Source organism: Ambystoma mexicanum, chromosome 10 (genome assembly GCF_040938575.1).
Source record: "Ambystoma mexicanum isolate Mex_15411 chromosome 10, UKY_AmexF1_1, whole genome shotgun sequence".
In the NCBI taxonomy this organism is placed as follows: Eukaryota; Metazoa; Chordata; class Amphibia; order Caudata; family Ambystomatidae; genus Ambystoma; species Ambystoma mexicanum.
The window spans coordinates 439,914,334-439,986,422 of NC_090932.1; positions in this window are offsets into that span (position 1 = coordinate 439,914,334).

Genomic DNA, 72,089 nt, shown 5'->3' on the forward strand with positions numbered 1-72,089 from the left:
GGAATGGTGGCATTCCCAGAAACAGATTCAGCAGAAACCCCAGGGGCAGAGTCCTCATTGATTGCATTCCCCCCCTCATCAAGTGTTTCACCATCAGTCTGGTAGTCCACCAGGGCAGCTATCAGCTCAGCCCTAGACATATCCACAAAGTCCAACTCCCTGGCTTCACAAGCACTCTGGAGAGCCTCCAAGCTCATCCGAGTCAATTTGCCATTTGCAATAGACTCCATTGTTTGTAATGCAGTTATCTTGTACACAACTAAACCTTAATTTAATAAAGTGCAGATATTTTGTAAGTGGCACGGTTATACACTGATTCTTAAAACCATAAGCATCCCACTGCTGCCACCAGTGTCAAGAGAGGACTGGTGGGGGGTGGTCTGTACTTCTGCTCTCTATATGGTAGAGGGGAGGCACAGAGGACCCCAGCCTAGATTCTCTATTCGGTAGCTATGGTCGAGCAATCAAGTCCTAGCTTCTCAGGAGGTGATGCAGGCTGGTTCTTAAGTACAGTGTAGTCCCCAAGCCCCCACAAAGGAATGTCCACACACTGTATTGGTTAGAACACAGTCTTTATATAATCAATATTCAAGGTTATGTACACTTATCATAATAACTCACTTTGTACTTAGGAAAATCAACAATGGCAAATATATACAATTCTAAAGTGGTACCACCCTTTGCATTAGATCTCATTAAAGTGCATCAACAATACTGTAACAATGTCACACAGATCAATAGAGTGAAACCAGCAATAGAGAGAGGAGAGAAAATAAGATGGTTGAGCAATAGGCAGAATACTGGCCCCTACCACTAGACACAGTTCTGTGTGGAGATCCCCCCACCTGGGCAACCTGTAAAATAAAGATATAGCACAAGCCCAGTCCATAAATTGTTCTGCAAGTCTTATTCCCTCCTATAATGTTTTTACCCCCCCAATGTACCTGGTGGAGTCGAGTTCTTCGAAGAGGCGTCGACAGATCCTTCTTGAGCGACCCCCTTTCAAGCGGAAGTCACGGATCGTCGAGAGGCATCGAGAAGCGTTGAGGAACTCGGCATTCGGCGGCGGGGAATCGACGGCCCTTCTTGAATGCCTTCCCTTTCAAGCGGGAGACACGGGGCGTCGAACGTCCGTCGAGGAACTCGGCGTTCGGCGTCGGGGAATCGACGGCCCTTCTTGAGTGCCTTCCCTTTGAAGCGGGAGACACGGGGTGTCGAACGTCCGACAACAAACAGGGTAGAACGGCGTCGATGAGGCGGCAGCTTCGATCCAAGCGGTGCTCGTTGACGACGGAGCGTTGGCGTCCTGCAAGGCAGAGGCGTGCGGGGCACCTCGACGACAATTGTTCTGGACCACAAAGATTGTGGAGACGGGGGCCCAGCAAGGGCGTCGAGTCGTTCGAGTCTTTGTGGTCTTCGGGTGGCGGGAAACCCACCGGCAGGTTTCTCCTCGGCGTCCTCGACTTTCTCCGGCAGGATAAAGCGGTCGACAGTGCGGTCGAGGGAGTCCTTCGATTCAATGTTCTTAGGCAAGGAGCGGACGGCTCCGGTCATCGGCGGCACGGCGTCAAGTGGTTCCCACGGCTGGGCAACACCACTTCGACGGGCCTCCAGCGGTTACACAAACCTGCGAACCCTGGTCGACGGCAATGGACTTCGACAGCGGCGATGTCCGGGTGCTTCACTTCGATCTCCTCGGCGGTCCCGTCTCTGGTCGGCAGCCTTTCGAGGGTCTGTCTTCCAGGGCGCTTCGGCGAAGATGGAGCGGTGCTCGATGGTCCCTCGGAGCACGGGAAGAGGGCGCCTTACCAGGTCCTCTCTCGGGTCAGTCTTCGACGATTTCGGCAGCCTTTGGATCGGTCGAAGCAAATGCAGCAGCAAGTCTTCTTCTTCCAGCTGGACCTCGAGGATCAGCAGTTCCAGTTACTCTTAGAGTGGAGACTCAGCTCCAGAACGCTTCTGAACAATTACCAGTGGTGAGAGGTCCCCAGATATACTATTCTGTCTCTCATCCACACTGCTGGCACACACTCAGCAGCCAATCATACAGAAGGGCATTCATGCAGTCAGTCAGCCAATCAGGCACACAGTGCATTCAGGCCACACTCCTCCCTTTCAGACAAGGAATGTGGATTGGGACAAGTACCCTGCCATTCAACACTACACACTGCATTCAGGCCATTTTCGGGCAGGGCTGTCTCAGTCTTTGTCTCTCATGCCAGAAACGAGACAACCACAACAAGGAGTGTATATTGGTCACACACTCCATTCACCCAGGTCCCACCCACAGGAGGTACCCACAACATACAGTCACTGGGAAGGCTCCAGTCAGTCTAGCTGGGTCTTCACAACAACACCATATATGGAACTTCCACCCAACAGCCAGTCAGGGGGAAGGGACAGAGTCAGGGCTTCCCAGGACTTTGGGAAACAAGGTAACAGGCAATAGAAAGGAAGAGGCCACAGGGGCCATCTTGTTTCCTATCAGGAATCAACTGATCCCAATGGCAGGGCCTGGATATCCCAAAATGGAGGACACCCAGAGCACCTGTCAAATTCAGCATGGAGCTGCCACCAGCCCATACCCTGCTCTGTGGGCCACCCACAGGTGCCCAAAAACATACACTAGGGGCACAGGGTTGTACCCCTACCCATGGGTGCCATAAGGGTATCCCATGGGTCTGTTCACCAAACCAAAAGAGAGAGCTGCACTGCCAGGAGTCCCACATGGACTCCTGGGCAGAAAACACGACAGAACACAATATGAAAAAGGACTACATCACATGCTTGTCTTTTCTTTCTTCTATTATGCAAAAGAAAGTACCTTTTCCCTGTTAAACCTTTTACACAGTGTATCAGTCGTGCATAGTGACCCTTGTACATCTGCGGGTTGCTGACTGTACATTGGGAAAATACCAACATCTACATTCACATTGGTATCTGTGGGATCTTGCCAGTTTGCCATAGGGGAAGAAGAGGGAACAAGTTTCATATTGGAGACTGGGGTGTGGAATACATTGTAGATTTCATCAAGCCATGAGGTAGACACAGCGTGAGATTTAATACTTTTGACATGCTTTCAGTTTCATTATCTAAAAACAATTCAATTTGTGAGGTTAGTTTGGTGACATTGTTATACACAGTCATTAAATTCAGGAATGTATTGCTGACACCCTTCCATATCTCCCCCTCTCCCCTTCTTTTATCTGGAGCCCCCAGATAGAAGATACTGCCCAAATTGTCCCCAAAACCAGTATAGTTATTGTAAAAACAATTGCAGCAAAATTGAGGTCACACTCATAGCTATATGCACGCATGGAGCTTATCCTATTCCTACTGCTATCTGACTGTGTATTATTAGGTGACGTTGACACCATCAGCATGTCACCTAAAGAAATGATAAAAACGGGGTGGGTGTTAATAGAGTTGTAGATGGGACTACAGATAGAGGTCAGAATCTATTTGTCATTTGTATGCTACTTATCACTCTTATTATTTACATTTTTAACCTGTTTTTTTTCTTCAAATATACCTCTAAGGTACTGTTTGATTGTTATCCAAGGTTTCTGGTGCTACCCTGTTGTATGCTTTCCTGACATCTGAGAGGTGGATCCAGTACCATAGCCCTTTCACTTTTACAGCCAGGGGGGTACAGAAGAACACCTTGTAAGGCCCAAGGAATCTCAGGGAGTTCCATTTTCTCACAAAGCTCTGCACATATACCAATTCATCTGGCATTAGTGGCTGTGCTGGGCTATCTGCCGCTGCAGTTATTGTGTCTGTTTCACTTTTTCTTGTAAATGGCGGTGCTATATGTTTGGCAATACATCTTACTGCCCATGTAAGCTGGGTGAGGTATTCTTTAAACTCTTCTCCTCGAACAGTTGCTGTTCTATGTGTATCAGAAATTGTTCTCACTGGTGACAATGGTTTTTGCATGCGTCGACCAGTCTCGTGGGGGGACAGGTGGTGTTCCTTGTTAGGTTGCGTGCGAAACTCAAAAAGGACCAAAGGTAAGCAGTACACCCATTTCTTTTTTAGGGGGTGGCACAGTGTAGACAACCTACTTTTAAGGAGGCCATTGCTTTTCTCAACCGTCTTGTTTGCTTGAGGTGGTAAATTGAGCACATTTTGTGTTGTATTCCTAGCACTGAGGTCACCTCCTTGAACAAATCATTTGCAAAGTGTGTTCCATTGTCCGAACGTATGACATCATATATCCACCAATGGGGGAACACCTCCGTTACAAGGAATTTGGCTGTATATTTCGCGTCCGGGTGGGCACAGGGCCCTGCTTCCACCTATTGTGAAAAGGGACACAGCTCCACAATTATGTGTCCGGCTCCATTGCATCTTTCTCCCATGTCTCCGTAATTTATATGCAGCTCACGGAAGGGCCCTACAGGGTGGGGTAATGTCCCCCTAAGTGTTCTGAGAGTCATTCCTGAATTAAATACTTGGCAAGTTGTACATTTTATTACCATTTTGTTGAGGTACTCCTGGAGGTATGGGATAAACCGATTTTCCTGGAGGTCAGCGGCAATGTGCTGTTTGGAAGTATGTGCTGGAAAGTGCAATTGTTCAAATGCCACACACAATAGTTCGACAGGCATTACTACTTTCCCTTTTATGTTTTGTCTCCACAGCAGGTCAGTCAGTGACTGTAGGCACCCTCGTCTGGTCCATAATTCTTGCTCTGTGGGTGGGTCTCTTTTCTGTAACTTTATTATTTGGGCAATGGGTAATGAGTTGTATCCTTCTTCCTTGGATTCTTCTTGTTTATTTATCAATATACATTTTTTGCTCATAGGTATGGGCAGATACGCAGCTTCTTTGGTAGCTGTATCCACGGCTGCATTTCCTAAAGATATTTTGTCATCATTAGGGTTATGGGCTTGACATTTCACTAGGGCCACTACGGAGGGTTTTGTAAGTGCCTCAATCAATTTGTTCAGCAATTCTGCATGTTGTACTGGGAACCATCAGCTCTCCTGAATCCCCTCCTTCTCCATCTAGATAGTACACCATGTAACATAGTGGTCACGTATGCCGAATCTGAATATATGGTTACTGCATACCCCTTTGCTGCATGGAGTGCTTCGATCAAAATCACAAGCTCGGCGGCTGGGACAGAATAATGCATGGGCAAACGTTGCTTAACCAGCACCTCATATTCCCCACCTTCCAATCTCACTACTGCTGCCCTGACATGTTTTTCAGCTGTCTCTTGGCAAATGGACGCTGATCCATCTACAAAGAACACTTCTCCTTCCTGCAGTGTATTTTCCCTAGATTTAGGAATGTCATTTCCTTCTCCCTCATAGATGGCACAATGATACTCTAGCATACATGGCTCTGTAAGGAATGTGGCTGGGTTCACTGTTTTGCAGAGTACCACATGAATATTGGGGCTCGACAGAATTTCATAGGCTGATGCCCTTTGTGTGGTGAGAGTAGATTTTGACCTTCCAAGTATGGCAAATAGGGAGTGTTCAACGTACAAGGTGACAGATCACCCAATGACAATTGTTGAACTCTTTTCAATAGCAAAGGTGGCAGCTGCAAGAGTCTGTTTGCACACAAAGTGACCTTGCATTACCGAGTCGAGTGCACCACTGTAGTAGGCCAGTGGTTTCTGGCCCATGGAAGTTTTTTGTGTTAACACTGCTGTCATTAGGGTCCCATTGGTGTGCAAGAACAGGTAAAATTCCTGCTCGTAATTAGGTGCGGCTAGCACTGGGGCATGCTGATCAATTATTTTGGGCTTTCAAATGCTGTCTGCATATGTGCTGTCCACTTTATGTGTGTCTTGTCTCTCTGTGCTTCTTTTAGACCTTACAAAAGGGGCCTTGTGTATGTTGCAGAGTCTAGTATCCATGCCCTACAGTAGTTGCAGATTCTGAGGAACTTCTGCATATCCTTAACTTTGTGGGGTCTGTCTGAGGCACGTACTGTTGCCGCCTTATCTGGTATTATTCTCTTACCATCTTTTGAAATTAGTTGGCCAAAGTAGAGGACCTCAGTCAGACAGTACTGCAATTTCTTTCTTGTCCACCTTATACCCCTTTAGGGCGAGTAACTGGAGGAGGACAACATAATCTCTTCAACAACTTTCTTCACTCTCACTGCAGACACAGATGTCATCTACATACTGAATAATGGTGCTTGGGACTTGAATATTGCTGAGATCTTTGTGCAATATCCTGTTGAATATGCTGGGGCTCCTGCAGTACCCTTGGGGCAGCCAGCAGTGTTCATACCTTCTCCCTCCCAGTGTAAATTCTGTGAGGTATTGAGAGTCTGGATCAAGGGCCACTGCAGAAAATGTGTTCTGTAAATCGACCACAGTAAAATGAGTGGCATGCTTTTGCAATTCTACACAAAATGAAAGAGGGGTTTGGGACAAGATAGAACTCCTTTTGGACTATGTCATTAATTGGGTGAAGATCCTGGATCATACACCATGACCCTCCTGTCTCTTTCTTAATAGAGTACACAGCCGTATTGCATTGTGAATTTGAGGGGACAATGATCCCTTGCTGAAGTAGTGCACTTAGTATTTCCTGAATCTCTTCCTTGGCTTCTCTAGACAGTGGGTTTTGCTTGAACCTTGGCAATATTGCTTCTGGCTTCCTGGTAATCTTTACAGGAGTCACCTCTCTCAATAGCCCAATATAATGGGGGTTAGTGGTCCACAGGTGAGGGGGCACTTGGTGCATATCTGTGTCATAATAGGTATGTTGTGCACTGGTGACAGCCATGCAGGGGCTTGACACCTTTCTGTATTGCACCATCACTTCACAGGAGATGCTAATCTCCAAAATAATGTCCCCATCATTGTCATCATCAGTGAACAATTCCTCATTGGGTAACTTGCTCAAGGGTATGTTCAGGTCAATGCACAATACTGCACGCCATTCAAAGCCATGCATGTCCATTCCTATTGCCACTGTTCTTTTTGCAGAGACCTCTACTCCTTCTAAATCTAGTGACAATATTGTGCCCGCAACCATTTTGGGGGCAGCTACAGGGCGGAACACAAAATCAGAGAGCAATCACCACTCTTTTCTGGTGAGTTCAGGCACTGCCCTACCCAAGACCCTGATCCCATACACAAACATGTCGGGATTTTCAGGTACCCCCTTACCTTCAGTTCATTGGCCATGGTGTGAATCAATAACATTGCTCTGATGGGACACATACCTGGGGTGGAGCAAACAATTCCTCTGTTGGTGAATGATATGGTCATGTTTATCTTGCTGAGCAAATCTTGTCCCAATACATTAACAGGGGAGATTTCATAGTAGATTAGGGGTGCTCGCACTGTTTTTCCCCCTATATTGACATCCAAATCTTCTGTATAGGAACTGTGGCTACAGCCCCAGAGCACCCTTGCGTTTCGAGACTTTGGCCAGATAACGGAAAACCCCCTTCACATACGCATGATTTCTCAGCCCCTGAGTCCACCATAAAGATTAACTGTTTGTTTCCTATTGCTGCTCCCACCAGTGGTTCCTCTTCTGGATTTAAGGTAGTGGATAGGACTGGACATGCAAGTGCTCTCTGTGGGCTGTCCTAGTCGGGGTGGGTGTCTGTCCAAGGCAAGACAAAATATTTTGACTGAGCACACACGCCCCTTGGTAGGGTGTCGGTGCACCATTTGGGATGGTGGCGAAAGGATTATTGTGACGGTGGGCCATCTGATTGGGCGAGTTTTGCTGCGACTGCATTGTATGGTGGGGGTGATGGAGTGCATTGTAACGAGGTGGTGGAGGGGGCTGCTGTGCATACTGCTGGGGTTGCTCATAAGGCCCTTGTGGGAAGCAATGTGGGGTATCCACATTGGGGTGGGCTGTAATAGGGTTGGTTATATGGATAGTTTCAACCTTGCCTGCTATGGCATCACGCGAGTAGTGGCCCCACCTCCTGCATGACCAGCATTGCCCTGGATTTCCTCCTCTGGGCCCTTGCCCCGTAACTCCTTCCTCTCTGTCCCCGGAACCCACCTCGTCCTCTTGCAGGCCTACCTTGGCACTGGAGTCCCATGTACTGCTGTTCTCCTCCCAACTGCCCTTGCCCATTGTCTGTCCACACTGTAGCCATCCTTGCCTGTGTTGGTACAGAAATACCTCCCTCGTCTCCACTGCTCTGAGGCAAGAGCTGCTGTGACTGCCAGGACCTTGACCAATTTCATTTGTACCAGTTTCCCTTCTTCTGCTAATCTCCTCTGAATTGTTTCCTTCTCCCTCTCTTTCATCCTCCTATAGTGGTGTACTATAATGCACTGAATCTCAGGCCAGCCTTTGGCTTCTATCCCTGCTATTTTATCAAGGGGCTTCTGTACTTCCTTTGGGAGGCCGCACCTAACTATGAAGTGAAATAGGGAGGAAGACTGGTCCCACGTGGTGCCTGTCTCAGCGCTCCACATCTCCTGCACTCGAAGAATGAACTGCGCAGCATCTTCCTCATCCCCATAGTGCACTGCATTAAGGAATGTAAATCGGGGGTGTCAGCAAAGGTTCTCCGCAGGGCATCCCATACCTGTGCCCGAACATTATTGAATGATGCCCCATCATGAGTGTCATTACTTATTGTCACCCCCGGAATCCTGCTTTCACCCACACTGTGTCAGCTTGATCTCCTATTGCTGATACCAGGAGGCTCTTAATATCTCTTATAGCTAGTAGGACGCCTGCAGTGTTTTTCTCAAAGGCATAGATCCATTTCCCTGCACCTGCCGTGAGTGGTGGGTGGGACTTAAGAAGATTATTTTTGTCCATCTGTGCCCAGGGTACATAATGGGGCCGGCCCGCTACCTTATGGATAAGAGGCATCTATAGTTTTGACTTTACTTTCCTGTTGTTCACCTTTGTTCCTTTCCTTTTTTGCTGAAGCCAGCCTTCCCATCCTGTTTCAGAGACTTCCCTCCCATGTCTCACTCACTCTGAGGGACGCCCATTGTTCCTGCTGTATCCCTCCCACAGCACCTTCTTCTGATTCATCAAAAATCACTCCAATGCTCTTTGTCCCTCACTGGGGCCACTCTGCATACCCCAAACTATCAGTCTCCCCTTCTTGTTCTACGTGCACAGCCCGTATAGGCACACTGTCTATCCTAAAGAGGAACTCTCCTGATTTCCATTCATCTTTGGGGATGGGATGGGTTCCTTGCGGGTGTTTGGGCCCTCCCTCAGAAACTCGTGCTGCTTTGCATACAGCTCATAATTGGATCGATTTGGTACGGGTTGTGGTTAATGCTACCTCAAGATCTTGGGTACTTTACCGAGTGTGAGTGGGGATGATGATCGATGGGTCGTACAGGGGTGGTGGTGCTGTACCTTGGGTAATGGGCATAGTGCCCTCCGATATATATGTTGGGTCTGTAAACCCTTCTGCTGCCCATGTGAGCAATGGGTATATTTTCTTAAGTGTTTCCCCCCTTCTCTTTTTCTGCCCCCGTTCCCCTAATTACTGCTTGCCCCTCCAACACTTTTTCCCTCTTATTTGTAGTAGGAGTTTCTTCGAACATCCTCCACAAATCTAACACCTCCATTCTGTTTTCGAACTGCTTTCCCTTGTACTTCACTGTCAAATACGTGGATAGGTGCTCTAATGTCCCCTTATCAAAAGACCCTTTTTTGGCCAGGCATGAGATAGCCCCTCCCCTTTGTTTCATTTACCCATAGGCTGTTATACTTTTTAATTTGCTCACTATACAGGGGGAGATGCTTACAAATGTGTGATAGTGGAGTATCCATCCCCATGACCAAAGACCCTTTTCGCTCTCTGGGTATGGGGGCCCCTCTGCTCGTAGGGCCTTATCTTTCCTTCACACCCTCTGTTTTACCTGAGTCTTGCTTTCTGGGACAGTCAATACTATCTTAGAACTTTTGCCTTAAACATCACAATACATTGTACAGTTTACGAAAAACGTTGAACATCTTAAAAACAAACAAAAACAAACAAAGAACAATGAACAAAAAATATGTACCCTGCCCCCTTTCTTAGAGCATATTTACTTCCTCACTCGATCAACACTCACATCACCTTGGCCCCTCCTGGGCCTTCCTCCACATATTATACAAGCACTGAAAAATAAGGAGATAAAATAACAAGCTAAAACAACAACCACTACCTATTCCTGATCGCTCTAATTATATGGGGCACCTACTGTTATCTCCTTATTTATTCTCCACACTGGTCGGAACAGTGCACCGCAGCGCTGCTTTCTACCCCCTTTCAGAGCTAGGCTCCCATATATCCTCTGTATTTTCACCTTATTTCCCTATTTAAAACAAATGGCCATAAAAAAGATAAAAAAGTGCTTTACTCCAGTCACACAATACATCCACATTCAACCCTTGTGTGTTCCCTTCAATCATAATGCTCTATATTTCCTTCATTCGCTCATTTGTTGTACATCACAATTTATACTCATGTGCCTGTGTTCTTCAAAGAGCCTCCATTCATGGTCTATCCACAACGTCTGCGACTCTCCCTGGGGCTGCACCCGGCTCAGGCGAGCAGCAGGGTATTCGCAAAGTCGGAACCCACAAGAACCTTTTTCTTCTGCGTACAAGTTTTTGGGGACTGGTCAGCCGTAGGTGAGGGCGGCATTGCCGGAGAAGCCCTGTATCTTGCGGCATGTACAGGGGTCTCAAGGATATCAGGCTAAGAGGTCACCAAATGAAGGTGGGCACCCAACACACTTCCTCACAATATGCAAAAAGAAGGATAAACACCCTGTTAGGGAATGAGACAAGGAAATAAGTTGCAACAATAAAAAAAACACTATTTAAAATAAAGTATGCAAGCAAAGAACTCTGCTGTGTGAGAGAGTTCTGCCGGACAGCACATTATAAGAGGTCAAATTGTATGCAATTATACCATCACATACAGTACAAAATCAGGGTGCAGATTGGAGGGGCAGACTGCTCCATAGGGGATGCCAGGCTGCAATTGTCTGCTGCTTCCCAGTCGATCTGGTGGCATGTGGATCATCTGGGTTCATCTCTCCAGTGAAGATCAGGACAAACATGACACATCCCTAACTGTCTAAGCTAAACAACAGGAACTAATAATGAAAGAATAATGGCGAACATAAAATCCTTTCATGAAAGGGGGTACTTAGAAAAAATGGGTTAATATATTGGCAGTCCAACCTCTACATTCAGGGCTTCATTGATACTGGGGTCCCACTCCCAGGTGTCTCCCCTTGCGGGTTTGATCTACTATTTATGTTCCCCTAGGCCTCAAGACTGATTTGAAGAGAATATACTGCTACATAGGATTAAGTCTATGTTGGGTGTTCTGGAATGGTCAGTACGAGTGGGTCAGATGGGCATCAACATTAAAGAGAGTGGAGGGTCCGGACATGGTGGGCCCTGGCCAGGCAGGGGTGTGGGTTGATAGGGCATGCCAGTTTTGGGGAGATGGATGGGCACTTGTGCTGGGGCTTGCTTCGATCTCACGCTTTGTGGAGAGCACATTCTGGGGACATGATGCTAAGCAATTGCAACAATAAATGATTGCACTTCTGTGAGAACAAGGCTCGTGTCTAGCTGGCAAAGATGTGGGTGGTGGTGTCTTAGGCTCTCTGTGCGAGGCACTGGGGATGGGAGAGCTGAGTTTGTAGAGGAATGATTTTCGGGCCTAGTATAAAGATGGCGTCTGTGTTGTTGCGAAATGGCGTCTATCTTCGTGCCTGTGAGCAGCGTTATTTATATAAATCTCTATGTTGTATCATAAGGGGATGCGCCATGTGGGTGGGTGTGTCTCCCCCTTGGCTTACACATCATCTATTTCCCGCTGGGAGGGCTAGGAGGGTGGGATTGAACCATTTCCTTCCCAACAGTTGCTCTTCAGAGTTTATCCTCCCCTTCCCCCACCCAACCCATTCTCGCCCTTATACCCCCTTCTGTTTCCCTCCTCTGTCCCCTCCTCACCCCTCCCTCTTCCCTCTCAGTTTAACTGATCTACTCTCTCTCTTCCCTCTCAGTTTAATTTCTCTGCTTACTGTTTTGTTGGTTTGATTCATAATTGTAAATTGCTTCTACTGGTATAATGTTATATGTATCCAGTTGTTAAAATGTACAGCGTTTTGGAGTAAAGCGCTATATAAAGATAATAAACACAAATACAAATACAAATATTCTTTTCTCCCTAAGAAGTGTTCAACTTCTCCGGGTTGAGGACAGCTTGTATTACAGAGGTAGTGTAACATGGCAATGAAACATTGTGAAAGCATCTTGAGAGATCGAGAGAACAGATTTTACCTGTACTTCCTATGTCTATTCCTTCATTATTTTGGTTTGCAGTATGTAGAAAGTCATGCAAGTCACACCATGCATATTCTGCACAATTTACAATAGCAAACTTATGGGGGGGCTAGGTTCCTTAACATGCAACCTACATGAGCATGACGTTTGAACCAGTATTTGTTTGTACTATGCATATTTGCCAAGAGATTTGTAATACTAGACTGTATCACTTCATCTTTTCCTTTTATCTTTTGATGGAGTTGAGTAATTACATGTTTAGGACATGGGAGCATGGTAAGCGTGTGCACCTCTGTGTCATAGATTTGCTAGTTTGCTTTCAAACAAAAGATGGAAACTATAGCCAACATTCTGTCGGTATCTTGGATCTTCAGAATACATTTGTAGGGAACAATATCCGGATACACTGATTTTTATGGGCCTTTCATCGTAACATCCTCGTTTCCCAGTAGGGGGAGTAGTGGAAAAAATGTGCTTCTCAGCTTTTTTCAAATATACGCCTTGGTGACCCTCTAACCTGATACATTTGATAGGTTTCTAATGCATTGTCCATGGTGTCTCTGGCATGTAGTGGGTGAACTGTATACTGGTCAAGAATTTTTCTCCATAGTGATAGGATTCGCACATTCAAATTGACCGCTTTGCAGTGCATCTTCATATATGTGGGTTGTTTTTTTTAAGTTGTATTCTATACTTATATCTTTTCAGTATTCATTGTTTTGTTTAAGACATTCAAGGGATTCTTTAACTTTGTTTAAGTCAATTAGTTGTTTCCAACTTTTTGGGTATTTTTGTTGTCACCCCATTAACTGGGACAATCAAAAATTGTTGTACTGATTGTTCTCCTACTCTTAGTGTTTCTACATTTTTCGGTAAGGTCTAATGGTAAGTATACTACTATGCCACAAATGCCTTTGAGTAATTCTGATGGAGGTAATTTTGTAATTTTGGTTTGTAGACGTATTACTGCCTGGAATGTGTATACTGTTTGAACTCACATATAGATTAAGATCTTGGAGAGTATTTGGAAGTGGAAATATGTATTTGTTAATATTGATTGCTCGAGATGGAATTTGGGTATGATCAACCTTACTATTGCTATATGTGAAAATTCTTAAGGGATCAGTTATGTTTTATTTATGTTCTGCTGTTAGATATAAGGCTAATTGGAACCATTGTGATTCTTCATTATCTCATATCTTGTAGGACATATCTACTATTTGTGTACTTTTGTAATAGAACGTTCTGCGACAACAGACACATACTTTGTCTGGAAGTTCAGCATTCGTGTTTTTAAACTTTGCTATTTCTTTTTCTATGTGTTTGTAAGGAGGCTTGTGTTAGAAAGTTGTTGGTTAATGTTGTGTAAATTAACTGTGCTTTCTAATTCTAGTTTACTTCCAATATTGTTACTTTGTATGTGTTCTATTTGTCTGAGGACTTCTTGGGCTGTTCCATTTAGGAGATCGTCATTGGGTTTTTGGAGTTTTAGAGCAGCACTTTTAGCATTGTACAATCTATGCTCAATATGAAATGTAGGCTTAAGAATGTCCTAATAGTCCAGTGTGGATGGCACTGGGCAGGAGTCCATGTTATGTACAATGCGTATTGTACTGTTGTCCTTTATTTTAAAATAGTGATTGAGGAATTGTCATAAGCTTTTGAATGGCCGTTGGTGCACATTTCATATTGAGCTCCACGTCGATTTGTACACTAGGCGACTTGTGTGGACATGAGGAACATTTGGTTGCAAGTTTGTTAGGGAAGATTTTCTTTTAAGGTTTCCTTTGCCATACTGGTATCTGCTACTATATTAGTGTCTATGGCAGTTGGGTTTGTTTGTTGTTGGTTACAAGCTTTTACGTTGAAATATGTTTCTGTGTTACTGGTGTGAAACCATTCACCTGCACAGAAGTTAGAAAAGTTATCTATGTACACATTGTGCATGTTTAGACATTTGTTTGTAGTTTTGTAATTAATTTAGTTTGGGGTTTAATTCCGTTGAAAACTAATTTAAATCATTTTAATTTTAGTTTGAATGTGCTGTCAATTGGAGCTTCAAGTATCAATTTTCTTAAATGAGCAACGTGACTTTTCAGATCTTTTTATGAGATTGCTCAGAGTTCTGTGCCGTAATTGTTTATTTGTATTTGTAATTTTTCCACTACATATTTGGTGACTTTTTACGCAGGAGCAATAACCTTTTTAAATTGTTCTCAGACTGTTGCCAGAATTTTGTTGTACTTTGCAAGAGCACAGTTATTTGATCTCTCGCCTGTATGTTTTCTATCAATTGTTTTAGTGGAGGTTGAGCATATGACTTTCCCTTCTTTTTATCTGCTAAATATTTTCTTTGTTTCCTATGGAGCTGAGTTTTAGTAGGCATTGGTATAGCAAGAGGTTGTAGACATCTGGTGTAGTGCTATGAGATGGATGTCGGGATAATGCAAAAATAATATAATATCAGTAATGGTGTAAAGAAGGGAGGAAATGGAGCAAAGAATGCATTATTGTTAGTGAAGTCCGATGACAGAGAGTGTTTTAAGCATAAACATATAGGGGGTAATTCATAGAATTTCGCGCACAAGTGGCGCATGCGGCTGGCGCACAGTGTGCGCGTGCGAATGTCTACACCAGCCGCGTGCGCTAAAATCGATTTCCGTGCACAGCGTATTCATGGATTTTAGCCTCCAAAACCAGCCGTGGCGCAGAGTAGCGCAGCGGCCCTGCAGCAGCGCCAGTTACGCCCCCAAGAACGCCTTTGTGCAAGGAAAAGCAATCAAAATCCCCAATCCAGCGCAAAGGGCTGCGCTAACCCTGGACCAGTTTACAGGGCTGCCAAACAGCAAACGCCAAGCGGGGAACGTGCATTACTGGGGTTCTCATGAAGTTACACACGCGATAGGCCCTGTGCGAGCGAGGTACGTGTATTACTGGGGTTCGCGGGAAGTTTCACATGTGAAAGGGCCTGTGCGAGTGGTTACGTGTATAACTGGGGTTCGTGGGAAGTCTCACACGCGATTTCAGCAGCGTACGTGTATTTCAGGGGTGCACGGGAAGTTTCACACGCGAAAGGGCCTGTGCGAGTGGGGTACGTGTATTACTGGGGTTTGCGGGAAGTCTCACATGCGATTTCAGCAGGGTACGTGTATTTTGGGGGTGCGCGGGAGTCCTACATGTGAATTGGCAGTGTGGGTCCTCCCAGGTGTTCCCTCTACACCCTCCACGGCCCCTGCAGGCAGCCCACACCACAGGGGACTACCCTGCACCCCTGGTCATGTCCCGCAGGCAGCCCATCTACCATGGGCATGCCCACCAGCCAAGCCACATGTCACCTTGCACTACTGATCACCAACGCATGTCCCTTTGCACCCCCACCACCCAGCAGTCAGGGGCACCTGCCAGCAGGCCCCCACTCATGTCGCACTCACGTCGCCCTGCACCACCACCCCCCAGCAGTCAGGGGCACCTGCCAGCAGACCCCCACTCATGTCCCTTTGCACCGACACCCCCCAGCAGTGCAGGGCACCTGCCAGCAGGCCCCCACGCATGTCCCCCTGGAACCCCACCCCCCAGTAGTACAGGGCACCTGTCAGCAGGCCCCCACTCATGTCCCTTTGCACCCCCACCCCCGAGCAGTCAGGGGCACCTGCCAGCAGCCCCCCACTTATGTCCGTTTGCACCCCCACCCCCCAGCAGTCAGGGGCACCTGCCAGCAGGCCCCCACTCATGTCCCCTTGAACCCCCATCCCCCAGCAGTCAGGGGCACCTTCCAGCAGGCCCCCACTCATGTCCCCTTGCACCCCCACCCCTGAGCAGTCAGGGCACCTGCCAGCAGGCCCCCACTCATGTCCCCCCTACACGAAATAAAGATGCACAGTCATGGCCCACTTCTACACCAAAAAATACCACATCACGCCACCACATTCTTGAGATGCAATGATTTCCCAATCCACCCCACACTGACATGCCTATCTCAAGACACAAACCAAAACTCAACTATGTACATCAACACATGTGCATCACACACATACACTGGTTGGCATTGCCTGTGTAAACCCACAATTTCACATGCATCAACCCAATGAGCAAATCCCACACATGGAACTAAAATATGAAAATGTATTATGTACATAAATAAATAAACGAAATGAAAGCATACCAATATATCAAACATGAAATGAAAAGAATGTGAAAAAGATGAAAGAATGAAAATGATAAGCAATGCAAAAGAATTTGAAAGAAAAAAAGTCCAAACTCTCCCTCCACCAACGCAAATCCAAAAAAAGGTAAAAAAAGATATCCATTGTTTCATGTTCATAATGATAAATAAAAATGCAAAATCAATCCATAGTCCAACTATTTACAAATACATTGTCCTGAAAAAAAATAACCGTTTCTCCATGTCCATAATGAAAAAAAAAATCCAAATGAATCCATGATGTAACTATATACAATCCATTGTCTAAAATAAAAATCCATTAATCCATGTGGTTCATAGTCATTTTTTCGAATTCAAAAATGTCGAAAGTCATTTTTTTGAAAAAATAATGTCGAAAAAAAAGAAAGTCGCATTTTTTTTAATACATTTTTTTTCGAAAAGGGGGGGTTCCCCCACGCCCCCCTTTTTAATTTTTGTTTTGTTTTACCCATTTTCTTGTTATTCCCGGACCCCAAAATAAATATATAATGAAAAAAAAGGAATTCGACTTTTTTTTTTCGACATTACTGTTTCGAAAAAATTGTCTTTCGACATTTTTTTTCTCAAAAAAATGACTGACCACCGTGCAAAAATCCCAAAAATAAATCAATCCATTGTCCAACGATGTAAAGGGTCCATGAGCCCAACTAAACAAATTAAACCTACCTAAGAAATTACCTAAAAATATAACTATATACAAATGTGTGTGGCATTGTCCATTGACCACAAATAAAAGGAAAACGAAATGGAAACCTAACTCTAAAAACTATTTACAATGGCAGCGGGCTAGTCCGACGGCTCACTTTTGGATGTCCCGGGCCAGGGCATCATCAAACTCCTGCTCAATGTCCTGGAGGCGGTCCTCTTCCATGGCCCGAGGGTTCGCAGGCACGACGACATGTTATCCTCCAACTCCCTGCGAATTGCCTCGAGGCACTCGGCCTATCTCAGGGCCCTCCGCATGGAGTTCTACGCCCTGACCATCGAGAGCCGTGCCTCTTCTGCCTGCTGCCGCTCTGCATCTATAGCATGGCCTAACCTCTGCTACATGGAACCCACTTCCAGTCCTGGGTCCTCCTGCCCTCTGGCCGATGCCTGCCCCTCCGATGACGAAGGCCCCGAGCCATCATGGCTCCCACCTTGTTGCTGCTGCTGCTGTGCCTCTGCCTGTGCCCTGGCTCTTGCTGCCTGCACATCCTCCTCCGGCTGGGGTGAAGTTGTTGATGTGGCCACCCCTGCTGGACGTCCGACTCCCAACTGTGGCAGGGATGTGTCCTCCACCAGCCTGGCCGAGGGTCAGAGGCAGCTCCACAGGGTACCCAGGTGATACATGGGTGGGAAGATGGCATGGAGTACGACTGGCGCATAGGGGTTTCAGTTGAGAAGGGGGTCGGAACAAGGTCCAGCAAATGGAGGAATCCGGCCCTGGTGAGCTGTCCCAGTAGGTCAACGCGGTCAACAAGCCATTCGAGATGATGTGCAGTCTCCTCATGAAAAGACTGCAGGTCACCTCGCATGGCCTGTTGACGCAACGCCACCCCACCCAGGACAGGCTCAACCCGGTCCCGAATAGCCACGTCCGCAGGGAGAGGAAGGCCAGTTGTTGTAAGCGGATCCCCTCCCTGAAAACGGGTCTGGACGTAGGCATCCCTGCTGGGGCGGGATGGTGCAGTCACAGGATCGGGGACAGGATTACACACAGGCACCTCCGCGGTGTCCTGTGCTGCCTCCTGTCCCTGCCCCTGTACTGCACCACCAGCATCAGTGGAATCCCCACCTCCAGACCCCGTGTCTGTCCCCTGCACGGCCTCTTCCTCCACCAAACCCCCCACCAACCTGGATGACTCTGTGCCATCTTCCTCCGTCGGACGCTGTGGGGTCTCAGCTGCCCCTCCTGCTGCTGAGGAGTCCAACTCCGACCTCCACCTCTTGGACCTTCCCTCAGCAGGTGCGGCCTGGGACGCGGCACCGGACTCCTCACTCCCCGACAAGATGACAACCTGGGAGGGGAGCCGGGCCTTGCGTCTCCGGCTGGCGGGATGATCCCTGCCGCTGTGCTGCACAGCACCCTCTCCGCCTTCTTCTTCAGTTGACGCTGCAGACAGGGAGAGATAAAACACAGGCATCAGGGCACTGTACAATGGACTGATACACACATGGCAGTTGCACATGAGGGGCATTGTTTAACTACAGACACGGCATCACACTCCACGACACACATGTCATTTTAACTCACACACATGAACATTTCAACAGCAATATTGCACCAGGCAGCACCATCCATACACATACAACAGCATGAACAGCCAAAGGTGAGCCGGACATCACATGAAACACAAGGAGTGCACTAGACATGCACACACGCCACCACACTTACATGCATGTTTACATCTCCTTCAACTGTTGCAGTGATGAGATCAACATACATGTCACATCTGCCATTCATCCTTCTACATATCAGTGTCACGTGCATCCATGTTGCATCACAGTTGCACACTTGTCAGATACACATGCATGCACATGTACACAGTGCAGATACATGCTTTATGAACCACCATCCATGCCACAACCATGCCAATGTACATACACATAAATTCAAACATGTGTGCTCCCACATCTGCATTTGCCCAGCATGCTTGCCAACACATACACCATCAATATGTCTCACAACTGAGAGGACTCACATGTGGCAGCCTCACGCCCATGTTCACACACATCCCTACATGGCCCTACATAAACACATGTGCAACCTGCACACTACTCGCACACCACGACACGCACATCGTACTATCAACATGCATGTACACTTACCGCTCGACTCCAGACGGGTCTGCCTCTCAAGGATCTGGACGTAGAGCGCTGGGCATATGCGTTCCAGGACCCTCATTTGATGGTTCGACAGCTTTCCCCGGTGCCCCTTGGCATCCGCTGCCTTAACGAGGTGCCGGGCCTGGTTGAGGGTCCTGGACCTGAAGTCCTCCCAGCGCTTCTTCACCTGATGTAAGAAGCGGACTGCCACCCCCTCCGCGTTGATGGCAGTCACAATGTCCATCCAGATCCTGGTCCGTCCTTCATTGTCGGCGCGCAAACTTCCAAAGAGGGCATCATACTGCCCCAGGACTTGCTCCACCAGGACACCAACTTCGGTGGCACTGAAGCTGGTGGCCCTCTGCCTCTCTGGCTGGGGGTTGCCACTGCTGTCAGATGGTGTTGTGCAGGACATGGCAACCCCAGAGGCAGGAGTGGGTGGGCAACTGGGTCCTGGGGCTGGGCTGTGGAGCGATGGAATCCCAGTCGGGAGTATTGGGTTCCAGCAGGGGTGGTCACAGCAACTACACTCCTGGCTGACGTGCAGGCAGCAAATGGCAGGGCATGTGGGCAGCAGGCAGTCAGGCAGCAGCAGATGGCAGGTGGGAGCATGCTCAGGGCTCTGGGGGGCAGTAATTCGGCCTTCTGGGCAGGAGCGTGGTTTTACGTGTGTTTTCGCATGGCCAGCTTGATACGGAGTGATTTGGCACGTGAAAAAATTGCACGTCATCGTGTAATTCGAGGAAAGGGCCTTAGCGCGTAAACGCATCAGCACACGCACGCGATTTCATGGACCAAAGGCCATTAGCGGGTAGGTGCGTAAGTTACATTACGCACGGGGCGTTTCCCACATAGCACGTGATGACACAGCACACGTGGAAAAACTGCACGTACGAGTGTCATCGCCTTAGCGCGTAAGCGTTTAAGTTACATTACGCGCACGGGCGTTTCCCTCATGGCACGTGATGACAGAGCAGACGTGGAAAAACTGCACGTCTGAGTGTCATCGCGTGTAATTGGAGGAATGGGCCCGCGTACACTCGTATCTGACGTGTACGTGGGCCGGTTCAAAAGCTACGTGTAGGATGCCATTTCCTTGCACGTGCTTTTCGTGGAGAGCGAGTGGGTGAAATCTGTACTTCTTGTCAGTTCACAGGCGATTACTTCACAGCGTTTCTAGTTTGTACTGCCTGTTACCTCTGACAGCTCTTTTCTGATTTTTTCTTGGGCTTGTTTCCTCAAACAGAGTTCACTTCTCCTTTTGTCTTGTCTCCTCGGACAGCGTACAATTCTTCTTTTGGCGGGGGTGTTGTCAACGCGCACACGCGTATATTTTTCACGTTCTTTTTCCTGGCAGACGGTGAGTTCCACACGTACTTAGCAACTGTGCTTGCCCCGTGTGTCGCGTTCCCCTTCAGAGGTCATTGTAGGCTGCGTGTATTACGCGTACGCTTATTTTTGTGTTTCTGGGTGCCACAGTGTAGTGCGGGTTCATTTTTTCACGCACGTGGTCTACGAGGTGTTGCGTGCACGTTTATTTTTGATTTTGGGCTGCCTGTGCGTTGTGTGACCCGTCATCTTCCCCCAGGGGTCACAGACAGCCTTGTTAGAGCACTAGGGTACGAATTCCATCTATTATCCTACCCCTTTGAACCCCAATTGCCCAGGACAATAGTTTACTGCAACTCCCATACGCACAACAACATCAGTGCCATTGTTGGGAGGCGACCAAGCGGTAAGGGAGGCAAAGGTGGCCAACCTTCAAAAGGTGGGCGTGGTGGGGGCGGTAGGGGACGTGGCCAGGATTTGCCGGGTGCCCCTATACTCCCATGTGTGGAGGAACAATCAGGGACACCCATGTATGGTTGAGGGAAACGTGGCTGACACCATCCCAGCTCAGCCCCTGTTGGACCAGCCCATTGTGGCACCTGACCTGGCACAGGATGACTCCCAGGCTGACTTCCAGGTCAGCAAGTCTAGGCCACGTGTGGCGGTGCAAGTTGTTGTCACCAAGCCACGTGGATCTGGGGCAACTATGTCATCTGCTGCCCCAAGTATGTAGGGTGGGGAGGCTGCAGGGGCAGCTGCAGCTCCATCCGCCCCAGCTCTGACTCTCCCAGCCAGGACAGTGTCAGTCCCGGTCCATCAAACTGACATTCCCCCTGCCAACATTACCCTGCAACCAATGCCTGCATCAAGACCTATGGTCATTGTGCATTCCCACACTCCTACTTCCCAGTCCACTGGTGATTCTGCCCCTACTGACCAGAGCGGTGTAAGCCACTCTGGCTCCCCTCCACCTTTAAAGAAGAGGAAGAAGGGTGCTCTGGCACGACAGGCTGAGACCCCAGACACGGCTACACACTCCGGCACGTCAAGGAAGCCTTGCTTTAATGACGCAGAACTTGATGGACTTGTGTCCTATGTGTCGGCACATAGCCGCGAAATGTTGGTGACTGCAGGGTGCAAGACCACACCTGGTCAACGTAGGGCACACTGGAAGACCATCGTGGACCGCATAAGTGCCCTTGGATTTGTGAGGCGCACAGTTGATGATTGCTACAAACGGTGAAATGACCTAAAACACAGAGCAAAGAACAAGCTGGCCTCAAATCATGCCGCTACTCTGGTGACTGGCGGTGGGTCTCCACAAGAGGACAACAAACTCACTGAACATGAGTCTGTTGCTGGGGCCTTCGTCACAGAGGAACAGATCCAAGGTGTGGGAGAACTACCTGATTATGATGCATTGTCCGGTGAGTGCCCATGCATGTGTGTGTAATGCATGTGTATGTTGTTTGGGTGACGGGTTCTGATTGAGTGCCAGGTGAGGGTGTGTGTGCCTGGGTGGTATGGGTCACCCATGTACTTCATCCAAAACATTCAGCGGCCTTGGATTTGGGTGTGACAGTATCCCTTCTGCCCACAGTAGTAATTTAGCGCAACATTACGGCAGTTGCCCTTGAAGTGGCATCTTGCAACAACATTGTTTGTATTTTTCAGTGTCCGTTCAGGCTGATTGTTTCAATTCTCCCACTTTTGCTACGCATTCCTCAGCCCTATTGTCACATTTGTGACATGCTTCTGTCATTGATGAACCCCACATTGGCCCACATGTGTTACCTTGTTAGGTGAGTGATTTGACCATTCAGGCTGATTGAGTATTGGCCTGATCACATACATTTGTGGGACCTGTTTGAATGTGGAACATGATAGTTGTTTCCTGTCATATTGAAGTGCACAACCATTGATGTGTACATCGGCCTGCAATCACTGCATTTTTGTACACTGGATGTGTTTCAGTGCGTGGCACATGCATATTTTGTCACACTATGTAGCATTTTTCATCTCATCATGTCCATCTCACATGGATGGCTGACAGTACTCATTCACTGACATATTGATGTACTTGTGAAATGTACCATGGCTATGGTACATGCCATCTGTGTGATGGCATGTGTCATGTATGTGTATTGGACATGCCACTCACAGGCCAATGTGTGATGGCAGTGCTACCCAGCATGCAGCAAATGTGTTGCTCTTCCATCTTGGTGTCATCAGTGTCTGACTTTTGCCTCCCCTTCCAACTCAGTAACAGTGCATGCATGGGAGGGTTATAGTCATGTGGGACAGATGTAAATCATGTACTGGTTCTGTCGCTTGTCAGGCCTATTTGTATGCTATGGTGCTAATGCCTGTTTCCATTTTTTGTCTTTCATGTTTTTGCAGGGGATGACGCACTTGATGCTGTTGAAGTTGAGGAGATGGTGCAGACCCAGGAGCAATCTCAGGGACGACCGGGCACCAGTGGGGGACGTGGTGTGGTGGTGGGTGAGAACCCAATCTTGCTGCAGACCATTCTGTCCAGGGGTGTCTCTGGGTGCACCTCCCCAGACCTCTATTCAGGTGCTGATTCGGATGACGAGACCTATGTGCAGTCGCAGGTAAGTGTTTCTGGCAGGGATTCTGTTCTGTCCAACCCACCTGCACCAGGGGTAGAACCCTCTATGGGGATGTCAGTGTTGGTAAGTCTGCCTTTGGCGGTTACGGATGCAGGGTCACACTCCACAACATCTGATCCTGTCCTGGGCCAGCAGATCAGAGGGGGAATGCAGTCCTGCAGCCTCAGGCAGTGCCGGCACAGCAAGGCGCAGATCGTCTTGCCCCAAACAGGTGTGGTGCCCGCCGACACGGTGGCCGTACGCCACCAGGCAATACCGTATGGGAACAATCCATGTACGGTATGGCAACCCAAAAGGCAGCATCAGTTGAGATGATGGCTCAAGCAATTGAGAGGGTGGCCACTTCCATTGTCCCCCCTGAAAGGCAGATGGAGCTACAACAGCAGGCAACAGACTCCATTTGCCAATCACACATGGAGGACATGTTGGCGTCCAACAGGGACAGACGGGCTGCACTGGAGACTCTACGCCAATCAATATCAATAGAGTCCCAGGGCCACAGGGAAGCCCTGAGGGTAGAACTCCATCACCTCAGGGAGACTCTTGTTGACCTTGAGGCTTCTACTAACTTGAGGACAGAACAGCAGCTGGAGCGGCTCACACGTTCGCTCTCAGCTGAGATACAGGCACTCGGGAGGAGATCCGGGCATCACGTCCGGTGCTGCATGGGGATCTCCGCACTATAATCCTCCAGAACGAGAACTTCCACACCTGCATGCTTGCTGCCATGGAGGACCATACCAGGGCTTCATGTGGGCTGCCTCCCATAGCACCACCACCTCCTGATGCAGCAGCAGAGGGTGATGAGAGTGACAGCAGCAGTTCTCCCACATTGGCATAGCCGTGCAGGCCGTGAGCCCATGGAGGTGTTTTATTTTTTTTTCCAACATCCACACAGGTGGCTGTTGGTGCGCACCCTGTCCTCGCATCTCCTGGGTGCCCCCCCCCCGACCCCCACATGGCCATTTTTGATTTTAGATTTTTGATTTTTGATTTTTTTTTACAGTGTGTTGCCTTGTGTGGCTCCTGTGGGCATCCACTGTATTCCGGCTGGGCACATGCAGGCTTGTCCTGAGTTTGGGTTAGATGCTTGGGTTCGTGAGACACACACCCCCCTGCTTCCCGTTTCCATGGGCTTGCAAAGGGTGTGCCCAAGTGACAGTGACTTACACAGTGACGTTGGACTCCCATGAGCTGTGTGGGCAGTCTGTAGTCAATACTGTGTATACATTCCTAGTGGATATTGTTGTTGTATTGTACACTGCATGGTGTATTGATATGTGCTTGTGCATCCATGTCTTCCTCCTAATTTGCAGGTTCATTCCTCATGTCTTCACAAGGCCATCTATTTTGGAGATGAAGTTCATGTTGTAAGCAGTGCACTTACACATTTGCGTGGCAGCAACACTGTACAGTTGGAAGGGGTCGATGTGCTGGCATAATCAGGTTGTAAGACTACCACTACTTTAACTTAGTACTGTCATGTTTTTGCTATGTTTGAGGTTGTGTACCTGCATTGTATTGTTGGTAAGTATTTGGTCATGTGTGTTGTTAGTTCTACATTACTGGGAGCATATTGTGTGTGGCCAGTTTCATTAGGGACACTGTACTTTGTGATACTTGTGTCAGGTTTTGCGGATTGCTTGGTTTGCTCTCACATAGCATGACATGCCATGGTGTGTTGGGTGGTGGTGCTGGGGAGGGGTGGGTGACATGGCACTGTTGTCATGTTGTATTTTGCAAGGGGGTAATGAATTTAGCAGCATAGAAGTGTGTCTTTTGATGACACAGCATTGGTGGTGTTTGTGTAGGTAGGAATGCACACAATGTAACACTTCCAGGTGACCAATCTCAGGGTGGTATGGTTGTGACAGTTGACTGTCCCTAATGTCATCATCATTGATTGTCAGATGGTATGTGCCAGGGCTGTGTGCACTCCACAGGGGTGTGATTTTAGGTGAAGTAATTAGCCATCAGCTGTGTACGGGCTGCCTCACCCCGTGCCCTTTCCCCTTCCATGCGCAGTGGCCGTGCATGTGGTTGGGGATGTGGGGGCACCACCATGTCCACAGGCAGGCCCCGGCATGTTGCAACGTTGTGCAGGACACATGCTGCCACTATGATCCTGCACACTACTGGGGGAGCGTATAACAGCTGCCCGCCAGAACGGTCAAGGGAGCGAAAGCGTGACTTGAGCACTCCGAATTTGCGCTCCCCTATACCCCGGGTTGCAATGTGGACTGTGTTGTATCTTACCTCGGGTGGCATGGTGGGGTTCAGAATTGGCGTCATCATGTGGGTGCTCAGAGGGTAGGCACTGTCCCCTGGGGAGGTGGTGATGGGTATCATTAGTGGGGTTGTGACATTACTCAGTATCTGACATGCATGCATGTGCTGTGGCATTTATACTCACCGAGCAGCCATGTATCGCCATGCTGCCCAGCTTCTAGGTCCCGGTTTAGGGTTGACATTCTGTAAATGAAACTGCCGTGGGTGGACCCTGGATAGTTGGCATATACTGAGGTGATGATTCCCTTGGCATCACATACTACCTGGACGTTGATGGAATGCCAGTGCTTGCCGTTTCTATAGATGTGCTCTGATGCCCTGGGGGGACGTAGAGCCACATGGGTGCAATCAATGGCACCTAGGACTTTGGGGAATTGTGCCACCCCGTAGAAATCCTGGACGGCAACTTGCCTTTCTGCAGGTGTTCTGGGCAGGTATATGTGCCTGCGGACTGATGGGCGTGCAGTCATGATGGCCAAGACCTGGTGTAGGCAGCGTGACTGCGTGGCCTGTGACACCCCCCCCACTATAGCACTTGTCCGCTGAAATGATCCAGTGGCTAAGAAGTGCAGTACATTGAGGACCTTCTCCAGGGGGCTGAGTGCTTGGGAGCACAGGGTGGGTGATGTGAGGTCATCCTCCCACTCACTCACCAGGTCGAGTATTATGTGAGGTGGAAACCTGTACCTCCCATACACCTGGTCATCAGGCATCCCAAAAAGGCTGGTTCTGGGTGTGAACATTCTGGGCCTGACTATCCTCCTCCTCCTCCTGCGGTATCCCACGACCACTGCTGCTAGGAACGGTATATTCATCCTGGCGTCTGAGCTTGTTTGTTGTTTGCGCGCACTTTTATGCTGCGCGGGTCCACGTTTGCCTGCTTTCTGTTGGTGTATGTGTTTCCAGATTAGCGCGTCTTTTTTGGCGCTCACGTTAGCCCCGTTCGAATCCATGAATACGTGTTTTGAACGTGCGTGTGGGCGTTCCGCGCATTTGCCTCCTGTACTTCCCCCGTGATGCCCACATTTTCACGCGTTGTTCCCCATTTCGCGTGTCATGCCCTATGTTCCTCCTACTTTTGTTGTGTGCACCGCGCTATGTGCGATTTCGCTGTGTGCATAGCACACGCTGTTTGGAGACGTGTGCGCCAGCGTGTGCCACGCAGAATTTTGGCGCACATCCTGGGATTTACACGCGCACGGACTTCCATGAATCGCTGTGCGCGGGTTTCGCTGCGATTTTCACACTGGCACTGCGATTCGCACGCTTGCGCTGAAAATTTCAGCACACATTCATTCCATGAATCGGCCTGATAGTTTAATGTTGGGTACTTGAATGATGAGGAGGTGTGTTGGATTAATCATATAGATTATAATTGCACAGTAGCATGTGGCAGAGGAATGTATTGGTAATGGGAGGTATGGAGAAAACATTTGTAGAGGAATAGGATATATACCTCTTTTGTAGTGCTATGAGAAAGAGGGATGTGGGAATAGTGAAAATAATGTGATTTGAGTAATGGTATGAGAAAGTGGGAAATACAGAAATTAATGGATTGTTGTTAGTGAACTCACATGAAGGATAGTGGTGCAAGCATAAATACATGGAATAATGTTGGGTAGTGGGATGAGGAAGAAGGTTGTTGTGAAAGTAACAGGAAGCAGATAGTTGTATAGGTGATAGGAGTTGTGATTGACAAAATGTGTAGAATGAGAGGTTGGAGAACTGTGGGGTGTTGGGTAAATTATATAGATTTGCTAAATCAGACAGATTGAAATTGATCAAGGAAATTGAGAACAATGAGGAACAGCTTTTTACCTCGACAGATGGTGATGCCTGCAAAAAAAGAATAATATGCATAGTGGGGAACTTAGAGAGATTTGAAGGGGAGATTACGGTTTGAAAGTAAATCTAATTTAAACGAGACAAATTAGACCATGAGAATGGCAGAATGTACTCTTTTGCCAAAATATTTGACGAACAGATTAAGATATGGTCATCTTTATCCACCCTCACAGAGACGATAAAAGTAATATCCACCGGAGAAGCTGTTAGTTCCGAAGTGGAAACAAGAGACCTGAAGAAAATACTGAATCACCTCAATTTTTTAGAGGAGTTCAAGCTGTTACAATTAGGCAGCAAAATGGAAAGAGAGGGGAGAGGCAGACCACTGTGAAGAACAAGAAGAAGCGGAGGAAGGTCTGATGCATCAAGATAAGGAAGGGCAAATGACCCTGGAGTTACCAAATTCCAGACAACTCGATCTGGAAGAGGACAGAGATTGAGGCGTCAAGGACGAGGGATGATCAATTAACCATGAAGATCTACAATATTTCTTCTAGACAGATTCTATCATCGGAAATATCGGTCCTCAACCTTGGCCTATCTTTTTGCCCCACACATGAATTTGATTTCACAGATGCTGGAATCAACCTTTTCAAATGTGTTCACAAGTTAAAGCTAATTAAATTTTATTCTACCAAAGTCTTGTCTGGGCATTCCATTGCCGAGAGTGATGAGAGGACATTACATCCTTTGGCAGTGAAAGAAATGTCTGGCCTAACCTGTGTTTCTCATCTGGAGGAAGACATGCATAATGAGGATTTGACTGTTATATACAACATTAATACCCGGTGAGGGACAATGAGCTTGTTACAAGCAAGCTCATTGGCCCTTGAACAGGCATTAGCCAACTGGGAATCCCTTTCCCGACAACGTTCCTTCCTAGCGGAGGGGTGTGGCAGCCAGTCAACCAATGAGGAGGCTCAGAAAGGCGTAATCCCCGCTCCAAGTCACAACACAGCTGGAGGCTGCCATCTTCCCCCGCCGGCGAGGGAGGTATTTCCTCCCCACCCCCACCCCATCCAAAGAATCCACCAAGTCGACTTATAGTATCTTCAATGTTGAGCCTCCTTTAATCGACCTCTACATTTCTTGATTTCTACTTTCAACCCTTTTTGCAAAGCCTTAACTCATATATACGACTTACTGAATAAGCTGAATGATATCAGCTGGGAGTCCACATTTATCCTGGTTTCGTTGTATATAGTTTTGCTTTACACATCTATTGATCATGAATATGGACTAAAAGCTTGTCAATATTCTTTGGGTACATGATCAATAAGTTTTAAACAGCAAAATTAGATGCTTTTAACAATGCTAAAGCTGTTTTTGGAGCATATTTTTTTCATTTTTAATAAGGAACACTTTACACAAGTTCTATGCAAAGCCATGGGGTCATGCATGACTCTCACCTATGCTAACCTATACATGGGTTGGTGGAAGTAAACCATGGCTTGGGGTGAACAATACGATGAATTTGTAGAACATGTTGTCATCTGATTCAGAGTCATTGATGATTTATTTTTGATTTGGAATGGACTGGTATGAGCTATGTTGCTTGCTTAAACAATAATGAAATTAATTTAAATTAGCTATGGTTGAGATTATTAGCACACTTACATTCTTTGACATACATTTTGAGGTGTTTAATGACCAATTCACCTCTGATTTGTAGGGGAAACTGACTATTTTGAACTCTGTTCTCAATGCTTCCAGCCATCATGCAGCACCTTTAATTAGATTGATTCACTATTGAACATTTCTGAGGGCTCGACGCAATTGTTATACAGATGGCAACTTCTTAAGAGAATCTGTGACCAAACGAGAAAGATTTCTGAAACAAGGTTATTCCTTTCAGAATATTAAAATAACTTTTGTGAAAGTAAATTCCAAAAATAGAAAAGAGCTAATAAAATGTGACAATAAGAAGAAACATACTGAGCCTGATGATGCAAGATGTATCACTACTTTTCATCATCAATCAGACAAGATTAGATCCATTCTGAATAAACAGTGGCGAGTATTCTTGATGGGTAGAGATCATAAACAGGTTCTCAATAGTCATACATCCATCATCTTTTTGAAAGCACCATCTTTAACCTCTATCTTGGCACATAATGATGTACAAAGCAGCAGCACTCATAACGGCTGGCTGCCTAACACAAATGATCTCAATGGTTTTTTGAAATGCAGGAAATGTAAGAAGTGTGATTTTGTTTTCAATTAGAAAAATATTAAGATGTTATGGGGTAAAACCTGGGTTTTCAAACACAGGATCACTTGTCTGCCTAAATTCATGCTCTACCTTATGGAATGCACATGTGGAGTGAGGTACATAGGGTCAACTATAGACTCTTTAAAATTGAGAATCCTTCAAAATGATCAATCCATTACAAACAGAGACATGAATTATCCTATGGCAGTTCATTTTTTGGAACATCATAATAAAAGATGTCCGCTGTATGTGTTTCACATGACTAGCCCACATTCTGAAACCCCCATGAGGCGGCACTAGAAAAATTAAATTAAGACAATTGGAAGCCAAGCTCATATTTCAATTTGAGACTTTGAAACCCCAAGGCCTAAATGGAGATGAAGAACTTTAAATGTTCACTAACTAATTTCCAAGCAAGCAGATGGAATGTATAACTCAGATGCTCAATTAGTTACTTTGCGCTGTCTTGACTGTGTTGAGTTTGTAACAAAAGCGATGTACCATTGTTTTTTATACTTTTTTTACATTGTGAGGCTATCAATATTGTTTTTGACAGTGTGGTCTCCCAGTAGAACTTCTGAGACATACTGCAGCTCTGCAGTGATCTTCTAGACCCACAAGAAAGATGTTTTTTGCCTCTTCCATCTTGAACAAGAGAGACACAGTTTTGAGTAAAGCTCACCCCGACTCAAGCATGGTTCACATACCGAGCCATATGGTTTTGGATTGTATTTTCACATGAGGGCCTTTGATTCCCCTCTGGACATCTGGCTACTACGAAAAGACACAAAACATATTATTGTACACACAAATATTTAATCTGTCATGATGAAGGTCCCTGGTTCACCTGAGGGCCGAAACACACTGGGGTCGATTCATGGAGCAAACGTGCGCCGAAAATCCCAGCGCAAGCAGGCGCAAGGTGGCGCAAGCGTGAGAAACCCAGCGCACGTGTGCGATTCAAGGAAGACGCTGCGCGTGTTTCCCGCTGTCCGTGCGCCAAATCCTGCCATGGCGCACGCGGGCACACACGGCGTGCGCTACGCGCACAGCAAAAGCGCACATAGCGTGGCGCACACAACCAAAGTGGGCGGAACAGTGGGCATAACACGCGGATGGGGAATAACGCGTGAAAAAGAAGGCGTAACTGGGGAAGTACTGCAGGGAACTACACGGAACTCCCACACGCACGTGAACAACCCGTATTTATGGATTTGAATACGGGAAACCCGCGCACAGCAAAAGACGCACACAGGCGTCAACGCGTCCGCCACACGAAGGCAGGCGGAAGCGTCCCCGCACAGAGTATAAAAGTGCGCGCAAACAACAAACATGTATATACAGCTACGATGAATGCCCCATTTGTCGCAGCACTGATCGTGGGACACCGCAGGAGGAGGAGAATAGCCAGGGCACGCATTTTCGCACCACGGACAAGCCTTTTTGGGATGCCTGACGACCAGGTCTACGGCAGGTATAGGTTTGCACCCCATATCATCCTATACCTGGTCAGGGAGTGGGAAGATGACCTTACATCCCCCACCCTTTGCTCCCAAGCATTGAGCCCCTTGGAGAAGGTGCTCAATGTCCTGCATTTCTTGGCCACTGGGTCATTCCAGCGGACTACTGCCATAGTGGGGGGGGTCTCACAGGCCACGCAGTCACGCTGCCTACACCAGGTACTGGCAATCATGACACGCGCCCCTCAGTCCGCAGGCACATATACATGCCCAGAACACCCGCAGAACGGCAGGCCGTTGTCCTGGATTTTTACAGGGTGGCACACTTCCCCAAAGTGCTTGGTGCCATAGATTGCACCCATGTGGCCCTACGTCCACCTAGGGCCACTGAGCATATCTACTGAAACCGCAAGCACTGGCATTCCTTCAATGTACAGGTGGTATGCGATGCAAAGGTAATCATCACCTCTGTCTATGCAAACTACCCTGGCTCCACCCATGACAGTAGTTTCATATACAGAATGTCCGCCCTGAGCCGGGCCCTGGAACCTGGGCAGCATGGTGACACATGGCTCCTAGGTGAGTACAAAGGCCCTTGCACATGCCTGCATGTCACACACACACACACACAAATACACAAACTGCAATAATCACAACCATTTACACCTCCCCAGGGGACAGTGCCCACCCTCTGAGCAACCACATGATGACGCCAATCCGGAACCCCACCACACCACCCCAGGTAAGATACAACGCCGCCCATATTGCAACCAGGGCCATAGTGGAGCACACATTCGGAGTGCTCAAGTCACATTTCCGCTCCCTTGACCGCTCTGGCGGGCAGCTACTCTATGCACCCCCAGTAGTGTGCAGGATCATTGTGGCAGCATGTGTCCTGCACAATGTTGCAACACGGCAGGGCGTACCGGAGGACATGGTGGTGCCCCCACATCCCCAACCACAGGCACAGGCGCTGCCCATGGGAGGGGACAGGGCACGTGGAGAGGAAGCCCGGACCCAGCTTGTGGCCACATTTTTCACCTAAACTCCCACCCCTGTGGAGTGCACACAGGCCTGGCACATACCAGGTGACAATCGATGATGACAAAGAGACAGTCAACTGTCACAACCCTACCACCCTGAGATAGTTGCCATGGAAGTGTGCATCCCTAGCTACTTAAACACAAGCTATCCTGTGTGACCAAAAGGCACACATATGACATGATATGATATGGCATTTGTAACGTACCTATACACAAGTATTTCAGGGTGCGATGAGGCAGGGAGGGGGAACAAGGGAAGACAGACAACGACACTACTAGGCCAGGTGTCATTTAGATTGTGCAAGTGCAGGGGTAGGGGGGAGGGAAAAGTGCAAGGGGAAGGGGAGGGGGGAGTGCAGTACAGGGTAAGTAGACTAAAAAACAAATAAATAGGCCAGCTGGTGGCAACTGCAAAGGTAAGTGCAGACAAGTGCTGGGAAGGGGGGGCTGTAGGGATAGAGAGACAGTCACGCAGTGCAGGGGTTGCCAGGGAGGCAGTGCAAGTGGAGAGTGGCTGGGCCAGGGGCCGAGGTCGTGAGAGTGGCCCAGTTGCAGATCCAGTGCAGTTCCAGTGAAGAATTTTGCAAGGGAGAGGGAGAGAGAAAGCAGAAGCAAAGAGGAAGGTCTTGAGGTGCTTCCGGAACCGGAGATGGTTCTCCTCAATTTCCAGTGAGGCAGGAAGGCTGTTCCAGAGGGAGGCCCCTGCCGCGGATAGAGATCTACCCCCAGCTAGTTGCTTTGAGAAGCGGATGACCCTGACATGCAAGGTGTGAATCACACACACCTGCAAAACAGGCCATGACCATCACTGTTATGTCACTCAAACCCTACCAAACCACAACATGACATGGCAAGCAATACCCATACACCAACACAGGACCAATAAGGTACACATTGCCATGTCAAAAATGTACAGTGGCATCAGACAATGATGCCTGACATGGAATCAGATGAAATGACTGACCAACAACCTCCCACCCAAAATAAGTCATTCCCAAATGCATTACAAAAGTTGTAGACGTAACATAACAATGAATGACTGTCTACATGCACATTGTGCATTGCAAAATCAACACTGCAGCTTCTGTGTGCCATGTCCAACTCCTGCAACACACTGCTCAGCGCACAGCACAGTGAACAGCCATTGTGTGTGATGCACACCCTGAGCATCACATCTAAGTGACAGACCACATCAAAAAGCAAATTAGGCATGTACAGGATCCTTAATTGGTCACAGAACATGTGCTGCAGGGACACAGTGGGCACCAGAAGGCAAACAGAGTGTACACATGGATATGCAAGGGTGGTTGTACATGTAGTGCATCATAGTGCAAGTGTGTGGGTCAGTAAGGACATGCACTCAACATATGCATGTGCAATCAAGTGACCATCAGTGTCCTCTACACATCACATGTGAACATTCACCATGTGTACACCCCAGCATGTCAAACCACAAATATCCCCTCACACCTGAAAGGTAAACACAACACATGAACAGGCATTGATCAGCAGAACACAACATGTACATAGGATACCACAATTACAATGTCAGGGTTCCCATCACACTGCAGGGCAAGGCAACTATCAACAACAAACCAGCCCCCACCCTCACAAATGACCATGACCCACTGAACGACTGCACCTGGGTCATGGAGCCTTCAACCCTCAATTTCACCTGGCCACAGGATCACCCTTCCCATTCGTCACCATCTCCCATCTTGTGTGTAAAAATGTGCCTGCACCCTCAGAGTCCACCCTCATTTGCAAAATCACAAAATCCAAGCCAGAAAAACGAACCAGAACACCCTCCAGTAGATGACTTGACGTAGCAGTACCTCACAAAGGCCAAGTACTACCACAATGATGTAACAACCAAGGTAGCACAGTAAAACAATGTCACAACAGGATGTGGACCATGTGTGGTACATAACATAGAATGATGCACCATGAACGGATGTGTACTGTCACAGGTCCCGTGTACAGGCACAGGAGTGGCACGAAACAACCACCCCCACCGTGTCCCGGGTGCCTGCAAGGTCAAACTCACACAGGCCTCTGAGACCCTGGTGGGGAAGGAGGGTCAGGTATATGCAGTCGGGACAGGTGTTGGCATACTGGATAACTGGAATGAGTGGCAGGAGAGGGGAGGAGGAATGACACATGAAAGTAGGGAATGCACGAAAATGTACTACCTGCATGAACACATACACAATCCGAACAAACTTGGACATCATTGTCATGGCCTTCTGTAGTCCAGGCTTAGGAGTGGCACGAACCAACCACTCCCTCTAGGGTTTTGGCGCCTGCAAGTTTGGGGCTTACACAGGCATCCGCAACCCCAGCGGGGAAAGAGGGTTAGGGAATGTTGCTTGGATAGGTACGGGAAGTAAGAACACCGGGTAGAGGGTACAGGTTTTAAAATTGGATATGACTCCGGGTGATTAGGGGAAAACAAACATACCAAATAGAATTACACATTCATCCATGCGTTAGTGCACCCCCCAGCAAGCCTATGCAGAGCAGTTTGAAAGAAAAACAACAAGACAATTTGCTCTGGTTTTGAGTGCTGGCCTCCTGCCTGCGCACTCTCAGGTCCGGTTACAGGAGCACTGCAATGCTGCAAAGAGAGCCACAGTTAATAATCTGTCCGTGCCCATAACACAAAAACACACCACCAAGCATGCCCCATAGCAACAAACTACTCTACAAACAGACAATCTGGTGTAGATGCTTCGTACCTATATATAACATTACCCCTGTGATGGGTCATACACGGTCAATGCAGTAAGTCAGCCGCCGGTGGGTGCGTGGCAAATGGAACACCAATGTGTCACAATTCACACAACATTCAATGTTCCCTGGGTAAGCAGACAGACCCATATAGCAAGGCATGACTTCAGAACAAGTCGTGTTCCACCATGACCGAAACAAAGTAGGCAGTGCATGTATCAAAATGTACATGGAAATGAAATGCACTGCACCCGAGTATGTCCCTTGCTGTATGTCCCTGTGAGCTGCCCCTTTCCATGTCACGGAATGCTACATGGTTGATACAAGTGCCTCAATGGACCTTGGTGTACCGGAGGGTATGTGCCACTGCCCCTGCAGGTGTCCCAGACAACCTTACAATCAACAGCCATCAGTCCACCAACACATCTGAGCTGCATTGTGTGCTTCAACACCAATATTCGTCCAAGCTCACCCTCAGTGCTGCAACTAAGCCTGCATGTGCAACTCGCCTGGTGCAAGCTTTGCTGTGTTGTGGCCCCCCTGTGCTGCTCACCTTGCCTGGAGTTCCTTGGAACACGTCAGCAGTTCTAGGATGTAGGTCTGCAATCCCTGTGCCTCTGCTTGTGCACACATGTGCATGTGGGCACCAACAAACGTGTCCAGAATTCAGATGTCCAATGGGCCATGTCTGCTGGCAAAGGTGCCCTGGAGGCTCATCCCCCTGCAGAAAGGGCATGAAACACATGATTAATGCTTTAAAGTCATCTGTGTGTGTCTCTTCAGGCATCTCATTACTGGACCATGTCAGAGACTTACATCAGAAATCACACCATCAGTCCGTCTTTCACATCCAAAGTGTGGAACACACTATCTACGGCATGAATTGCAACAAGCACGTGTACAGTAAAGATAAGAAACATACTACACAATGCATAGCAATGAATGTACACATTAATCATAAAACACCCCATCTAGCAAAAGCTGAACAGTGGACAATAACACCGCAATCATCCCCACTAGGGGTGTCAACACAAGTCACACAGCACCAGACATGCCACAGATATGACAGTCCAAAGTCCTTGTGTAATAGGTTGTCACACCGAACCATCCTTGCGAGCCCATGGATAAGGGAGGCAGGAGTGGCATATGTGAGTCAAGGACCCCAAGCAGCAAACACATACACAAGACAAGCCTGAAGGGCCCAGCTGGAACAGACAGTGGATTCCTTCAAAAGCCACAAAGCACTGCACCGTCACATGAAAGCACAATAGACAAGCAATTTTAAACTATATTAACTAATTACGCTAACTATGAAAAACCTACATTACCTAATTAAACTAACTTTCAAACAGAAACTTAACTAACTAAACTAAAAGAAAAATCAAAAATGGCCACATACAACCCGGGGGGGAGGGGAGGCACCCAGAGGGGGGAGGTACAGGGTGCTGCTCAACACCCACATGCAATGATGCTGAGCCAAAAAAAAACCTCCATGGGCTCAACGCCTGCACAGCCCGACCTATGTGGGAGATAGATGGTCGTCCGAGTCTGGCTCATCCTGGAAAGGAGGACATGGCACAGTAGCCTGGCCACGCCTAGCCGCAGCTTGCCCCTCGTCGGCAGCAAGTCTGCCGGATGGGTGAGCCTGGTTCTGTGTGGCGATGTGACGTAGGTCTGCATGCAGAGCCTCACGTGATACACGTGCTTCCTCTTGCAAGGTAGCACGTGTAGCACAGAGTTCCTCCTGCAAGGCCTGGCTGGACAACTGCTGCACCTCCCGGCAAGCCTGTAGCTCAGCCGAGATGGTACGCTCAAGCTGTGCAAACCTCTCCTCTGCCCGCTGACTCTGGGACATCATAAGGACACCCAGAGTGGATTTGAGGGAAGCATACTCCTCCCTCAGGGCATCCATGTGCGCCTCTGCGTGAGCAGCAATTGCTTGACGCAGAGATGACATTTCAGCCTGGCGTGCCCTGTCTGAGGCCGCCATGCCCAGCCTGAGCGAGCGGGCCGTGTACCGTGCCGCCTGCTGCTGGAGAAGCACCTGCCTAGCAGGGGGGAGCACAGATCGGGCCATACGCTCCATGCTCTCAGCAATGTTCTCCATTGCTGCCCCCTGCCGTTCTGAATTGGCAGTCATGTCTTACTCCCACTCAGTATACTGCGGTTGCGCGCGGCGACCGCATTGCCGGGCTTGACCCCTGCGGGACCCAAGGACCGGGTGTCCTCGCTGTGTTGGCACCGCCCGCGGCTGCACGACTACATGCCCCCGTCGACGTGATGTCCCAGGCACATCAGTGACTGGTGGGGAGGGTGACCCTGCGTCCCGATCCACCACAGGCGGAGGAACCAGACTGTCTGATCCCTCAGTGCAGGTGTCGCAGACAGAGGAGTTTCCACATCAGAATCACTCACCCCTGACACATGGACTTGATGCTCATCCAACTCAACATGGACGTCAGAGTCGTCATCAAGGCTGAACTCATAGGCAGCCAGAGACAAGATGGACTGTAGCACTTGGGGGTTTTCGTGGCCTACCACCCCACGACCCCCACTTGTGCCAGGTTGATGTAGTGGTAATAACCCTGTGTCTGGCATGATAACACCATCCTCCGCCTCCATTGCGTCATCACCTGAAAAATAGAGAGAAAAAAGGTCACTACACATATCAGAAGCACACAACACACACACACACACACCGACAACAAACGCATCAGGCAGACGTGACACACAACATATAACCTGGCATGCATGCTGGGTCAACTTTGAATTGCTTCTGTGATCAGACCTGTTGAAAGGTGGCAGTTTCCATGGAAGTGGGTCTATGCATTGCAGAAAATGTGTACGCCACTCACTACCTACATGTACAAGGACTCGATGGTGTGTGTCAGGAAATGTGAAGGCAGTGCAAGGTCAAATTCAGGCATCACGTGCATTGTGCATTCAATGTGTACCATATCTAGAAGCCAAGCCCCCTCCCCTCACCCTAGTACAAAAGCAAGGATGCCTAGCATGGTATCAAAAGGCTGACCATACACCTGTGTATTGACAGGCAGTGTTGACTGGCATCAACAGCTTAATGTGATTCAAGTGGCAACACTGCAAATGATGATGGGACAGTAAGCAGGACACATGATGAAAACTCTGGAGGCCGCCCACGTGTGAAGAAGACACAATAACAGTTGGACAGAGTCATTGGCCATTGAACAGGCTGAGGCCTGTGAGCCACACAGATTGTCAGACCCTAAACATGTGTGCAATGCAGTACTGAGCCACAGTTGACATGGGAAGGCTGATGAGATGCCATGCAATGTATGCCACCCAGGACTTGTATTACAGTGATCATCCAGTCAAGGACACATAGGGGCATGTGTGCAATGCACATGGAGCATGAATGGGCACTCATGTCCCTGCGGGACATCTGACCTATGCACAGTACAAGTGAGATACCCTGCATCAAGTACTAAGGCTGCACCACATGGCATATGTCTGGCAGATTGTACGCTGGAAGTTAGCATCTACACAGGACGCATGAACAGGAAAGTACACATTGGCAAGATTGAAGCAGACCAGTGCAAAGGTGGAACTGGGGTGCAGAGTGGTGGAAGAGGGGCAAGGGAGCATGCCTACATGGAGTCCCCGCCTGCAGGCAGAGGAGACATGCAGGTCAGTCATGCAATAACATTGTGCCTGGGCTGAGAGGAAGGTCACCCCACGCCACATGCAGAAGGGCCAGTGAGTTGGAACATGGACCGGAGGGGCATACCTGTAACCAGCATGTCTGTAGGGTGCAATAGTGGTGATGCGGACAGTCCCCGTCTGCTCCACATGTCCACCATCCAGCAGAGCAGACATGCATCACGGAAGCATTGCATTACTTACACATCAGAACCATGTACATGTCACATGTAGTGGCAATCATGCACAACAAATCCCACAAGTGAAACACACACGACCTCAACAAACACGCATCAACACTCACTGGACTGGGCATCAAAGTCCAGCATCTCTCCCACTCCTTCGACCAATTCAGGTGGTATGAACTCCGCAACGAGTGCCTCATGCGGAGTGAGCTCTTCCTCCTCTGGTGCAGACCCACCGCCAGTCACCAGAGTCAAGTTGTAATTAGAGGCACGCTTATCCTTAGTGCTGCGTTTGATGTCATTCCAACGCTTTTTGCACTCTTGCGCCGTGCACACCTCATGGCCGAATGAACTGACATGTTCCGCAACATGCTTCCAGTGGGTGTCATGTTGGGCAGACGTAGTCTGACTATTAGCACCCACTAGCATGTCACGGCTGTGGCCCCGCACGTAGCCCACGAGGAAGTCCAGTTCCTGCTTGCAGAAAGACTTCTTCCTCGACGTGCAGGAAGTCCTGGCTGTGTGTGGGGTCCCAGCCTGTGCTGCAGGTGCAACCTTCCTCCTCTTGGACTGTGGCGCAGACCCTGGCTGGCTAATGCCGCCCTGACCAGTATGGCCAGTGGGTTTGGTGGATTGAGCCAAGGGAGTGGCAGGTGGAGGGACGACCAAAGGCCTGAGTTGTGTCAGTGGCATCTGGGTGCCCTCTAATGGACCCTGCGCAGCAACATCAGCTGTGCCAGGGTCATTGACCGCAACGGTCCTGGTTGGCAGACTCACAACCGGGGTGTTGTTGGGTGCATCTGCCCCTGCACTTGCCAACACCCGGCTGTTCGGGGCAGCAGATGACATAACTGCCCCAGGGACACGTGTCTTGGTCTGAGCAGCCCTGCCTGCCCCTACGGTTTCCCTCCTGGCCTGTTGGAAATCTACCAAGAGCTCCTCAAGTGCCAACGCAGCCTGCGCTGGCAGACCCTGAGCCTGGGTGGCGGTGTCCACAGCTGCACCTGCAGCTACCACTACCCTTGGGCCCGTGGCAGTCGATGGAATGGACTGCCGGGTCACAAGGGTGCCAGTGCCAGATGCAGAAGCTGCATGTTAGGCGGAAACCTGTGCAGTTCCCTCTGGGACCACTGCAAAAGGTTTAGGACTACAGGTGTTTGGCAGTCAACCCACTTGGTAGCAGTCTGTACCACACAGATTCACTTGGTAGCTGTGGCTGAGCAGTCAGACTTCCCTCAAGAAGAGTTAGGCAGTATGTGGAGTATACAACATAGGGCAATTCTACACCGTAAGGCAAGCAAACACGCAACAAGGCTTCAGTGTAAAGATATAAAGGTATTTATTTATAATGACACATCTATAGAAAACACTCTGGCACTATTACGGCAAACACTTCAATTACAATTACTCTACGAAGAAAAAGATCAATCCCCCTTTACCAGCATCACTTATTTGCAGACAGAGGTGTATGCTTCAATCTAGATGGCACTCTAGTATTCGTTAGGACGGGAGAGAAAAATAAGCAGGTTACGAAATCAACACGGTTCCAATACTTTACGGACAAATGCAAGGCAAGAAGGCAAGAACCACAGTAGATCATAAAGTTCAGAGGCCAGGCCCACTCGGAGAGAGGCTAGGCGATATGTCCCAAAAAGTATCTTAGTGGAAATGCGTTCGGGTCTTTGCAGCAAATTGTTATCGGCAGATTGGACCAGTTCAGAACAACATGCTAGAGAAAGCTTGGAGGCGACCCTATGGAGAGGCGAGGATTAAGACACCTCACTCTATCCGGCAACAAGGGAAGCCAGGCGGACACAGTATCTTGATTGTGGAGAGACAGCTCCGGCTTGGGCAGTTGTTCCTGGTGGTGGATGCACGTCCGGTCTTTGCCAAGAGGAGAGATGATCTCATCGTCGAAGGAAAGTTGAAGATCGTTGCACCACCAGGGAAGAGACCAGCCGCGGAGTGCTCTGTCACAAGGCACCACCTTTTGTTCGCGGTACAGGGGTAGTGGCTATCCGGTTGCCGAGGTGCTCTGCACGGGCAATTCGACCACTGCGTCCTGAGGGGAAGAAAAAGCAAAGGGGACTGGTTGTTCCAACCAGTCAGGGGAAGAGACTCTCCGGCAGGGAGATCTCCTCTGTCGTCGGGAAGTGGTGAGTTGGTTCAGCAGGGCTCCACCGGAGGTGTCGTCGTTGCAGGTCGGCTCAGCTTTACCCTCGTCAGATTCTTAGTTCCTGTGGTGACTTCTGAAGATCCAGTCCCAAAAGCCCTGCTTTTATGCAGAAAACCCCCATTCATTCAGCCTAGCTGTCACTCAAAACACGCTAAGTAGTGAGCGGGGAGGCTCACCACTTGGGCCAATCACACCAGAGTGCGACCGTAGTTGGCAAGGCAACTCGGTCCAGGGTGCCTAAACCCCCTCCCACACCCCTGTGGTAACCCAGACAGAATGGCACCACTTTGGAGGGTCGTGTACAGAAGCCCGCCAAAAGTGGAACAAAGGGCTCAACCTTTGGGTTTAGGAGTCACAGAGACGAACACAGACGCCATTTTAAAAAGCCGAGTTCTGGCAGAAAATACCATCCAATAGACTTATTTAAGTTAAGTAGACCGGAGGTATGTTAGAGATGGGAAGAATCCCATAGTGTTATATTCGGGGTTGAACATAACAAGTAGTTTCCACTGCCACCAGCCAAAACTCGACGAGGGGGGACGGGACAGTGCCCCCTCGAATAACAGACCTAGGAGTAATCGAATTACCCCTACTAGTACGTCCACAATAGGATGGTTTGTACTAGTTCTGTGAGTAAATTTAGGTCTAGTAAAGCCAATGGTGAATTTACATGCCCGGGGAGACAGTAGTCAGTCCCCGGGTATGGAGTCTATGATGGAGGTCCGCTAGGACACCCCTGTGTTACGGCACGGAGGGTGCGGTGTAGCACACATAGCAAAACATATGAGACCCTATGGAGTAAAAGACCCCATAGCCCATAGAACACATTGACATTCAAAGGAATTACACACATTCATGTCCAAGAGTGGGAGAAAAAGAGTCTCACTCTTGACAGGATGGAAAAAAACAAACTGCAGAAATCCAGCAAAGCTGCTGGGGGACTCACTAGGTTAGGAAATTCAGCCTAAACAGAGAATTCTCCCTAACACTCGTCCCCCCCAGACTAAGGGACAGGAGGATTTAATCCACTCCTGGATGAATCTCATACCTCTAGTCGATGACATACATCCTAGAGAGACCATCAGCATTTTGGTGGTGACACCCTGACCTGTGCTCAATGGTGAAATCAAACCCTTGTCGGCAGATCGACCATCTCAATAGTTTCGGGTTTTCCCCTTTCATTTGCATTAACCATCTCAAGGGTTGGTGGTCAGTCTGAATGACAAAAGTAGAACCATACAAGTACGGCCTAAACTTCTTCAGAGCCCACACGATAGCAAAGCACTCTCTTTCGATTGTTGCCCACCTTGTTTCAGGATCCTTCAGTTGCGGCTGATGAAGCAAACGTGGTGCTCCCTACCTTTCCCATCCAGTTGACTGAGTACGGCACCTATTCCTACATTTGAAGCATCTGTCTGCACAATGAAGTGTTGGCGGTAATCAGGAGCTCTGAGTACTGGGGCTTGGCAAAAAGACTTTTTCAGGTTTTCAAAAGCCTGATTGCACTCCTCGTTCCATCTAACCTTTTTAGGAAATTTGGGTGAGGAGATGACATTCAGTGGAGAAGCTATGGTCCCATAGTTCTCTATGAAATTCCTGTAGTACCCAGTGAGGCCTAGGAAGGCTCTCACTTGGGTTTGAGTAGTAGGTGTTGTCCAATTTTGCACAGCCTCAATCTTACTGAGCAATGGCCTTATTTCTCCACCTCCTACCTCATGTCCAAGATAGACTACCTTACTCTGTCCAATTTGGCATTTACTTGCCTTTATGGTCAGATTGGCTTGTCCAAGAGCCTGCAAAACATCTCTCAGGTGGGTTACATGTTCTTCCCAGGAATTGCTGAACACTGCGATGTCATCCAAGTATGCCATGCAGAAGTCCTCCATCCCATTCAGAACCTGGTTTACCATCCGTTGAAACGTAGCAGGTGCCTTCTTCAATCCGAAAGGCATTACCTTAAACTGGTATAAGCCAACGGGGTAGAAAATGCAGTTTTCTCCTTGGCATGGTCTGTCAGGGCTATTTGCCAATAGCCTGACGTCAAGTCAAATGTGCTGAGGAACCAAGTTTATCCACCAACTCATCTGTTCTTGGCAAAGGGTGGGCATCAGTCTTGGTGACTGCATTAAGAGCTCTATAGTCCACGCAGAATCTAAGCTCTTTAGATCCGGCCTTTGGTACTAACACAACTGGGCTAGACCATGGACTAGTAGAGGGCTCTATTACCCCGAGATCGAGCATCTTTCTGACCTCACCTTTGATGTGGGTTCGTACGTTCTCTGACATTCGGTATCCTCTGCTTTTGACCGGCAGACAGTCACCAGTGAGTATGTCATGCTGGCCCCAAGGGGTCAAGCCTGGTGAAAGCGAGAACAGAGAGGCAAACTGATTCAACATAGAGTTGCACTCTTCTTGTTGCTCGGGTGTCAGATTTGAAGAGAGATTTACTCCTTCAATTTTTTCGTCCAAAGGTAAGCCTCTGAGGAGATCCGGAAGAGCTTCACTCTCTTCTTCTTCCTCGGATGATGCTAGAAGCAATGCTCCTACATCGGGTCTTGAGACATACGCTTTGAGTCGGTTGGTGTGAAAGACTGTCGGAGCCTCCTTGGGATTGCCCAAGTCCACCAGATAATTGACCTCTCCGAGTTTACCCACGACTCTGAAGGGTCCCATCCATTTGTCTTGCAAGGCCCTCTACCTTGTTGGGATCATAACGAGAATGAGCTGGTCTTGAGAGAACTCAACCATGTTAGCCTTTTGATCGTGCCAGTGCTTGATCAATGCTTGTCCAGCTTTCAAGTTATCGCTTGCTTCTGTCATCATGTGCGACATTCTCCTCCGGAGACCTATCACGTAGTCAGTCACTCTGACTGGCTTGGGGGAAGGAGCACTCTCCAACCCCTCCTTAATCAGGGCCAATGGACCTCTGACGGGATGACCATAGAGAAGTTCGAAGGGAGAATAACCTGCTCCCTCCTGAGGGACTTCTCTATAAGCAAAGAGAAGGCATGGCAGTAGAAGGTCCCACTTACGCTTAAGAGGTTCCTCTAAAGCACCTATCATGCTCTTCATGGTTCGGTTGAACCTTTCTACCAATCCATTGGTTTGTGGGTGGTAAGCTGTTGAGAACTTGTAAGTAACTCCACAGGTTTTCCACATGGCTTTCATGTAGTGGGACATAAAGTTTGACCCCCTGTCAGAGATTACTTCCTTATGAAACCCGACCCTGGTAAAAATACCAAGGAGGGCCTTAGCCACAGCCGGAGCTGTAACAGTCCTCATAGGAATTGCCTCAGGATACCTAGTAGCATGGTCTACTACAACAAGTATAAACCTGTTGCCTGAGGAGGTGGGAGGATCAAAGGGACCAACAATGTCAATCCCTACTCTCTCAAACGGGACTCCCACAACTGGGAGAGGCACTAAAGGTGCCACATTCTTGGAGCCAACCTTACCAGAGGTCTGGCAGGTGTGGCAGCTCCTGCAGTGTTTTTCTACTTCGGCCCCCATCTTTGGCCAATAGAAGTAGAGGGAGAGCCTTTCCTTAGTCTTCTTGAAACTCAAGTGACCAGCCAAAGGAATCTCGTGAGCTAACTGCAAGGACTGTGGTCTGTTCTCTTGGGGTACTACAAGTCGCCTGTAGTCTCCAGGTGCAGACTCGGTTGGTTCACTGTAGAAGAGGCCATCTTCCCAGTGCAACCTGTATTTCCCAGGGTCTTGCCCTTCAGCCTGAGCTGCTGCCTGGTGGCGAAGACCTTCCAGAGTTGGACATTCTCTCTGTCCCTTACTGAAGTCTGCCCTACTGGGTCCACCTTCTGCCAGTAAAGACTGCAGCTCAGGATGGTCAACAGGATCCAGATCTCCAATGAGTTCCTGGCCTTCCATTAGCTCTTCCTCAGAGTCTAATTCTACCACACAGGGTTGTACCTCCCTCTCAGCCTCAGCTGGAGGTGGAGTTACGGGTGTAACTTGGGACAACTGCGGGGAAGTCCGTGTTGGCTGCACTGGAATCCTGGCTGCGGGTTTCGGGGTCGAAGTCTTAGGTTTCCCTTTCGCTTCTGATTTCTTCGAGACCGCGGCCGACAATTCCAGTGGAGCAGGAGTGATCTCTTTCTTCATCATCTCCTCGAGAATACCGCGCATGGTCCTCTCTCTTGCGGGTCTGGTTAGCTCCTGTAACCGTTTACTAGGAGGTCTGGGAGTATGCGATACAACTCCAAGAGTTTTCAAATCGTTACCCAACAGTACGCGTCCTGGTACCTCACTCTGTATGCTGACAGGTATCTTCACAGTCATGTTGTTACACTGGATGAGAACTGGTAATTGGGGAAGCATCTGCACAGGCCCTCCAGCTAACTTGGTGAGGCGTTTGGGTGCCTTAGCAACATCCTCAGCCTGAAAAAGCGATGTATCCACCACAGTTATGCTGACCCCAGTGTCCCTAATGGTAGGAGTCTCCTGACCATTCACCTGGACGCTGTCCTTATAATACTCTTTAGTATTATCGGGGATAGAATTATAGACATCTAAATTCTGTTGTTCCCACAACCCCAGAGATACTAAAGAAACGCTGGCTGAGACTCCAATGGGTTCGTCAGCTAGCAGTAGAAAGTTTCCACTTTCCATTTGGACTTCCTCCTCTGGAGCGAAGGCTAAGGAGACAAGCTGGACCCCTGAAGGTTTACCCTTACATCTGGGATCTCCTTTCACGTGGTCAGTTGAGCCACAAACAAAGCATTTACCAAATGCTTTCTGAAATGGTGGCTTGTTCTGGCCTCCTTCCTGTTTGGCACCATAAGACACACTATTCTGCTGTGGTTTTCCTGGTGGCTTACCCTTCTGGTTTTGTTTGGGGCCCTCTTTGGAATTTGAGTTATTCGAATTCTCTTTTGAGTCTTTTTTAGGCTGTTTTCCCTCATCCTTTTTATGAGTTGCCCCAGAATCCTTATGAGTAGCCCTGTTGGCAACCCATAAGTCAGCAGCCTTAGCTAGCTTCCGGGAATCCAATTCCTTTGAATCAGCCAAGTGCTGTCTGAGCTCAGGAGAACAGGCATCATAAATAGACTCCAACATAAAAAGATTCTTCATACCCTCATAAGTGTTCACTTTGTAACCCTTAATCCATCCCTCTAAGTTTTTCAACCCTTCACTCACCTAGGTAGCCCAAGGGGTACCATCATGCTTTTTGAGAGTTCTAAACCTCTTAAGATACTGGGAAGGGGTCTTCCCGAACCTAGATATCAAAGCTAGTTTCACACTTTCATAATCCGTCTTATCCGCCTCCCCCAACTCCATTACCACATCAGTCGCAACAGGAGGGGGCCTAGAGAACAACCAGGGAAGTAAATCATTCCCGGTGATGTCCTGGAGCCCATGATTGTACTCAAACAGTTTTAACCAATCCAACACATCCAATCTCGGTTCATACATACCCACTAATTCCTTCGGCATCCGGGGTCTTTTGGGACTGGAGCTCCTAGAGGAACCAGAGGAGAGAGAAGCATTTTCCATAGACAACTTTTTCATCTCTAACTCGTGATTAAGTTCTATTTTCCTGAGTCTTAACTCAGCTTGCTTCTGCTCAGCCTGGGCATTCATCCGTCTTAACTCGAGCTCTTGGTTTCGTTCAGATTGAGCCAAGAACCATTTGTATTCTAATTCGAGCTTCATTTTTTCAAGTTCAAAATAAGCAGGGTAACATGTGGGATCTGGTATGGGCCCCGTAGGTACAGCTGGTAAGGCAGGTAGAGGAGCAGGGGAGACAGTTTCGTTAGCCTCTCCTTCCTCTTCAGCCTCTTCACCGCTATCATCAGAATTACGATTTAGATCAACACTATCACTGTTATCTACATTTGCTGGAGAAATTGGTTCCTCTGAACCAGCACCCAGACTTTGGTTCGCCAGCAATCTCTCTATTAGTTCTAACTTCTTGCCCCTTACAGAAAGATTCTCTTGTCTACAGAGAGCTCGCAAACTCTCAGTATTTTCACCTGACAAGGATTCTTGACTGTAAGTTTCCATAGTAGACATGTTTTTGAAAGTTGCTTCTTAGTGCTAAGCTTTGTGGTTAGTTATCCTAAAGTGTCGAAAAGCACTCTCAACTGTATACTCGATACAAATCCCACCGCTATACACCAGTGTTAGGCGGAAACCTGTGCAGTTCCCTCTGGGACCACTGCAAAAGGTTTAGGTCTACAGGTGTTTGGCAGTTAACCCACTTGGTAGCAGTCTGTACCACACAGATTCACTTGGTAGCTGTGGCTGAGCAGTCAGACTTCCCTCAAGAAGAGTTAGGCAGTATGTGGAGTATACAACATAGGGCAATTCTACACCGTAAGGCAAGCAAACAAGCAACAAGGCTTCAGTGTAAAGATATAAAGGTATTTATTTATAACGACACATCTATAGAAAACACTCTGGCACTATTATGGCAAACACTTCAATTACAATTACTCTACGAAGAAAAAGATCAATCCACCTAACAATAGTTCGACAAGTCTAGGTTTACCAGCATCACTTATTTGCAGACAGAGGTGTATGCTTCAATCTAGATGGCACTCTAGTATTCGTTAGGACGGGAGAGAAAAATAAGCAGGTTACGAAATCAACACGGTTCCAATACTTTACGGACAAATGCAAGGCAAGAAGGCAAGAACCACAGTAGATCATAAAGTTCAGAGGCCAGGCCCACTCGGAGAGAGGCAAGGCCATATGTTCCAAAAAGTATCTTAGTGGAAATGCGTTCGAGTCTTTGCAGCAAATTGTTATCGGCAGATTGGACCAGTTCAGAACAACACGCTAGAGAAAGCTTGGAGGCGACCCAATGGAGAGGCGAGGATTAAGACACCTCACTCTATCCGGCAACAAGGGAAGCCAGGCGGACACAGTACCTTGATTGTGGAGAGACAGATCCGGCGGGGGCAGTTGTTCCTGGTGGTGGATGCACGTCCGGTCTTTGCCAAGAGGAGAGATGATCTCCTCGTCGAAGGAAAGTTGAAGATCGTTGCACCACCAGGGAAGAGACCAGCCGCAGAGTGCTCCGTCACAAGGCACCACCTTTTGGTCGCGGTACAGGGGTAGTGGCTATCCAGTTGCCGAGGTGCTCTGCACGGGCAATTCGACCACTGCGTCCTGAGGCGAAGAAAAAGCAAAGGGGACTGGTTGTTCCCACCAGTCAGGGGAAGAGACTCTCCGGCAGGGAGATCTCCTCTGTCGTCGGGAAGTGGTGAGTTGGTTCAGCAGGGCTCCACCGGAGGTGTCGTCGTTGCAGGTCGGCTCAGCTTTACCCTCGTCGGATTCTTAGGTCCTGTGGCGACTTCTGAAGATCCAGTCCCAAAAGCCCTGCTTTTATGCAGAAAACCCCAATGCATTCAGCCTAGCTGTCACTCAAAACACGCTAAGTGGTGAGCGGGGAGGCTAACCACTTGGGCCAATCACACCAGAGTGCGAGCGGAGTTGGCAAGGCAACTCGGTCCAGGGTGCCTAAACCCCCTCCCACACCCCTGTGGTAACCCAGACAGAATGGCACCACTTTGGAGGGTCTCTGTAGAGAAGCCCGCCAAAAGTGGAACAAAGGGCTCAACCTTTGGTTTAGGAGTCACAGAGACGAACACAGACGCCATTTTAAAAAGCCGAGTTCTGGCAGAAAATACCATCCGATAGACTTATTTAAGATAAGTAGACCGGAGGTATGTTAGAGATTAACGAGAAACAGTATCAATCTCCAACAATGGGAAGAACCCCATAGGGTTATATTCGGGGTCGAACATAACAAGTAGTTTCCACTGCCACCAGCCAAAACTCGACGAGGGGGGACGGGACAGTGCCCCCTCGAATAACAGACCTAGGAGTAATCGAATTACCCCTACTAGTACGTCCACAATAGGATGGTTTGTACTAGTTCTGTTAGTAAATTTAGGTCTAGTAAAGCCAATGGTGACTTTACATGCCCGGGGAGACAGTAGTCAGTCCCCGGGTATGGAGTCTAAGATGGAGGTTCGCTAGGACTCCCCTGTGTTACGCACGGAGGGTGCGGTGTAACACACATAGCAAAACATATAAGACCCTATGGAGTAAAAGACCCCATAGCCCATAGAACACATTGACATTCAAAGGAATTACACACATTCATGTCCAAGAGTGGGAGAAAAAGAGTCTCACTCTTGGCAGGATGGAAAAAAAAAAAACTCCAGAAATCCAGCAAAGCTGCTGGGGGACTCACTAGGTTAGGAAATTCAGCCTAAACAGAGAATTCTCCCTAACACTGCACCCCCCGGAACCACAGGGGGTAGTGGCATGACTGCACTGACACATGGCACAACATTGTGCTCAAGTGGCGCACCCTTGCCTCTTCCCCCTCTGTGGCCGCCCTGGACACCCTGGAGTCTCCCTACTCCCTGGCCACCACGGCCACGTCCCCGACCACACCCACCACGAGGAGTACGCCCAGCTGAGGCACCCCTCACCTTTGGTGTCCTCCCAACCATGGCACAGATGGAGTAGTGCCGGCACAGATGGAGTAGTGCCAATGGGAGGTGTACACCACAATTGACCTGGGCAATTGGGGTGAAGGGGGTGGGAAGCAAGATGTTAACAGCCCCCCTGCACCTGCAAGGCTGTATGTGACCCCAGTGATGTAGTGACGGGTTACGCAACGCTCAGGCACCCCAAAACTGCAGTAAAACCGTGCACGCAACCCTGCAGCCTACGTGCGTGGAATCAACCTCCCGCAGTACGCGGTGGCACCCTGGGAAAAATAGCGTGTGCGACTCACCGTCTGACTAGCGCGATGCAGAAAAACACGTGTAGCCAACACCCCTGCCAAAAGAAGAGATATGTCCTTGATAGCTGTGAAGTTGTGATGGCGCGCGAAACAACAGGAAGCAGCAACACACGTCGGTCTCCACGAAAGGCATGTACAGCGAACTGCTGGCCCCGCTCACCTTTTACCCGTGCTGAGGGGAACGCCTGCGTGCGTCACGTCACTTACGTGCATGGGCCCTTTCCTCGGATTACACGCGGAAGTGCAGTTTTTCACGCGCGCTGAAACGCCCATGCACGCCTGCGCGCGTCACGTCAGAGAGGCGCTTGCGCTTGCGCTTGAAGGGCCTTCTGTCCAATGAAATTGCGTATGCGTGCAGACACGCTTACGCGCTAAGGGCCTTTCCTCGAATTACATGCTGACGTGCAGAATTTTCACGTGCCAAATCACTCCGTATCAAGCTGGCCACGCGTAAGCACATGAAAGACCACGCTCCTGCACAGAAGGCCGAATTACTGCCCCCCAGAGCCCCGAGCATGCTCCCACCTGCCATCTGCTGCTGCCTGACTGCCTGCTGCCCATGTTCCCTGCCATTTGCTGCCTGCACATCAGCCAGGGGTGCTGTTGCTGTGACCACCCCTGCTGGAACCGAAGACTCCCGACTGGGATTCCATCGCTCCACAGCCCAGCCCCAGGACCCTGTTGCCCACCCACTCCTGCCTCTGGGGTTGTCATGTCGGGCACTGCAACATCTGGCACCACTGACAACCCCCGGCCAGAGAGGCAGAGGGGCACCAGCTTCACTGCCACCGAAGTTGGTGTCCTGGTGGAGCAAGTCCTGTGGGAGTATGATACCCTCTTCGGAAGTTCCCGCGCCGACAAGGAAGGACGGACTTGGATCTGGACGGACATCGTGACTGCCATCAACGCGGAGGGGTGGCAGTCCGCGACTTCCAACATGTCAAGAAACGCTGGGAGGACTTCAGGTCCAGGACCCTCAACAAGGCCCGGCGCCTCTTGAAGGCAGCGGATGCTAAGGGGCGCCAGGGCCACTTGTCGGAAGATCAGATGAGGGTCCTGGAACGCATATCCCCAGTGCTCCACGTCCAGGTCCTTGAGAGGCAGACCCGTCTGGAGTCGAGCGGTAAGTGTACATGCATCATGATTGTAAGCTGTGCGTGTGGTGATGTGCCAGTAGTGTGCAGGTTGCACATCTGTTTGTATGGGGCCGAGTATGGGTGGGGGTGTACAGGGCCGTGAGGCTAACACATGCAAGGGCTGTCATGTGTGAGACATGGATGGTGCTTGTGTGTGTAGGCTTGCATGCCAAATGCAGTTGTGTGGGCACACATGTTTGGATGAATGTGTATGTAAGTAGGCATGTTCGTGATGTCACGCATGTACGTTGTTTTCAGTTGCATGTATCAGCACTGTGTACATGTGCATGTGTGTGTATTTGACAAGGGTGCAACAGTGATGCAACATGGATGCATGTGACAGCGGGATGTGGAAGCCTGATTGGCAGATGTGACATGGATGCCCATCTGAACACTGCGACAGTTGACAGAGTTGTACACATGCATGCAAGTATGGTGGTGTGCGTGCATGTGTAGTGCACTCCCTGTGTTGCATGTGATGTCTGGCTCACCTTTGTCTACTCATGCTGTTGTATGTGTATGGATGGTGCTGGCAGTTGCGATATGGCTGTGGTATGGCTCATGTGTGCAAGTTGAAATGACATGTGTGTTGGCGATTGTGATGCCATGTCTGAGGTTTGCCAATGCCACTCATGTACAACTGTCATGTGTGTATGTGTCCATTGTACAGTGCCCTGATGCCTGTGTTTTATTTCTCCCTGTCTGCAGCGTCAACTGATGAAGAGGGCGGAGAAGGTGCTGTGGAGCACAGCGGCGGGGATCGCACCGCCAGCCAGAGACGCAAGGCCCGGCTCCCCTCCCAGGTTGTGATCACGTCGGGGAGTGAGGAGTCTGGTGCCGCGTCCCAGGCCGCAGCTGCCGGGGGGAGGTCCAAGAGGCGGACGTTGGAGTTGGACTCCTCGGCAGCAGAAGGGGCAGCTGGTACCCCACAGGGCCCAACAGGGGAAGATGACACAGAGTCATCCACGTTGGTGAGGGGTTTGGTAGAGGAGGAGGCCATGCAAGCAACAGAGATGGGGTCTGGAGGTGGGGATTCCACTGGTGCTAGTTGTGCAGTGCAGGACCAGGGACAGGAGGCAGCACAGGCCGCCGCAGAGGTGCCTGTGTGCAATCCTGTCCCTGATCCTGTCACTGACTGCATCATCTTGCACCAGCAGGGATGCCTACGTCCAGACCCGTTTTCAGGCAGGGATGAGCTCACGACAACTGGCCTTCCTCTGCCTGCAGACGTGGCTATCCTGGTCTGGGTTGAGCCTGTCCTGACTGGTGTGGCATTGCGTCAACGGGCCATGCGAGGTGACCTGCAGTCTTTTCATGAGGAGACTGCACGTCATCTCGAATGGCTCGTTGACCGCGTCGGCCTACTGGGACAGGTCACCCAGGCCGGATTCCTCCGTTTGATGGGGCTTGCTACGACCCCCTCCTCAACTGAACCCCCTATGCGTCAGTCGTCCTCCGTGCCATCTTCCCACCCATTAGTCACCTGGGTGCCCTGTGGAGCTGCCTCTGACGGTGCGGCCAGGCTGGTGGAGGAGGCATCCCTGCCACAGTCGGGAGTCGGACGTCCAGCAGGGGTGGCCACATCAACAACTGCATCCCAACCAGCGGAGGATGTGCAGGCAGCAGGAGGCAGTGCATGGGCAGAGGCACAGCAGCAGCAGCAACGCGGTGGGAGCCATGATGGCTCGGGGCCTTCGACATCGGAGGGGCAGGCATCGGCCGGAGGGCAGGAGGACCCAGGACGGGAAGTGTCTTCCGTGTGGCAGCGGTTGGGCCAAGCCATAGATGCGGAGCGGCAGCGGGCGGAAGAGGCACGGCTCACGATGGTCAGGGCGGAGAACTCCATGCGGAGGGCCCTGAGGCGGGCCGAGTGCCTCGAGGCAATCCGCAGGGGGTTGGAGGTGGACATGTTGATGGCCCTGCGGACCCTCGGGGCCATGGAGGAGGACCGCCTCCGGGACATTGAGCAGGAGTTCGATGATGCCCTGGCCCAGGACATCCAAAAGTGAGCCGTCGGACTAGCCCACTGCCCTTGTAAATAGTTCTGTAGTTAGTGTTAGGTTTCCTTTGGTTTTGCATTTTTTTTGGACCTTTTGGACAATGGGCCACATTTTTGTATACAGGTTTTTTTTATTAGGTAGTGTTATTAGATAGGTTTAATTTCTTCTGTTGGGATCATGGACCATGGATTGTTTATCTGTATATAGTTGACTGTTGGATTTTCATTTTTTTTCAAGATTTACCCATGGAGCAATGGTTTTCGATTTTAATTTTCCATTGGATTTACTTTTGTGGACTGTGACTTTGGATACCCTTCCTTTGGATTATGATTTGTGGTTTTGCATTATTTCACGGAAATGCTGGTTTTTATTTTTTTAAATTCCCATTTTGGTTTGTTTATTTTTGATTCAATTTATGTTGCTTTTAATACATATTTTTTCTTCAAACTTCAATGTGTAGTATCATCTCATTGGTTTCATGCATATCATAATATGGGTTTTGACATTCACTGACACCCATTGGGTGTATCTGAGGGACATGTGTTCATTTCCAAACTTGCAATTGGGGTTCTATCATGTTATTGCCATTTCTAAGTGGGTGGATGCAATATGCGGGTGGGTGTTTGGCATTTGGAGGCTGACCATAAGGGCCAGGGATCTAGATTGTGATGACATGTTGGCTGGGGACATGTGTGGGGGCCTGGTGGGGGGTGCCCCTGGATTCTGGGTGGTGGGGGTGCTGGGGGACATGAGTTGGACATGAGTGAGGGCCTGGTGGAGGGTGCCCCACAGTGCTGGGGGGTGGGGGTGCTGGGAGACATGAGTGGGGCCTGGTGGAGGGTGCCCCTGGATGCTGGGGGGTGGGGGTGCTGGGGGACATGAGTTGGACATGAGTGGGGGCCTGGTGGAGGGTGCCCCACAGTGCTGGGGGGGTGGTGGTGCTGGGAGACATGAGTGGGGGCCTGGTGGAGGGTGCCCCTGGATGCTGGTCGGTGGGGGTGCAGGGGGACATGAGTTGGGGGCCTGGTGGAGGGTGCCCTGCACTGCTGGGGGGTGGGGGTGATGGGGGACATGAGTTGGACATGAGTGGGGGCCTGCTGGCAGGTGCCCCACAGTGCTGGGGGGTGGGGGTGCTGGGAGACATGAGTGGGGGCCTGGTGGAGGGTGCCCTGTACTGCTGGGGGGTGGGGGTGCTGGGGGACATGAGTTGGACATGAGTGGGGGCCTGCTGGCAGGTGCCCCACAGTGCTGGGTGGTGGGGGTGCAGGGGGACATGAGTGGGGGCCTGGTGGAGGGTGCCCTGCACTGCTGGGGGGTGGGGGTGCTGGGAAACATGAGTGGTAGCCTGGTGGAGGGTGCCCCTGGATGCTGGGGGGTGGGGGTGCAGGGGGACATGAGTTGGGGGCCTGGTGGAGGGTGCCCTGCACTGCTGGGGGGTGGGGGTGCTGGGGGACATGGTTGGACATGAGTGGGGGCCTGCTGGCAGGTGCCCCACAGTGCTGGGGGGTGGGGGTGCTGGGAGACATGAGTGGGGGCCTGGTGGAGGGTGCCCTGCACTGCTGGGGGGTGGGGGTGCTGGGGGACATGTGTTGGACATGAGGGGGGGCCTGCTGGCAGGTGCCCCACAGTGCTGGGTGGTGGGGGTGCAGGGGGACATGAGTGGGGGCCTGGTGGAGGGTGCCCTGCACTGCTGGGGGGTGGGGGTGCAGGGGGACATGAGTTGGGGGCCTGGTGGAGGGTGCCCTGCACTGCTGGGGGGTGGGGGTGCTGGGGGACATGAGTTGGACATGAGTGGGGGCCTGGTGGAGGGTGCCCTGCACTGCTGGGGGTGGGGGTGCTGGGGGACATGAGTTGGACATTAGTGGGGGCCTGCTGGCAGGTGCCCCACAGTTCTGGGGGGTGGGGGTGCAGGGGGACATGAGTGGGGGCCTGGTGGAGGGTGCCCTGCACTGCTGGGGGGTGGGGTGCAGGGGGACATGAGTGGGGGCCTGGTGGTGGGTGCCCCTGGATGCTGGGGGGTGGGGGTGTTGGGGGAAATGAGTTGGACATGAGTGGGGGCCTGGTGGAGGGTGCCCCACAGTGCTGGGGTGTGGGGGTGCTGGGAGACATGAGTGGGGGCCTGGTGGAGGGTGCCCCTGGATGCTGGGGGCTGGGGGTGCTGGGGGACATGAGTTGGACATGAGTGGGGCCTGTTGGAGGGTGCCCCACAGTGCTGGGGGTTGGGGGTGGTGGAAGACATGAGTGGGGGCCTGGTGGAGGGTGCCCCTGGATGCTGGGGGGTGCGGGTGCTGGGGGACATGAGTTGGACATGAGTGGGGGCCTGGTGGAGGGTGCCCCACAGTGCATGGGGGGTGGGGGTGCTGGGAGACATGAGTGGGGGCCTGGTGAAGGGTGCCCCTGGATGCTGGGGGGTGGGGGTGCAGGGGGACATGAGTTGGGGGCCTGGTGGAGGGTGCCCTGCACTGGTGGGGTGTGGGGGTACTGGGGGACATGAGTTGGACATGAGTGGGGGCCTGCTGGCAGGTGCCCCACAGTGCTGGGGGTGGGGGTGCTGGGAGACATGAGTGGGGGCCTGGTGGAGGGTGCCCTGCACTGCTGGGGGGTGGGGGTGCTGGGGGACATGAGTTGGACAAGAGTGGGGGCCTGTTGGAGGGTGCCCCACAGTGCTGGGGGGTGGGGGTGCTGGGAGACATGAGTGGGGGCCTGGTGGAGGGTGCCCCTGGATGCTGGGGGGTGGGGGTGCTGGGGGACATGAGTTGGACATGAGTGGGGGCCTGGTGGAGGGTGCCCCACAGTGCTGGGGGGTGGGGGCGCTGGGAGACATGAGTGGGGGCCTGGTGAAGGGTGCCCCTGGATGCTGGGGGGTGGGGGTGCAGGGGGACATGAGTTGGGGGCCTGGTGGAGGGTGCCCTGCACTGCTGGGGGGGTGGGGGTGCTGGGGGACATGAGTTGGACATGAGTGGGGGCCTGCTGGCAGGTGCCCCACAGTGCTGGGGGGTGGGGGTGCTGGGGGACATGAGTGGGGGCCTGGTGGAGGTTGCCCTGCACTGCTGGGGGGTGGGGGTGCTGGGGGACATGAGTTGGACATGAGTGGGGGCCTGATGGCAGGTGCCCCACAGTGCTGGGGGGTGGGGGTGCAGGGGGACATGAGTGGGGGCCTGGTGGGGGGTGCCCTGCACTGCTGGGGGGTGGGGGTGCAGGGGGACATGTGTGGGGGCCTGGTGGAGGGTGCCCCTGGATGCTGGGGGGTGGGGGTGCAGGGGGACATGAGTGGGGGCCTGGTGGAGGGTGCCCTGCACTGCTGGGGGTGGGGGTGCTGGGAGACATGAGTGGGGGCCTGGTGGAGGGGGCCCCTGGATGCTGGGGGGCGGGGGTGCAGGGGACATGAGTTGGGGGCCTGGTGGAGGGTGCCCTGCACTGCTGGGGGGTGGGGGTGCTGGGGGACATGAGTTGGACATGAGTGGGGGCCTGGTGGAGGATGCCCCACAGTGCTGGGGGGTGGGGGTGCTGGGAGACATGCATTGTTGATCAGTAGTGCAAGGTGACATGTGGCTTGGCTGGGGGGCATGCCCATGGTGGATGGGCTGCCTGCGGGACATGAGCACGGGTGAAGGGTAGTCCCCCCATGGTGTGGGCTGCCTGCAGCGGCCGTGGAGGTTGTAGAGCGTACACCTGGGAGGACCCACACGGCCAATTCATGTGTAGTACTCCACGGAACCCCTGAAATACACGTACCCTGCTGAAATCGCGTGTGAAACTTCCCGCGCACCCCAAAATACACGTACACAGGACATTCGCGTGTGGAACTTCCCGCGCACCCCTGATATACACGTACCCTGATGGAATCGCGTGTGGAACTTTCCGCGCACCCCTGAAATACACGTACCCTGCTGAATTCACGTGTGTAACTTCCCGCGCACCCCGAAATACACGTACCCAGGACATTTGCGTGTGGAACTTCCCGCGCACCCCTGGAATATACGTATCCTGCTGAAATCGCGTGTGAAACTTCCCACGCACCCCGAAATACACGTACACAGGACATTCGCGTGTGGAACTTCCCGCGCACCCCTGATATACACGTACCCTGCTGAATTCACGTGTGTAACTTCCCACGCACCCCGAAATACACGTACACAGGACATTTGCGTGTGGAACTTCCCGCGAACCCCTGAAATACAAGTACCCTGCTGAAATCGCGTGTGAAACTTCCCGCGCACCCCAAAATACACGTACACAGGACATTCGCGTGTGGAAATTCCCGCGCATCCCTGATATACACGTACCCTGATGGAATCGCGTGTGAAACTTCCCGCGCACCCCGAAATACACGTACACAGGACATTCGCGTGTGGAACTTCCCGCGCACCCCTGATATACACGTACCCTGATGGAATCGCTTTTGGAACTTTCCGCGCACCCCTGAAATACACGTACCCTGCTGAATTCACGTGTGTAACTTCCAGCGCACCCCGAAATACACGTACCCAGGACATTCGCGTGTGGAACTTCCAGCGCACCCCTGGAATACACGTACCCAGCTGAAATTGCGTGTGAAACTTCCCGCGCACCCCTGATCTACACGTACCCTGATGGAATCGCGTGTGGAACTTCCCGCGCACCCCTGAAATACACGTACCCTGATGGAATCGCGTGTGAAACTTCCCGCGCACCCCTGAAATACACGTACCCTACTGAATTCATGTGTGAAACTTCCCGCGCACCCCAGTAATACACGTACACCGCTCGCACAGGGCTAATCGCATGTGGAACTTCCCGCGCACCCCAGTAATACACGTACCCAGCTGAAATCATGTGAGGAACTTCCCGCGCATCCCAGTGATACACGTACCCCGCTTGCCGTGCTGGTACAGGGTTAGCGCAGCCCTTTGCGCTGGATTGGGGATTTTGATGGCTTTTCCCTGCGCAAGGGGCGTAACTGGCGCTGCTGCAGGGTCGCTGCACCACTGTGCGCCACGGCTGGTTTTGGTGGCTGGAATCCATGAATACGCTGTGCGCGGAAATGTATTTTAGCGCACGCGGCTGGTGCAGGGATTCGCACGCGCCCATGTGCGCCAGCCGCGTGCGCCACTTGTGCGCTGAATTCTATGAATTACCCCCACTGTGTCGACTCCAAAATTTTGCAACCACTGGCACTGCAAAGAAAGGGCAGGTCCTATGAAAAAATAACACATTTTTGTATTAATACTGCACTATGTCAGGATCAGTAAAAATTGCATTAAGAAGAGGGATCTATGTGAACAATACATCTCAACTGTATATATCATGTTCCTTGTTTGTGTCTGAAATTGATATGATTTGTTTTTGTTTGGAATGTAGATTGTATGAAGGCCTCTATTAAAGCCATAGAATGTGTATATGTGAATTGATGTGTTTCAAGAAACTGAGTGGTTTTTTGGTTCACAAAATAATAAAAAACATGTGTTTTTATAATAAACAGAAAGGTCTAAATACCAATCAAACATTTAAAAAATTCTGGTGTGACACAGATAGCCTTGATCAATGATAGGCTTTGTTTGGAGAAAATATTAAGATATTGTGCATCATTACGAGTGCTGCGGTAACCCTGCTGGTGTTTCCTGCAGGTTGCCGCGGACTCGTAAATATTTTCGGTGCCTGACATTACAAGTCCCGGCGGACCCGAAAGTCAAGTGCTGGAAAATGTTAGTCCCCATTCCCATGCAGCCCCATAGCCTTATATAAATGGGGACATGGAAGCACTGGCACCGTTGCTTATGGTGCCAGTGCTTCCATGGCAATTCTGCCGGCGGGGGCTGTTACGTCTGCCAGGTCAGACCTGGCGGGCACAATGGCCCCCGCCCGTAGTGTTGTAGTATGGCGATCGGAAATGGGTGCTCATACGGTGCGACTGACACCCATAATTCAGGACTGACACACTTGTAATGAGGCCCCATGTCTTCTTCTTTTTTCCACATGATGTGCAAGATGTTAGTTCATCTAATTCTATCTGTAGTATGTTTCATCAGGATTCTATTTTGATTTACAATTGTATCAATGGTGGTTGGTTTCAATATAATTACTGCTTTTCTGTATTATCTTTACCTCCCAGCATACACATGCAGGTAGTGATGAGACAATAGGTTGTGGAACTGACAGTAGTCTATCGAGTGACCTGATTGTGCATATACACAATAAGAACAAGGCACTTGCCTCTCCTTGCTTTAAAGAAATGTATCAATTTGGAACTTAACTAAAGGATCATCTTATTTGTTTTAGAATTCATGTACATAAATATAACATTGTATCTAAATATGTTGTAGGTGGCAACCACTACAAAAAAATAACTTTGCTTTTAAGGCATCAGACACTAGTTTAAGATTGCTGACTTGAAAGATCATTGAGAACCCAGGATTTGAAAAGAAGCACATGACTATCTGGTAAACATAATGTCTAGATTTCCATAACTTTATTTATACAAGCAAATGGAACGTTGGATTGTATATTAGCCTGAGGAAGCCTGAGTCACGGTTGGAACACGTGGAGATTTTTTGCTACCTGTGGGTATCATTTTGTACCTTGCCGCAAATTTAAATTGCTGACCTATGAAGGTGATGTTTGGTCAAATTTCACTTTGTAACCAATGAACTAACAGCTCTTTTGCTGTGATATTTGTAACCTCATCCCACATGTGCACGGGTTTGGTTCTTTTTTCGGCATTTGAGGCTGTGTTAACATTTTACCAGAGTTGGGAAGCCTAACAACACTATCTACAAATGTATATATATATTAAAGGGCCTGTGGTAGCAGCCCTGTAGTTATGGTTAAGTTGCTCTTATAACTTTTTGTGCCACCTATAACTTTGCTCTATGTCAGGATCTGTAAAAACTGCATTAAAAAGAGACATCTATGTGAACAATACATCTCAACTGTATATAATTGTCCTTGTTTGTGTCTGAAATTGCTATCATTAGTTTTTGTTTGAAATATAGATATTATTAAGGCCCTTATTAAGGCCATAGAATGTGTATAGGTGAATTGATGTGTTTCAAGAAACTGAGTGTTTTTTTGGTACACAAAATAATAAAAAACATGTGTGTATAATAAACAGAAAAGTCTAAATACCACTCAAATATTTGAACATTTGTGGTGTGAGATAGATAGCCTTGATTATTGATACACTTTGTTTGGAGACAAATATTAAGTCCATGGGCCTCATTACGAGTCTGGCAGTAACCCTGCTGGTGCTTCCAGCAGGTTGCCACTGACTAATAACATTTTTCTGGTGCCTGACTTCCCGATCCCATGGGACATTAGAAGTCCCGGCAGATCGGAAAGTCAGGTGCCGGAAAATGTTAGTCCCCATTCCCATGCAGCCCCATAGCCTCTTGTAAATGGGGACATGGAAGCAGTGGCACTATTGCTAATGGTGACAGTGCTTCCATGAACATTCTAGAAGCACAACTGGTCTGAGCCGTTTAAGTAAACGATGTGAATAATTATTGGCAATCGAAAGAGAAGATGAATTGTGACATTAGCATAACAATTTACTCCAGTTGTGTTTCTGAAGTTAAATGGAACAGAGAGTTATGTTTGTGGATCATTTGATCAGCCTGCAGATCTTTCTGGAGAGGATAAATGTGTGTTGTTCCTTTATGATGGATGTGCAGTTTTAGACTTTGTATTAGACTGTATTTATGGTTGTATTGTTTGATGTAGAAGGAATTGGTTTTTCTAGTGGTATTGTTGGGAAATCTGCTATGGCTTCTATTTCTATTATTTATCTTTTAAAAGGTTTTTTTTAAGTACAAGGTACATATCTAGATGGGGGTTGTATTGTGCTCGTAGCCTGTTCTATTCCAGGATTCAAGGAATGTCAGCACTGACGTTGTTTGCATCAAAGGTAACTATTAATAGACCAATGAGTCTACGCAGATGTGAAAGTGCTACAAATCTCATACCTTCTTTAAAGACTGTGCTGCCAATGTCAATCAATGCTTGATCTAGGGTTAGACCTTGTGATTTGTAAATAATGACAGCATATGCAAAAGATAGAGACAATTGCTCTCTGCGTACGTACATATGGGTGATAAACGTGCTATTGTCTGGCCAGTTCTTTAAACTTCCGCAAGTTTGTCAAAGTGGATGTTGACAAAATGAATGTTGTTGTCATGTAGATATGTTTGGAAGTCAACAACTGTACCTATTGCTCAATTGACTAAACCTTTTTTCTATGTCAAGGTTACATTTTAGAATTACTCTGCAGTTTAGAGACAAAGTCAATATTTTCTCCAATCCGGCTGTGTTGAATATCCATTTTTCTAAGCTATTTATTCTTTTGTTGCTTGTTGATAGATAAGAAGTGCCATGCAGTGAATTTCTAATTTGTCTGTGGAGCTGATATGCAGAGTGAGTTGCATTAATGTTTCAACATTGTCTTGTTGAATTGACTACACCTTGCAAGGATTGGCATTAATGACATATATTTTAGATTTTGTTGAGTTCATTGTTCCATGATATCAGGAGCAGATGTGTTTCGTCCATATAGCTCATGGATTCGTCTGCTATTTAAGATGAATTTTGCATCTTTAGTATCAGCCCAGTTCTAATGTTTTTAAAATGGTTGCATATGTGAGGTCTGCAGACTGGCACATGTTTTGAGTTAGATTTCTGTAGTGAAAATGCTGTCAGAGATTTACATTTCCAATGCTGCTGAGGGTATTGCAGCATTGTTTGTGTCCTAATGTTTTGAAAATAGCTTGCCCTTTCACTGTTGTTAACTGTAGGAGGTATCTGAAAAAAATAACGTGTTTTCCTCCAAAACAGTTCTTCGTAGTTGGTTTTTAGGACTTCTTGCATTCTGACATGAATTAAAGCTACCATGAGGTTGGAAACCATGCCTACTTCATCTATCAGGAGCATTTACATTTGTTTTTAGATTTCTGCATACTTAAGTAGCAGCTTCTGATGGTAATTTGTAGTATTCTAATTTGATTTGGTATTCTACAGGGAGCAGTAACAGTCAGTGTAATGTTACACCACCTTGTAGTAGCCAGCTAAACCTGTGGGGCTGTTAGTACATCCAAAAGGTTGTTCTTTGTTAAATATTGTACAAATGTGCTGATTATTTTAATGTAGAATGTTTTACCAGAACCAGCGTCACCGCTTACATACAGGAGCAGAGGCTTATAATTTTTACAGCTACAGGTTTTAGTTTCATGTTCAAAACCATGTTCAATTTCTTGAGTGGCGTCTAGATAAATGGTGAGTTGGCCATCATTTATCTGTGAATCCAGCACTGATGAGTCTTCCTCAGATTTTTTTTATTGATGCATAGTATTTTCTAAGTCAGTCTTGGCTATTTCTGCTTCATTCATAATGAGTGGTTCTCCAAGTGGGTCTTGGCTTCCTGTATTGTAAGGTTGACTGCTCTCAGGAGTGTATTTGTCTAGTTAAGCTTCAATCTCTTCCTCTTGTTGGCTTTCATTGTCCAACCATTGTGTCTATTGTTTGAAATTGTCATTTTATATACTGCTTTTATTTGCTTTGAATGCAGCTTCAAATGAGTCATAGGGCCTCATTACACGGATGGCGGTGAACCATGGCGCTATTAGCGCCATGGTTCATGCCGGTAAAATACCGGCACCACTTTGGCGGAAAGGGGAATTACCGCCCTATTCCAAGGTTGGCGGGGCGGTAATTCCCCCTTCCACCATTGCCCTTCCCCATTCCCATTTTTGCCCCATAGGGCTCTACGGGAATGTGGAAGGCGCTAATTACGGTACCGCAAATTGCGGTACCGTAATTAGCTCCCTGGTCCCTTTGCGGGTTGGTTTTTAACACCTGCAAAAAGCAGGCGTTAAATTCCCCAACTCGCAAAGGGACCTCTTAGTAAGGCAGTAAGGATTTACCGGTACCGGTAAAATACCGGTACCGGTAAACCCTTACCGCCATCCGTGTAATGAGGCCCATAGTCACCTAATCATTATTTTTCTTTTCTCCAAGGTTTAATAAAAGTTGGACTTTGCCCATGCTATACAGTAGCAGAGATTTAAATAACTTTATATGATTAATTAGAGTGGGTTTGTTGAGTTTCACTAGGCTTCCTTTATAAGTTGAAACTGAATGTTTGCCAGTTGTCTCATTTGGTGTGATGGTGTTTTTGTAGGCGTAGTTTTGGACAATTTTGTACAGACACATGTTTTCTAAAGCAGTACTTCTGTTTGGGTAGTATGTGTCAATTAAATTGTTTTTCAAAATGTCCCGGCTGTTGGGATCATTTGTGGCTATGTTTTCTATCTCTTGGTAGGATTTTAGTACTCTTTTTAGCGATGAAGCTGTTCCAAGGTTCAGCCAGACAATGGGCCTGATCATGACTTGGCCATTACCGCCGGCGGTATAATGGCCCTACTGCCGAACTCCCTGGTGCTAATAGCGCCGGATAACGAGTTTGGCGGTAAAGTAATTCCCCATTCCCCATTGAGCCCATTCGGGAATGCCCCATTCCCCGTTGGGCTCAATGGGGAATTTTCGCACTCTTACAGCGGGGGTAATAGCGCAAATTTTCGGCGGATTTCCCCCCCAGCTCAGAGCTGGGGCGAAATCCGCAGAAGCTCTGATTCGGCGGACCCTTAAATCCGGCGGTATTAGCGCTACCGCCGGATTTAAGGGTTACCGCCGAAGTCGTGATCAGGCCCAATGTCCTCAGATTTGCCATATGAGGCTGTACCTGATAAACGGTCTGCAGCTTTGTAGCACCCACATTTTCTATAAGAGCACTTTTATACCAAAGCTGTACAATGTCTGTGATAGTCTTTTGTCAGATGATATGTGATCCCAGAGGTCCTTTAGCTCTGTTTTCTCAGCTTTGGTGAGATTGGCTGTGACATATCTTACAACTGCAGTGCAACTGTCTGCAATGTATTGTATGTCTCTGTTTTCAATCCCCAAAGAGGGCATTGATTGAATTGTAATAATTGATGTACGTTGATGCTTCGTCCCTTTTAAAGTTGTATATATTTTTAGCAGATTTTGCCTTTTACACTGTGTCTAACAGAAGACATCAAGCTATTTACTTGTCCTTTTTTGCAAACTGTATGTGGATGGTCGGTGGTCATCTGGATTGATATTCTTTGCTTCAAAAGAAGTGTTGCACTTCACCGAGCAGAGGGGTAGTTTTATTCCAGATAAAAGGCAGCATCGCAATGAAGTGGCTTGATACATTGACAAGGTCAAGAGAACAGAGATCTCCTGGTGTTTTTATATCTATTCTGTCTTTATTTTTGTTTGCAGTGCATAAGATATTGTGCAAGCCATCCCATGCCTGCTCTGCACAACTTAAAGTAGCAAACCATGTGGGTGGGCCTATGTTCCTTAGCATACAATGTACACCAGTGTGACATTGGAATCATTTCTTTTTTTTTGGACCATGCATGTTTGCCAAGAGCTTTGTAATACTTGACTGCAAAACTCCATCTTTGTCTTTTATTTTTTTAAGTAGTTGGGTAGCGGTCATGTTTAAAAAATTAGAGCCCGTTTTTAATATGTGTGAACTCCATATCATAGAGTTGCTGGTTGACATTCAGAGAGTAGGTGTAAAATGTATTCAACATTTTGTCTGAATCTGGCGTCTTCACCATACATTCGTAAATAGCGATATTCTGATGCACTCATTTGTGCAGACCTTTCATCATATCCTTCTCCTTTTCCTGTGGGAAAGAGTAGAGGAAAAGAAAGTGCTTTTACACATTTTTCGCATAAGTTCATTGGGGATCCTTTGGCTTAATGCATTTGATATGTTTCTAATACATCGTCAATTGTGTCTTTGGAGTGTAGTGGGTGAATTATATACTGGCCTAAAATGCTGGCTGCAGTAACAGGATCTACACATTCAAATTGGCCAGTTTCTGGTGACTCTTGAATAATTTGGGTGGTTTCTCTTATGTTTTCTTTCCCCTATGTTTATATCTTTGTAGTATTCATTGTTTTCTTTTAGATATTGTAGGGCTGACTTTGTTTAAGTCGACTAGTTGTGGCCAAATTTGTTTTCCTTTTGTTGGGCCACCGTTAACTAGTACAATCAAAGATTGATCTATTGGCTGTTGTACTCGTAGAGTTAGATACAATGTAAATATAGTACTTAGCCACATATGCCCTTTAGTAACTCGGAGGTCATTTGGCTTATTTTGGTTGAACGTGTATTAGAGCTTGAAATGGGGGTACTGTTTGGATTATAATGCTCTCGTACAAGTTAAGCTGTTGGAGAGCTTTCGGAAGTGGGAATATTTCTAAATTATTAGTGATAGCATGTGATGGCATTTGATTATTGTCAAGCTTTGTGTTGCAGAACATGCACACTCTTGAGGAGTTAGTCATTTTGTATTTAGCTTCTGCTGTAAGATATAAGGCTGATTGGAACCATTGAGATTCTTCATTGCCTTCTATTTTGTAGGCTAGATCTACTTTTTGTGTTCTCTTTTTATAAAATGTTCTGCAGCAACAGGCACATATTTGGTCTGGTATTTCAGCAGATGTGTTTTGATACTAAGCTATTTCTTTTTTGTATATCTTTATTCGGACATTGGTATTCATGAGGTTTTTGGTAATCGTTTCTCAAGGTACAGAATTTTCTAAGTCACCTTCAGTTCCAAAGTATTGACGTTGGATGTGTTCTATTTCTTGAAGCAGTTATTTATTTATTTATTTATTTATTTATTTATTTATACACATTTATATAGCGCCAAAGCCTGTAGGCATCAAGGTACATAAAACATAAAAGCACAAGAACAGACATAGTAGTCACAATGCTGATGCATACAAAATGCACATTTTACAGTAACCTAATAGCACTAGTCTAACTGAGCAGCCCGGTCTAAGAACAATGCCTCTAAGGGATTATGGTACAGTTACGAAAGCAAGCAAGACTGTAACAGTTAATCACTACTTCAATTTGACTACCTCCATTAGGAGCTTATAACCAAACTCTACGGGGAGTAACAATGTCCAGGAGGGGTATTAAAAAAATTAATTTGCAATTTGACCCACCCCTGGGGATGTATTTACAACGCCTGAGATATACCGGGAGATTGGTAAGCCCGCATCCAACTAAAACACAGTCACTAGATGGCTCAGAACACCAGTTACTCAGGTCCACCCTTCGTGCAAACCTCAGGTCCAGAGTTCTAACCACTCCAGGTCCAGTTTGCTGGGGATGCCAAGCAAGAACCTTATTACGTAATGAGTCTCTAGTCTCTTTACCTTCTGCTTTCCTCACATTAGTTATGACAAAGTTCCTCTGGTCCAATACAAAGGCTTTAATGTCATTGTTCACGATGTTAGGCATAGATTGCTTCCTAGTATGCGAGGAACAAAAGTGCATATATTTAACAGTCAACTCGACTGATTTTTTAAGGGGCCTGTTGTAGAAAGCAAGCCACTGTGTATTTGACAGCATTTCTGTACCCCATGTATAGAGGGGGAGGTTTGAGACATTTTCTGGGCACAGTCAGATGCCACTTGAATAGGCGTTAGCTGAAAAAGCCCTGCTAGAGTATGCTCCTTGGAGCAAGTGTGTAATATCCATCTGTTGAAATCTCTGAAATTCATGCAGGCTGTGATATCTAAGAACATCTGTTCCTTAAATTGGCACTAGGGGAACAAGCACCCTCGATATTATAGCCCTCCATATTGATATCATCCGACTCAGTAAAGTTAAAAGCTTTAGATATGCAGGGGGAAACACAGACGCCATATGCGTCCTTCCCAATGTCACCGATAGTGTTTTTATTGGTGTCCAATATTTCAGAGATGGCAAGATGCTCTAGTTGGAGTTTCAGCCTCCTTTTTGCGCTTTGTGCAAGCACTTCTGATAGTGCATTATTCCTTCTACGGGGAGTCACAGTAGAGATGCAGGTCGGGAACTCGTCCCTTGTTGTAACATCGGGAGGAGGATTATGCCGACCCCCACCTAGGGGTAACAGGAAATTCTTTGTCCATAGCTTTCAGTGAAGACTATGGGCCTCATTCCGAGTCCGGCGCTAACCAATGGCGGTAGTAGCGCCTTGGTCGGCACCGGACCCGTACCGGCACCGCCCTGGTGGAATGGGAAATTACCGCCCTATTCCGAGTTGACCAGGGCGGTAATTTCCCATTCCCCAGGGCTCTTCCCCATTCCCAAATGAGCCCCCATAGGACTCAATGGGAATGGGGAAATTGCAAATAACGTGACCGTACTTTACGGTCACCGTTATTGGCTAAAAAGCCCCTTTGCGCCCTCGTCCCTAACGCCTGCTAAAAGCAGGCGTTAGGGACGAGGGCGCAAAGGGAACTCGGAATGTGGTGGTAAGGGATTACCAGCACCGGTCTCGTTAACGGTGACCGGTATCCCTTACCGCCATACTCGGAATGAGGCCCTATATTCTTTGGCTGTTCCATGTAGGACAATATTATTTAAATGATGCAGTTCTAGAGTGGGACTTTTTGCATAGTCTAGTCAATGCACAAGATTCAGTATAGTAGAATGGTGTGTCGCTTACATTTTGATGTGGTGGAAAGTGCTTTTGCAGGCTAACAAATGTCCTTGCAGACCAGTGTGGCTGCACACTGGACAGGAGTCTATGGTTTGTAAAGTTTTCATTTTCCTTTGTCTTTTATTTTCACATAGTGATTGAGGAATTGTCCTAAAGATTTGATGATGATGGTGTTGATGGTGGTGGTGGGAGTGGCTGGTCAGAAGCAATAGCTATAAGAGATGCCATGGTCTCCAATATGCAAAGCATTGAAGAAGCAGATGCTGTCCACAAAACACATCTGCAAAGCATCAAAGAGGAACTTGTAAACTGCAAGCAGGTGCTCTCTCCTGGATAGCCATTTTGAGAATGAGGATAAGTAATGGGTGGGTCCCTTCTAAGGAACCGCCCGCAGACAGTCGTTCTGTCCGCGGACTACCGAGTGGAAAATAGGCCTTAAAAAGTTGTAAGAAGTTGCCAGATCAACATAGAATGGGTTATGGAGCTGTGCAAGGGTTCATTTTGGCTTGAAACACCTCAGATTGGCCGGAAATGCACTTTGAAACTATCCACGACCACAGGCACCATAATGGTTTGGTCCACCATTTCATTCCAATGACATTATTGTCTATGGCAATTGTTTTTTGTTGTTCTTGTTTATAAGCTTCTTCATAGAAGTATGGTTCTGTGCTGCTTGTTTGAATCCATTCACCATCACAGAAGTTTGAAAAGGTCTCTATATTGACACACTAATACAAGGAGGGACCAGGGGAAACAATTTATAGACACAGGGATTCAACCCCACTAATGGAAATGGACAATCAACGACTAAAGAATCCAAGTGTCTCTCCAGACTCACTTCCTTCGTATAGAGAACTAAGTCCATGGACCAAATAAGTACTGAGTCAAAATTCTTCGCAATACATATATGAACATACACATTTATTAAGACAAAGCAGATTAAATCAACACAATTTAAAAACAGTGTGCACAAAGTGGCATTCTAAATACAGTATAAAACACATATTGACATCACATCTCTTAAGTTCTAAAACCACTAAAAGCCCTAGTGCAAAAAATACAAACGAAAACAACACCGTACCTAAAAACCGTAAAAAAGAAAAAAAAAAGACTCCATCACTGGCCATGCAAAGTGTGAATTAAAAACCCCCCACTGCATTTGGAAAATGTAAATATGTATTTTACCTATACAGAACTAACTTGTACAGTACAATAAACAAACATTCAGTACAATTATTGAGTGCAAACAAGGCATTGGTGAGCAGAACTGGGGAGATCCTCTAATATGGATTACCTCCCTAGACTTATATCATTGGTCCTATGTATACATGCCCCTTCTCTGCAAAAAGGGACCAGGTACAACTAAATATGTTGTTATAAGCACTACTGTATTTTCCAGTGCAACAAAACACCCAACATGTGTCGTTCTTCTAATTATTTAGAAGAGAATTATACCCAGAGCTTCTTCAGGGGACCAACTGCACCTCGCAACCGAGATACAACAGGGTGTGGTGCCTACTCAAAGAGACAAGTGGATAACAATAGGCAAAACCCAAGAAAATGGAAGATTTGAGTCAAAAAACCTAGAAGGAAGAGGTGTGAAAAAGCAGCAATGAGAACATGTGTATAACTGCCAGCTGCTAAACTTATGGGGTAGGACAATCTACCCACACCACACTTACCATGTGTACAAGGTATGCAAAGTATCCTTTACACGAACGGATTCAGGCGTCTTCAATGTAGACAAAAATCTAAGGGATGATGTAAAACAAAAGTATGAGCAAACGTCAATGTCAAAAATGTGCCAGATCCTATAGACTTGTGAACGTCATCTCTAGTTCTATTCTGTAACAATTGTCATTATTGTGCAAAGGTCTACAACTCTACTGCATGTAGACCATAAACATAGCATTGTAATCATACTCCTGCCGTAGTGAACTATGGTAAAAAAAAGTGGACGTCAGAAACAATAGTCAACAAGAACCTGCTGAAATCGACCAGGATTCAAATATTGTAAACAACATTTGCAATGAGTGCACAATTACCAAACACCCATACCGGCTCTCTGTTTGCCCACACTGAAGTGTATTTTAGAAATGACCTTCTATCCGTCAGTACGAGGACAACAAAATGGTATCGTTGTAACTTCTTGTTCTTGTGGTGACTGCGCTGTCCACTTACGGATGAGTCTAAAGCTGGTAAAACCACATGCGGATTATGGCATTTGTGAGCGGCGTGCTATATTACATGTGAGAGGACCTGCAACAACCAAAGGGCTTGTTAGAAAAAGTGGGTGTCCGAACATACTAAACTATCTGAAAATAAAGCAGGTGCCCTCTACACACGTGTGGCTATGTTCGTTGCTTACCATGAACCGACCCTTGTAGCTCTGTGTCTTCCGATACTTCCACTCAACTGAATCTCAAGTCCATCACTCACTGCGGACCCTGCTGGAGAATGAGTCAAGTAAGTTCTGGTTTGGGCCAAGGTCATGTGACACAGGTCACATGTCTGGTCCGCCTGTATGGGAAAGCAAAGTCTGTATGCGTCTCTAACTATCAGTCCTTAGCTACTTCCGTTCGGCTGCGGCCCTAGTAGGTTGAAAGCTGTGCACCCTTGTGATCTCAAAGTCGGGTGAGTACTGGTCAGACAGATCACGTGACGTGGGTCTATATTGACAATGCACATGACTTGAAGTACTTTTTGTGATGTATTGATTAATTTAGTTAGTGATTTCATTCTGTTTAAAATCAATATAAACAATTTTCTCTTCAGTAGAAAAGCACAGCCAATTAGAACTAGTAGGATTAGTATCCTGTGGTAGTTTTTAAGGGTAGACTGTGGCTTTTCAGATGTTTTTATAAGATAGTGAAGAACTCTATGGTGGAACATTTTCTCTAACATCATGTTTTGGATTGTTTTACCATGACTACGTTAACACTGGTAGGATTAGGTTTGTTAGTAGGTCTTCTTTTATTTGTACATAATGTTTTACTTTGTGTTTTTGCAAGAGTTTCTTTACCTTTTTTAGTTGTGTCTGGTTTAGTTTTGCTGCGTGTGGTTACTAGCTCTTTTTTTCTATAAATAGTTTTAGAGGTAGATGACTATATGGTGTACGTTTAAGCTTATCTTCTCTACGTTTTCTTTCTTTTCTATGGAGTTGCTGTTTAGTAGTGTAGAGGAAGAGCCAAATGCCCCTACTAGAAGCTCCTGCCCCAAGTTGCCTATATGTTCGGAACCAGACATTGCAACATGCAAAGTACCAGTGAGGATGCCTATACCGCAAAGGATCCTCGAGATAAGGTATCCATTGAGAATACCCTAAGTGCATTCATGGAGAAGTAACGGTGTTCTGGAAAAAGTCCCAAAAGAAGTATGAAAATGAATGAGAAAGAAGACTGGTGACGTCATATGAAGCAGAACTGACGCACCCAGAAAAGACACAAATGAAGAAAGAATATTAACATTCTATAGGATCCAAGGATGAGGTATCGAAGTAAGGCAACATTTTGGGATCAAAATGAATATTGCCCGTGCAAAGAAACACTGAAGAAAATGCAAAGTCATTTTACAAATGTACAGATGCTGTAAAGCAAGTAGACAAAGTAATCCTGAGGCTGGCTACGTAGTTAATAGATTGTGGAGATGCGCCAATTTAAATACATAGGAATATATAGAATCTGGATATTCCACATTGCACTTTAGCAAACTTAAACCCTGTGAATGGAAAGGGCCTGAAGTGTGGCACAGTTGAAAATAGTTAATGGCGAAGGAGGATTCAAGAAAGGCTGGCTGGCCCAGCACCAAGAGTCGGGGCCACCGTGAGCTTGGTTGTCTGTCAAGAAGCTACACGAACGTGAGAAAGAAACAAACTTCTGTTTGAGTTGAAATGGAAAAACACTGAAGGTGTCAAGAGTTCATCATTTAATAGTATTTTATGCAGCGAAAAGCTCAAAAATGTGGTCTCACGTCACATGGTCAGATGGAAATAGACTTTGTGTCGAGCTACACCGAAACCAGAAGATAAGACCATGCCACACTCCCTTTTATTCTCAGGCACAGTGAGCATTTACAAGGCCAAGTTCAAAGCCTAATTGAATGACAGACCAGAGGAGTGATGATAGACGTTGGACTAACTGGGTGGGGAGGCATGACCAGGCCAACCCTCCCAGCACCTGGGGTAACCAGCTTGCGTGCTGCTAGCAAGTGGAATATTCCAGAAGGGTACAAGAATGTCAACCAATTATAGAGGGCCAGTTACCAAAGAGCCCTATAGTTTATGTAACCAATAGGGTGTTGAGTATTAGTATGACACGGAAGATGACTTACACTTGGGAGGGGCTTAGTTGTCCACCTGATCTTAGAGACCCTATCACAACCCCTCGTCAGTATGGAACATATACCTAGATGTTCCCTTTAAGCTTATCAAATCCCCAGAGTAGGTTTTTCTTATTTCCCACGTAGGATGACGTCAGTAGTGATGAATTTTTAGTATAAGAATTATGTTTTTTCATGTAATTCTTTGAGTATGAGAAATAGAGTGAACATCCGTTGATGTCCGTTGTGACTCCCTGTTTTAGATAATTGTTAAAAAAAACAGTAATGAGTTTTGCAAACTTCCTGAGTCGGTTTGATTATTGATGTATGAGTGAGCTCTGCATCCCCATCCATCTCTAAGTATTGCTACCTCGTCTTAAAGGGCCCCGGGTCTGGGGGTTCAGTAGGCATTTTGTTGTGCCTGTTGGGAAAAGAGAAAGGTTGCGTTGGAAAGTTGTGCAATGTATATGCATGCATGGT